Source organism: Bufo bufo, chromosome 6, assembly GCF_905171765.1.
Source record: "Bufo bufo chromosome 6, aBufBuf1.1, whole genome shotgun sequence".
Lineage (NCBI taxonomy): Eukaryota > Metazoa > Chordata > Amphibia > Anura > Bufonidae > Bufo > Bufo bufo.
Window position 1 is genome coordinate 139,035,177 of NC_053394.1, and position 72,089 is coordinate 139,107,265.

The window sequence follows — 72,089 nt, forward strand, 5'->3', positions numbered from 1 at the left end:
CCTGTTGTAGGGATGTCTTTATCAGGCTGAAAACTCCTTTAAATAGTAAAGCTTGCCCCAGCCAGGAGACTTGGAGATTGCATTGTTTTTTTGTGATGCCTTTTCTCTTTGGGGCAAATGGCATTGGGCAAGATGATTTTCACCCACTACTTTGTTACCCCTGAGATAAGTGGAGCTACAGTTGTCTGCTTCTAGAGGTAGGTGCTTTTCTCTCTCCATATTTGGGCAAGTTGAACGGGGCAGGTTAAAGGGGCATGTCACGGAAATGGCTGTCATTTGACAAACATCCATCTGAGGTCTATGACTGGCCTTAGGTGGAACTATTTTACCTTTATCTGAAATATACTTACTATATGTTAATGGTTTATGAAAGTGGTTAGGAGCTGAATAGAGCCTTCAGGAGATGGTAACCAGTGATAGCCAGTTCGCAGTGTCCGGCGATGCACAGGTAACTTTCACACTAGCGTCGGGGTTCCGCTCGTGAGCTCCGTTTGAAGAGTCTCACAAGCGGCCCCGAACGCATCTGTCCAGCTACCAATGCATTCTGAGTGGATGCGGATCCGCTCAGAATGCATCAGTCTGGAAAGCGTTCAGCCTCCGCTCCGCTCAGCAAGCGGACACCTGAACGCTGCTTGCAGCGTTCGGGTGTCCGCCTGGCCGTGCGGAGGCAAACGGATCCGTCCAGACTTACGATGTAAGTCAATGGGGACGGATCCGTTTGAATTTGACACTATATGGCTCAATTTTCAAACGGATCCGTCCCCCATTGACTTTCAATGTAAAGTCTGGACGGATCCGTCTGAAGCTACTTTCACACTTAGAATTTTTTCTACAATATAATGCAGACGGATCCGTTCTGAACGGATCCAAATGTCTGCATTATATGAGCGGATCCGTCTGGGCAGACCCCAGACGGATCCGCTCTGAACGCAAGTGTGAAAGTAGCCTAAGCCCTTACCTGTGCCGGGAGTCTGTCTGAAACAAATGCGGTCACCGGGAGCAGGCAGTTCAGAGAACAGCCAGATGAAGGCCCTCGGCGGCTGTTTTCGGAACTGCCTGCTCCCGGTGACCACATTTGTTTCAGACCGCCTCGCGGCACAGGCACAGGTAAGGGCTTACCTGTGCATCGCCGGACTTGTGAGTCAAGATGGCAGCCCGCATGTCTTTGCGGGCGAACACTGCGAACTGGCCATCACTTGTGGTAACTAAGAAAAAAGCATTGGGGCTACATGGTGTAGCTTGAGAATAGCTATGAGACCACTGGTGGACTCTGGTGGTAGCTTCTCTGATTTGGAAAACCTGGCTCAAATGTCGAATAGGCTATGCCCCATGGTCCCAAATTGCAAGCTGCGTAAAAAATTGGAAAGGACGAGTCGTCAAGAATAATAGGTAAAGTAACAAAAGATTAGGTTGTTCTAATTATTCACACTCTACGAAGACTTTACTTCTTGAATGTAAGCAGGCACTTGGAAATTGCTTGTTGCTGGAATATTAATCTAGGTAAATGCAGGTGCCAATAAAATGGGAATCTCCAATTCTAATCCAAATATCAAAATCCAATTTTTAACATTTTTATTTAATTTTTAACCAATATTTTTTATTTTAAACACCCAGAAACTCAGCGCCATAATGGATTCAATCCCCTTATTGTTGTAAACATTAGACAAGATAGAAATGTAGATAAATATTTATAGGCAGCGAAACCTTCCACGAAGTGGGGGAAGGGGAATTAAAACGATTAAACCCATTTTTTTTTTCTTTTTGCTAAACAACTTCCTTAAGGGGGAAAGGTCAGGCTAATCAGAGAGAAATGAAATGCAGCTGTGGAGCAAGATTCTTCTTAGAGAAAATACTTAGAACCTAAGAAAACATCTAATTGCCTCCTTGCTCTCTGTTTCCATCCACAATGGCAATTTTATTTGGAGCCAGTTAGATAATGAGTTTCGGAAGTGTCCGGAATTTACATAGATTATTATAGTGTCTCTTGCCATAAGTGGGGGAACAGGACCTTCAAGAGTTAATTCTTAATTTGTTTTTATTTGACTCCTAAAAAAAAATACAATAAATTAATTTGTATTTATTTAACTTTTATTTTGAGAATATTCACCTTATTTTTTCATGACCTGTAGGTGTCACTGTTGCTGATCTTTAGGTCTGTGACTGCATGTTCATCCACAAGTTTAGGATGACTGGATTGAAAAGAGCACAGCAAGTTGTGATAGTTACCTTTGCATCTTGTAACCAATGCGTTAAAGGGGTATTCCAGTGTAATAAAAAAAATCCCCCACTGCTCCTGTTTTGATTGTTCTTGGGTCCCCACTGCACTCCACTTCCTGCTTCCCATCTCAGCCAGTGATTGGCTGATCAGCATTCACAGCAATTTCCTGCCATATCGAGACAGGAGCAGTAAATGGAGGCAGCAGACACCCCAAGCACCATCGAAACAGCAATGGGGAGGGATTGATGAGGTGAGTATTAGTTATGTTACTTTGGGGAAAAAAGAGCTCCGACTTCCATAAAGATATATCACAGAATTAATCCCCACAGAAATTTGGGCCCATGAGCAGTGTTGATTGCGAATATTATAAATCGCAAATTTTTATTGTGAATATCGGCACTTCGAGAATTCGCGAAGATGTAGAATATAGTGCTATATCTTCGTAATCGCGAATATACTAGATTTTTTTTCATCAGTATCCTCACTGCTTCTTGCTTGGGGGCCAATGAGAAGGCTGCAATATCTTTGTCTGAGCTTAGCAACATCCCTAGCAACCAATAGGAAAGTTTCCTACCCCTTACTATATAGGAAACTCCCCAGCAGCCATTTTCTGCTGTTTTTTGCAGGTCTAAGAGAGAGAGAGAGAGAGAGAGAGAGAGAGAGAGAGAGAGAGAGAGCATTGTCATTGCTGTGCTCTGTGCTTTGTTGAGTCATCTGGATCCTTATTCAATGACATTAGATAGTTAGTTAGCTCATATATAATACAGATAGTTAGTGGGAGATAGTCATTGTAGGTTAAATAGTGATATAGTGTAGCTGATAGGAATTACTGTGCTGTGATAGGGATTAGTGTCTTTGTCTTTCGTATTTGAAAAAAAAAAAGAAGTAATTTGCTGTCTGTTTTTCTAAATCCCTATTTTATTTGATTTTTGCCCCATTGTCCCAAACCCAATAAGGTCATCCCAAGGTCTCTCTTTATTTTCTTTGTATAGTTTTTTTGACTGTAAATAATTTTTTTGCTGATCATGAGCGGCCGCGGGTGTGCCAGCAGCCGTGGTCGTGGTAGGGGAGTTGGTTCCAGTGCTGGACAGATGCAATACGCGCATATTACATTGCTGATTTTTGCAATCAAGAAAATAATGACTGGAGAATACGAATTCTAGAATTTGCAAATTTATGGCGAATATTATGCCAAAAATTCGCGAAATATCACGAAAACGAATATTGCCTATGCTGCTCATCACTACCCATGAGTATATATTAGTTATAATAATAAGTCGTAATCATTTCCTTTTAGTCTGTTTGAAATTATTGGAGAATTGATCCTGCATTCTGAACGGATCCGCATCCATTCAAAATGCATTGGGGCTAAACTGATCCGTTTGGGGCCGCTTGTGAGAGCCTTGAAACGGATCTCACAGGCGGACCCAGAAACGGCAGTGTGAAAGTAGCCTAAGAGCTCATGCCCCCAGCAGTGTCATGTACGGACCCCTAGAACAGAGCCACTGGCCTCAGTGTGCTATGGTACAAGCTCGATTGGCTGCCATAAGTACAAGCTGCTCTCCCCTACATGCAATGTAATAGAAAAATCTATAGAATAGAAGACCCATGCTTCTCTATGGCACACAAACCAGATCTGTACTAAGGCTAGGTTCACACCTGAGCGTTTTACAGCACGTTCCTACGCGCTGCAAAAACCAATGTTTCCCTATGGGCATGGTTGTCACCTGAGCGTTTTACAGGAGCTTCTTTGGGGCGTATTGTCGCGCGTTCCCGCCCATAGACTTCAGCGGGAACACGCCTAAATGGGCGTTTGCTTGTTTCCGCCCATTAAAAACGCCTGATACAAACGCCTGTAAAAAGCGCTTATCGAATACGCTCAGGTGTGAACCCAGCGAAAGGACTCATGCATGGGGCCTAAGAGAGAAAAGGAGAACATTAGACAATTCCAAGTCAATTAAATGTCCTCATATTATATTTTACATTAAAGGGAACTTAATCTAAAACATGCACATTTTTCCTTTTTCCTTTAATATATTCTTTGAATTATATGTTATGCATGATTTATTATGGTTCTGATTGGTATGATAGCATTGAGCCTTAGTATCATATTATATAAAATTAAAAAAAATAACCACCAAAAAATCAGTGCACAATATAAAAATAAAAGGTCATAGAAAAAAATAAAAAATAATAGAAAAAATACATTCTATATATTACAAGCCTTTTATTTTTGGTGTGAGCCTTGATATGAGTACAGCAATGTGGCCCCAGGGATCTTTTTGGTTGAGAAAAGTCTTACAAATCAGTTGGTTAAATGAAATAGACAAAAATAGACACTTGTCACAATGGTTTAATTCACTTCTCAAAAAAAAAAAGTTTAAGCAAATATTTTTTTTAAACATTATGTCAGAGTGAGAGTTGTGTATCAGTCAAGTGACTTCTTCAGGGAAATCTGCAGATGCTCAGGGCTATGTTCTCATGGAAATTGCACCTGATTAGTCGACAGATTTAATTTACTACATTCATATATATTTTTTTTCATCAGAGAAACCAAAGTAGTGTAGGTGTTGTGCTTGTAGACAAAGGAAGACGTTTGCAACCCCCCATCTCCCTCTTTTACTCACATGATTATGAAATCGCATATATGAACAGCCCAGCCATCTTGGTGAGTAGGTTACACAATAGTAAATTATGGAGGGATAAAGAGGTGGTCCAAGAATAGAAAACCTTGGCACCACAGGTTGTGTCCAGCATTGCAGCTCAGTTCAGCTGAATGAATGGAGCTGAACTGCAATACCACACACAACCTGTGAACCGATGTGGCGCTCTTTTTGTTAGAAAACAGCCATCTTTATCTAATCATGTACAAACCCTTTAATTGGTAATAACTCAGTAGGAAGTTGGCCAAGGTTCTGTTGTGTTTGTCCTTGAAAGAAAATATCTCCAGTGCAAGTCAGAATTAAAAAAAAATGATAAAAAAATAAATAAAGAATACCATAATCTGTATGGTTTGGCAAATAAGGCCCAGTTCACAGTTCAGTAATTTGGTCAGTTATTGTGAGCAAAAACCGGGTGTGGGTCAAAAACAAAGAACAGCAGGAAATCTTTAAATTATACCTTATCTCTGAGTACGCTTCACTTCTGGTTTTGGCAATTTGCGGACCGCAAAAAACGGAGCGGTCGTGTGCATGAGTCCTAACTGATGGAAATACAGTTGCAAGAAAAAGTATGTGAACCCTTTGGAATGATATGGATTTCTGCACAAATTGGTCATAAAATATGATCTGATTTTCATCTAAGTCACAACAATAGACAATCACAGTCTGCTTAAACTAATAACACACAAATAATTAAATGTTACCATGTTTTTATTGAACACACCATGTAAACATTCACAGTGCAGGTGGAAAAATTATGTGAACCCCTAGAGCTAATTAGAGTGAGGTGTCAGCCAACTGGAGTCCAATCAATTAGATGAGATTGGAGGTGTTGGTTACAGCTGCCCTGCCCTATAAAAAAACACACACCAGTTCTGGGTTTGCTTTTCACAAGAAGCATTGCCTGATGTGAATGATGCCTCACACAAAAGAGCTCTCAGAAGACCTACGATTAATAATTGTTGACTTGAATAAAGCTGGAAAGAGTTATAAAAGTATCTCCAAAAGCCTTGCTGTTCATCAGTCCACGGTAAGACAAATTGTCTATAAATGGAGAAAGTTCAGCACTGCTGCTACTCTCCCTCGGAGTGGCCGTCCTGTAAAGATGACTGCAAGAGCACAGTGCAGCCTGCTCAATGAGGTGAAGAAGAATCCTAGAGTGTCTGCTAAAGACTTACAAAAGTCTCTGGCATATGCTAACATCCCTGTTAGCGAATCTACGATACGTAAAACAATAAACAAGAATGGATTTCATGGGAGGATACCACAGAGGAAGCCACTTCTTACAGTTTGCACAAGAGCACCTGGATGTTCCACAGCAGTACTTGTAAAATATTCTGTGGACAGATGAAACCAAAGTTGAGTTGTTTGGAAGAAACACACAACACTATGTGTGGAGATAAAGAGGCACAGCACACCAACATCAAAACCTCATCCCAACTGTGAAGTATGGTGGTGGGGGCATCATGGTTCGGGGCTGCTTTGCTTCGTCAGGGCCTGAACGGATTGCTATCATCAAAGGAAAAATGAATTCCCAAGTTTATCAAGACATTTTGCAGGAGAACTTAAGGCCATTTGTCCACCAGCTCAACAGAAGATGGGTGTTGCATTAGGACAACGACCCAAAGCATAGAAGTAAATCAACAACAGAATGGCTTAAACAGAAGAAAATACACCTTCTGGAGTGGCCCAGTCAGAGTCCTGACCTAAACCCGATTGAGATGCTGTGGCATGACCTCAAGAAAGCGATTCACACCAGACATCCCAAGAATATTGCTGAACTGAAACAGTTCTGTAAAGAGGAACGGTCAAGAATTACTCCTGACCGTTGTGCACGTCTGATCTGCAACTACAGGAAACGTTTGGTTGAAGTTATTGCTGCCAAAGGAGGTTCAACCAGTTATGAAATCCAAGGGTTCACATACTTTTTCCACCTGCACTGTGAATGTTTACATAGTGTGTTCAAAAAAAACATGGTAACATTTAATTCTTTGTGTGTTATTAGTTTAAGCAGACTGTGATTGTCTATTGTTGTGATCAGATCACATTTTATGACCAATTTGTGCAGAAATCCATATCATTCCAAAGGGTTCACATACTTTTTCTTGCAACTGTAACTGACCAAATAACTGAAGTGTGAACTGAGCCTAATTGGTATTTATACAGAAGTGAAACAGGGTGTACATATTGGGTAGCTGTTATATCCCAGAACTGCAGTCATGGCTAGAATATTTAGTTTTTTTCAGATGGAACATAATCCAAGAAAATTTATAGATAAAAGAAAGATATGAAAGATACATTGATAATTAGACATGATATAGATAGATAGATAGATAGATAGATAGATAGATAGATATCAAAGACACAAAAAACTCAGAGCTGCACCGCTAAGTTCAAGTAAAAAGGATGGTGTCAGTGGCTGCAGATGCAATCAAGCCTCCAAATGAATACCAGTGCAAATGGTGATTAAAGAACACTATTGAACTTTATCTGGGAGTGTCGTGGAATTGTTTTCTTATATACATAGATAATGAGATAGATAGATAGATAGATAATAGATGAGATAGATAGATAATAGATAGATAGATAATAGATGAGATAGATAGATAATAGATGAGATAGATAGATAGATATGTAGTGTCCCACTACGTAAAGGTGGGCACTACTCAAGGGTCAATTGGGTCACGTTGTTCTCCACCTCCTGTGGAACATGGTCATGGTATTTTGTATTACATTATAATGTGTATTTTAATGTTATTTCCTGTGTACCAGGCCTGTTAGGGGTGTAGTTTCTCCTCCCAAGCTGTAGAGGGAGTTAGGGAACCCCTAGTATATATAGACAGGTCCAGTACAGGGAAAGGGTGTGTAGTCAGTAGCCAAGATTTACTTCAGCCAGGCAGGAGCTGAGGTCCAGCTTTTAACATGCAGCTAGATAGCCCAGGTTCCTAACCTGCTTCCAGGAGAACAAGTTTCCTCCTGAAGTTATCCTGCATCAAGCAAAATACAGAGCAGTGCTAATTGTATCCAGCCAAGTAGAAAGCTGAAGGGCAGAAGTTTATTTGCAGCAAGTGGATTTATACCAGAGGAAGGTTCCCCTACCCAAGGATAAAGCCAGCTATTAGGCATTCGAGCCTTGGAGAAAGTCAGAGAGAATTCTGCAGACAGTACAGCCTGATCTGTGAGTTTATTCCCTCTGAGTTTTCTTGCTAGGATTCTAGCTGCCTTAATGTAAAGCCTGCCTGTTACCAAATCTACTTCATATGGAACTGTTTGAAGCTTGTATATAGTTGAACTGTTCAGTAAAGTGGAGTTCTAGTTCACCATAAACGTGTGTACCTCAATTATTCCTCCAACAAATCGGTGTGCCACCGTTACCGGCACTGGCGTCACGAACTGTAAGGGCTCTTGCCACCGGCGCACTAAACTTCCAACACCCAGGGCACCTCACCTACCACCCGGCCTGGTCCCTATATTCAGAGAGTGCCCCAGAGGATCTATGTGCCAGCCTCTCTATCACTGCTGTACGCCTACCCAGGGTCTTCTACAAACTGTGAGTACTAAGAGCATCCCTCGTTCTGCCTATTAACCCGTGACCTCACATTCGCTCACCCTGCAGGACTGGCATACTGCTGATAGATAGATAGATAGATAGATACATACCGGTAAATAGATAGACAAAAGAATCACATCAGCACTCTGTAAATTAAATGGTAGGTACCAGCAATCTGTACCTTGATTCACAGTAAAATGTTGAATATGCAAAGAATAATGCAGCTCTCCGGGCGATCCGTGAGAATTCCTCAGTTTATTTACTCAAGTTCAGTGCACAGTTTCAGTCCCACATTGAACAAAATCCCAACAAGCACTGAACATACCGTATGTGAATAAATTGCTGAATTCCCACTGATACCCTGGAGTACTACATTATTATTTGCTTATTAGACAGATATGAGATAGACAGACAGGCGACTGACAGAGAAATAAATGGATATATATATATATATATATATATATATATATATATATATAGATAGATAGATAGATAGATATAGATTAGGAGATAGATAGATAGATAGATAATTGGGACAGATAATTATGAGATGTGATTTATTTTTTGAATGAAGAGTCACTGTAGAATGTTCTATATCTTTATTATCCTCTATGTATCTGGGCTTGTCAATCAATTTTTTACCATAACTCTCCATTAACTTGAAAGGCCTTGAGAGACAGGTTAAAGACTGCTAATTCCGATGTCTCTGCTTTTTTTTTTCGTTAACAGGGTGGCAGTGGAAATAATTAATAAACAGTAAAATCAAGGGCTGTAACTAATACATTCCATGCCTCCGGAGCTTTAAAGGGGAACATCTGTTTTCGGATTAACCTAAGTACCCAGAACATCTAATGATGGTCCAGATGATTTCTTTGACTGAGTCTAAAGATCTCATTTCCGGCCACAGGAGAAGACCAGGCAGGGAACACCTGTTACAGGTTGTACTTCAGAGTCTGAGTAACAATCACTAATTTATAGGAACATTATAGCAAAAGCATAAACCACTAGAAAACCTAGAAATTCCTGAATGGCAACTCTGTTTCCATCTCTAGGTTTTCAGATGGGGTTGACAAAATAGAAAGTGACACCATAAAATCTTCAGGAACTTTGGAGGGAAAACACTAATTAACTCATCATTTGTGAAAATCTATGGCATAAGGTACTGTAGATCTAAAAAAATACATGCAGCCAGAACCGGTCTTAACAGGAGTGGATCCGATAGAGTAAAGTTGCTGAAGCCTGGTCCAGGTAACTACTGAACAACAGGAAGTAGACACTGGACAAGGTTACCAGGTTGACAAAAACCTACTAGGCCAATGAAAACTTCCACTACACTTATCGCCTACCAGGCATTATACAAGGGCCAGGCTAGAGATGAGCGAATCAATTCTAAACAAATCAGATTTGTCACGAATTTAACAAAAAATCTGCTTCTAAATAAATCCGAAAGTTTGGAAATGCAGTTGGCATGAATCTCCCAAAACTGTGATTGCCATTTTACATTTAAAATTCAGTGCACTAGTGAGGTTCAGGACCTGTTTACTCATGGTCATGTGATTATAATGTCATTGCAGGTCCTTCACCACATCTAAAAACGCCATCTGCAATGATAATACAAGTCTGACAGCATCTTTGTAGATGTGCTTCCCCCTGCAGTCAGAGAAGAGAGCTGCCTAAGGCTAGGCTGCAAGGTCAGCACTCCATGCCTGCTGCTGCCCTGCTACTCACCATGCTGCCCAGCATCCTCTGCAAGCTGTTGTCTCCATTGCTACAGTCTTTATGCACACTTACTGGTGGCCTCTTAAAGGGCCAGTATGGGCATCTGCAAATGCTTCCCCAGGCAATGGCTGAGGGTCCCTGGGTATCTAAGGCATCCTCACCAATTGAAAGGAGGCACTCTGTCGGGCCACCTCTACCCTGGATACAAGATGAGATATGATTGGGCATGGAGGTATTCAGGTTCTGTATAGTATCCTGTGGCACATTTGTCCACAGATGTTACAGCTGGGCCTGTAATCCTGCACACTGGTAGGCTGGTGAAGCAGGCTTTCAGGCTGGTTCCATAAATCCTCAACTGATGATAAATAGGGCTACTGGGCAGGCCAAGGAAGTGTTGTTATCTGGAGAAGACATTCCTAGGAAACCCTTGCTGTTTCTGGTTGAGCAATATCCTGCTGAAAAATGCCAGATGAAAGCCCCGCCATGAGAGGCTACACGCATGGCTGCAGGATGTCCTGCACATATCAGTGTCCCTAGTATCACTACTAGGGATGACCGACTGTCATATGTGATGGCTCCCCAGATCTTCACACCAGCAGTGGTGGCAGTGTGTCTCTCCACAGTAAAAGCAGGATAGAACCACTCACCACAAGACCTCCATACTCAAAACTGACCATCATTGCATCCCAAACAGAACCTGGATTTGACGGTAAAGACGATACGATTCCAGTCCGTAGCAGTCCAGGTTTCTCGTTTATGACACCGCTGCAAGTGAAAGCAACAGTATCAATGGCAGGACATGTAATGGGCGCTGTAACACCAAATTTCCTTCTACTAAGTGCCTGGAAATGGTCTGGCAAAAGATATGGGTGTGTAATGAAGGTGCCACCTGTGTCTGGATGGTGGACCAAAACTGCGGGAGCTGCTCGTGCTTGTCAGCAGATCTAACAATTCTCTCTACTGGTGGTCTGTCTGGTTTATTGAGAGCCTGTTCGCAGTGTCTGCGTGCTCTAAATGACCACTGCTCCTAACACCACCTAACAGCTAAGGCTACTTTCACACTGGCGTTTTGGCTTTCCGTTTGTGAGATCCGTTCAGGGCTCTCACAAGCGGTCTAAAATGGATCAGATTTGCCCTAATGCATTCTGAATGGAAAAGGATCCGCTCAGAATGCATCAGTTTGCCTCCGTTACATCTCCATTCCGCTTTGGAGGCGGACACCAAAACGCCACTTGCAGCGTTTTGTTGTCCGTCTGAAGAAACTGAGCCAAACGGATCCGTTCTGACACACAATGTAAGTCAATGGGGACGGATCCATTTTCTATGACACAATCTGGCACAATAGAAAACGATCCATCCTCCATTGACTTTCAATGGTGTTCAAGACGGATCCGTCTTGGCTATGTTAAAGATAATACAAACGGATCCGCTCTGAACGGATGCAGACGTTTGTATTATCTGAACGGATCTGTCTGTGCAGATCCACGACGGATCCGCACCAAACGTGAGTGTGAAAGTAGCCTAGATGGCGGGTAATTCGCCAAAATGACCATCCTGCTTCTTTGTGTCAAATGTCTTTGAGGGTGTCAGAGAGGCCTGACTATCAATGATCTTTCACCAAGAAGTACACTATGCAAAAATAGCATCTGAGAGACTTTTTATAGGGCAGTAGGGGAAGCACTTTTATGCCCTCTTGTGGCGAGACCCAGTGTCTAATCAGACTACACCTGTAATTATTTACATATCTGCCAGAGACATAACTGCATGCCGAGTATTGCAGCAATCCGAGATTTCTCAGCCCCCCACCCCACAGACTGATTCCACTAGTGTCTGCCCACACAGATCTCTGCAAGCTACCATGCCTGAAGTTACTTTTAGACAACTATTCTGAAGTGTCAGCAGTTCCCTCTGTCAGCTCTCTGCCTGATCCTCGGTGACCAGGGGCGGATTAAGAATATGATAGGCCCGGGTCTGTCTATTCAACTTGGGCCCCTCCCTTCATTTTTGGCCTCATGCACACAACCGTGCCTTTTTTGCGGTCCGCAAACCGTGGATCCGCAAAAAACGGAAGCCGCCTGTGTGCCTTCCGCAATTTGCGGAACGGAACGGGCGGCCTATTGTAGACATGCCTATTCTTGTCCGCAAAACGGACAAGAATAGGACATGCTATTTTTTTTTGCGGGGCCACGGAACGGTGCAACGGATGCGGACAGCACACGGAGTGCTGTCCGCATCTTTTGCGGCCCCATTGAAGTGAATGGGTCCGCACCCGAGCCGCAAAAACCGCGGCTCGGATGCGGACCCGTAAAACGGTTGTGTGCATGAGGCCTTAGTTTAGTTATTTTTTTGTATGTGGTTCTTCGTGAGCACCACAGTCCCTTCCTAGGCCATATGACATTAAATTCATCTAGGACACAGCAGCAACTGAAAAATGTAGGTGCCAAATTAAATTTTCAGTCGCCAAATTTAAAATACATATAATTATAATAAAAAAGTCTTGGAGGAGGAGAATACAGTACCACATACCTCTTACATCCAGTGACATCCCCTGTCATGTAGATCTTCCTTTTCCTCTTCTCCTCTGTTTGACCCAGACCGCCATGACAAATTATTTCAGCAGCATCTCGTCTCTACAGAGCTTGTTACACAGACACGTTAGATTTCAAAATTTTTCCATCAAAAATGTCATCCTGCTGCCACTCCCAATAATGTGCCTGTTTTACTCCTCAATTCCCCAGGTACTATGCTGCTGAAAAAATAGTGACCCCCGTAGACATAATTGGGGTCATTTATCAAACTGGTGTAAAGTAGAACTGGATTTGCAAAGGACCTGTCAAAAATGAAAGGTGGAATCTGATTGGTTGCTATTAGAGATGAGAGAATTAAAGTTGACGAAGTGGAATTCGATCAAAATTTCAGAACAAAAATTGATTTGCACTGAAGCCGAATTTCCTCACGATTTGTGGTAACGAATCACATTTTTTCCTAAAATGGCTGCTGCACATGTTAGGACATGGAGCAAAGAACTCTGGGAACGAGGGATCACCCACAATGCCATGCATGCAGCCAATCAGCAGCCAGCCAGCCCCTGTGATGTCACAGCCCTATAAATAGCCTCAGCCTTTTTGGATTCTGCCATTTTCCAGTGTGCTTAGTCCAGGGAGATGCGTCAGCAGGCGCTAGGGACAGTGCTAGGAAAGACTTCATTGTGCTGAAAAATCGATTTACAAATTCAGGGAAAGATTAGTCAAGCTGTAGGGAAAGGGAAGGGAGGCATTATCTACGCTATAAAAGGAGAACAGGGTGCAATAGGAGCTATTCTATTAAACCTTGCTGCACTTATTGGGGATCCAAATTGCTTTTAGGTTGTTTGCACTATATGATACATCACTAATTCCAGAAAACCTTGCTTGTGATTAGGGTGCAAGTTCTGTGATCCAGCCATTTATGGAGTGTATTAATAGGAAAGATATGTACGTCCTATTAGCCTTTCTGCGTTGATTTTACATTGTTTAACTTTTTTTGGGGGATGTATTAATAGGAAAAAAAAGAAAAAATATATGTCATAAGTGTCGTTCAGCGGTGAAGTTACATTGCACTACAGCTTTTTACGGGGTGTATTAATAGGAAAGATACATACGTTCTATTAGTTGTTCTGCAGTGAATTGTGATTGTTATATTTCTTTTTTTGGGTTGTATTAATAGGAAAAAGAATACGTCTTAATTGCCGTTCTGCGGTGAAGTTACATTGTACTACAGCCATTTACGGGGTTTATTGAAAGGAAATAAACATACGTCCTATTAGCCGTTCTGCGGTGAATTGTGACTGTTATATTTTTTTTTGGGGGGGGGGTTATTAATCGGAAACAATATATGTCCTAATTGCCGTTTTGCGATAAAGTTACATTGTACTACAGCCATTTACATGGTGTATTAAAAGGAAATATATGTACGTCCTATTAGTCGTTCTGCGGTGAATTGTGATTGCTATATTTCTTTTTTTGGGTTGTATTAATATGTAAAAGAATACGCCTTAATTGCCGTTCTGCGGTGAAGTTACATTGTACTATAGCCATTAACGGGGTTTATTAAAAGGAAATAAACGTACGTCCTATATATTAGCTGTTCTGCAGTGAATTGTGATTGGTATACTTTTTTGGGGGGTTTATTAATAGTAAAAATAATACATCTTAATTGCGGTTCTGTGGTGAAGTTACATTGTACTACAGTTATTTACGGGGTGTTTTAATAGGAAATATACCTCCATCCAAGCAGCCGTTCTACGGTGAATTTTTATTTTTTTTAATTTTTTTTTGGGGGGGGGGGTGTATTAATAGGAAAAAAAAGTATATGTCATAATTGCCGTTCAGCGGTGAAGTTACATTGTACTACAGCTATTTACGGGGTGTATTAATAGGAAAGATACATACGTCCTATTAGCCGTTCTGCGGTGAATTGTGATTGTTACATTTCTTTTTTTGGCTTGTATTAATAGGAAAAATAATACGTCTTAATTGCTGTTCTGCGGTGAAGCTACATTGTACTACAGACTTTTTTGGGGTGTATTATTTTAATTTAATTATTTATTATACAGTATGTCAGACAGACAGATCACATGCCCTTCAAAAGAGAATGGGCAATGGCTAAAATTTTTCTGTCGCAAGCAGAAGTAGCAGCAGATAAAGGAGGGGTGGCAGCAGGAGTGGCAACGAGAGGCCTGAGCTCCCGGTGTCATCTAGTGGTCGTGTCTTGACCAGCAACCCAGTGGTGCTTGAATAGTTGACTCGGTCTTCGACTTCATCACAAGTGACATCAGACACCCCCAGCCAAGAGTCGGTGGGTTCCTCTGACAATACGCTTAGTTGGCATGGCCCGGGAGCAGGCCCTGTTTTCCCAATTGTCCTCAACCCGCCTCTGTCATTTTCTGTTCCCTAAGTGCGAGAAGTATTATCGGCTCCACTTTTTAGCGAGGATGAGCTACTAGAGGACAGTCAGCAGCTACTGCCCAGCCAAGATCTGGAGGAGACTTCCTCTGCTAGGTGAGCAAGTAGTGATGATGAGAGTCGCGTGGGAGCAGGTATTGCAAGCTGTCAGGCTCCTGGCCCTGAGACCATTGAGGGGGACATCAGTGATGTGCAGACAGTAGCGGATGATGATGATGTAGCTGATCGCACTTGGGAGCTGGGTGACGAAGGGGCTTCATCATCATCATCATCATCAGGAGAAAAGGGTGGCAGCTTACGCGTGAGGCAGCGGCTGAGACAGCAGGGTGGTAGCATGGCCTTGAGTCAGCAGGGTGGCAAAAGTGGAAGGTCGGGAGCCAAACGCCCCAGTGGTGCAGGGGTTCACGGAGGCAGCGGTAGCAGGCATTCAGCACAGATTGCTGGGGGGAAAATGGCATACTCGGCAGTGTGGCAATTTTTTGTTAGGCCACCAGAGGAGGTAAACATGGCCATTTGACGAATTTGTGGGAGGAAGGTGAAGCGTGGCCAGGGTGCCTGTGGTGGTCCAGCCTGCTGCAGCAACCGTTGCATCACCCAGTGGTACCCACCTGATTTCATGCAGTCAAGGCTCCACCACCTCAGCTGAAGGGATCTGTCTGTACTTCCCATCATCTGCTGGTCCTAATGCTCCTGCTACTCGTCGTCCTACTACTCCTGGTCAGTCATTCCATCAGAAATCTATCACCGAAGCGATTGCCAAGAGACAACAGTATCGGACTCATCCAACAGTGCAGAAGCTGAATGTGCTCCAAGTTGCTGGTGCTGCAGTCCCTCTGCACCTTTCAGAGAACTGATGACTTGTGCCAAGCTGAGGTGGAGAGTCCCAAGCCGTCATTTCTTTGCAAAAAAGGCAGTACGAGCCCTGCACACATATGTAGAACAGAAGGTGGGCCAGTCCTTTAGCCTGTCGGTGTCTGCCAAAGTGTATGGCAGCGCCGACGTGTGGAGCTTTAACTACGGTCAAGGACAATACATGTCCTTTATAGCCCACTGGGTAAACGTGGTTCCTGCCCAGCCACACCAGCAACTTAGCCAGGTGACGCCGCTTCCACCTCCACGTTGTCACGCCGTTGGTCCTGCGACAATGTCCGCCTCTACCTCCTCATCCTCCACTGTGTCCTCAGTCTCCACTGCAGGGACAATTCACAGTGCCCCTCCAGCATACCACATGTGCAAGGCACAGTGGTGTCACGCAGGGCCGGTACAAGGCAGGGGCCGAAGGAGCGGGTGCCCTGGGCGCTACCATTTGCGGACAGGAGGGGGGCGCAGGTGAAGTGCCAGCAGCAGTGGCGTCGCCAGGGGGGGGCCAGAGGGGGCCACGGCCCCCCCTACATCATGCTGTGCCCCCCCATGTGCCCCCCCAACTAAAATGACCCCCCCCCCCAAGTGAGCAGCCGCCGCCGGGCACAGGGAGATGAGCGCTTCCATTGCGCTCATCTCCATTGTAAACTGTCTGTGCCAGCGGAGGTGCAGGGGAGGGAGAGGCGTGTCCCTTCCCTTTCCTCTGATAGGCTGCAGGCAGGCACCGAAGTGGAGGAGAGGCCCCGCCCCCTAATTACTCCTGTTTACCTTTCTAAAGCTAAAGGACCTTTGATGATGTCATCACAGGTCCTGTAAGGGAACTGCACAGTGTAAAGTGTAGTTCCCAGGTTAGAACAGTGCATCTGCCAGGACCTGTGATGACATCATCTTCAACATCACAGGTCCTGCAGAATCTAGCAAAGGAACTGCACCAAAAATGGTGTAGTTCCTAGGTTTCAAAGGTACATCTGCCAGGACCTGTGATGACATCATCACAGGTCCTTCAACCCCTAACAGCAAGTATTAAAAGTTCACAAGCAGCTCTGTATTGATCCATACAGACTGGAATGGAGAGGTAAGAGGAGGTCCTCCACTTTTCATCATTTACCCCCCCCCCCCCCTCCATGCCCTGTTTTTACTCATTGCTCACTCATGTATACTACTTCAGACAGTTACCACTACCTCATGTACCTCACAGTGACTATAATGCATAACTGACCACATATTTCTATAAACACTGCATCTACAGTATTATACCTTCTATGTGTCACATCAATACACTGCTCTGTATATATATATATATATATATATATATACACACACATACATGCACACACACTGCATATATTACACAGTATTATACATGCAATATGTACAGATATATAGTATATACCGCAGTGCACTGATATGTGAGGTATGAGGTATAATAGATGCTGTGTGTACAGATATCAGTACACTTCTGTATATACTATATATGTGAGGTACGAGGTATAATAGATGCAGTGTGTACAGATATATAGTATATACAGCAGTGTACTGATATGTGAGGTACGAGGTGTCAATACACTGCTGTATTTACTATATACCTGTACACACTGCATCTATTATACCTCGTACCTCACATATTACACTACTGTATATACTGTATACACTGCATATATTATACCCCGTACCTCACATATCAGTACACTGCTGTATATACTATATACCTGTACACACTGCATCTATTATACCCTGTACCTCACATATCAGAACACTAGGGAATATACTATATACCTGTACACACTGCATCTATTATACCGCGTACCTCACATAACTGTACACTGCTGTATATAATATACATCTGCATCTATTATACCTCTTTTGTGTGCCAGGGCTGTTTTGTAATCCCATTCCGGCCCTGATGGCATAAATTATAAAACGCAGCAGCAAGAATAGTTCATGGAACAAAGGGAGGGGCTATAAAAGGGGAATGGGGGCCCAATTTAGATTCCTGCTATGGGGCCCAGTGATTTTTATGTACGCCCCTGGCTGCAGGCACTAGGCCGGCAGCCTATCAGAGGCCGGCGCAATGACGTCATCGTGCCGCCTGAGCCTTACATTACAGCGTGGGACACAGGAAGAGGCTGCATCGCATCGCTGACACTTAGGTAAGTATAAGTGGTTTTTTTTTGGTTTTTTTTACAATAGTGTTACTGGCACATTGGGGGGGCTTATTACAAAACTGGCACATGATGATGGGGGGGACTTTATACTGGCACATGATGATGGGGGGGAACTTTATAGTGTCTGTGACTTTCAAAGTCCCACAGTCCTTTGTTCTATTGCTTTAAGTATATTCTTGTTTTGAAACAACATTGATTCTTTCTTAAAAACGGGGGGGGGGGGGGGGGCGCAGTTTGCCATCTTCGCCCTGGGCACCAAATGGCCTTGTCCCAGCCCTGGTGTCACGCTGTTCTGCACCTAGTTTGCCTAGACAACACAGAGGAGAAACTGCTCCGTGTCCTTCATCAAGAAATCGAATCCAGGATTTCTCCTCGACAAATCAAAATCGGAACCATGGTGACCGACAACGGGAAGAACACGGTGTCGGCGCTGCGTAAAAGAGAGCTGAGCCATGCGCCCTGCATGGCGTACGTGTTCAATCTGGTTGTAAAGCAGTTCTTGAAGTCTTCACCCCATCCGCAAGACATCCTGAAAATGGCCAGGAAACTTTGCATTCACTTCAGCCACTCGTACACTGCAGAGCACACCCTCCTTGAGCTGCAGCGGCAGAAAGGCGTCCCCCAACATAGACTGATATGTGACGTTTCCACCTGTTGGAATTTCACCCTCCATATGTTGGACCGATTATATGAACAGAGAAAGGCCATAAACGATTTCTTGATGATACAGGCGGACAGAGGTACTCCCCTGTGTAACTTCGATGTTAGCCAGTGGCAGCTCATGCATGACACCTGCTGTTTGCTCGGGCCCTTTGAGGAGGCCACTTTATTTGTCAGTCGCCAGGACTACGGGATGAACAACATCATTCCACTGATTCATGTCCTTGAACAGATGCTGCTAAATCTGGCTGGATAGGGGACAGGAAATGTGGTGCTTAGATCTCATGGCCACATGATTCCTGTGGGGGCTGAACTAGAGGAGGAGGAGGACATTTGAGCACAAGCAATGCATAGAGAAATGGGTGGTTTTTCTACAGAGGTGACAGGAGTGGAGGAGAAGGAGCAGCAGAAGAGCTACAGGGCGATGAGGAAGATGAGGCAGAGGACCTAGACACACCGTGGCATTATGCAGTGGAGATGGAGGCAGGGAGTCCCTCCGAGTCACTTGCGCAAATGGCCCGATGCATGCTCAGTTGCTTGCGTAGTGACAGCCGAATTGTCACCAATCCCTTCCATGAGGGATGACTACTGGCTCTTCACCATGTCCAAAATGGGGGCCTTTTTTACACCCGCTGAGAGGGAGAACAAACTGAATTACTATCGAGACATCCTAAGTAGTCAGTTGGCCGCTGCCTATGTGGGCCATCGTCCATCCTCACACAGGTCCAAATGGGGGGGCCCTCTGCACTTGCATTCCACTGCCATGGCTGCTGGGGGGGTGAGGGGGCAGGAGCAGTACCAGCTCCATCAGCAGCAACTTAAGTTTAGAGTCGCTGATGAGCAGTTTTCTTCACCCGCCTACTGAAGAAGCCACTGACCAGCAGCAGCAGCTAGACATAGAGCAAGATCTGAACCAGCAGGTTGTGGCATACTTGGAGTGCCCCTGCCACCCCACATCGAAGATCCCCTGGACTACTGGGCAGCCAAACTCGATTTGTGGCCGCAGTTGGCCAAGTTTGCCCTGGACAAGCTTTCCTGCCCGGCCAGCAGTATGGCATCAAAGCGGGTGTTTCGTGCGGCGGGGGCAATAGTTACCCCAAGAGAGAACTCACCTGTCTACCCAAAATGTGGATAAACTGACCTTTGTGAAGATGAATCAGGTGTGGATCAGCCAGGATTTTCAAACAGCAGTGCCTGATGCATCAGACTAGATCATCCATGGTGCCACACCTAAACTTTGTCAAAAGAGTCCTGTTTCTTCTGGCTATCTACTTCAGCTACTATTCTGATGCTGCCACCCGCCTAATGCCACACCTCCTGCCAGGTGCTCCTACTGCCACCCACCATCTTCAGTTGGTACTGGTATTGCCCCCCACATCCCTACCCTGTCACTGGGCCACTCTGTGGTCTCCTCATGCTGCTGCCACATCACCACTCTGTGGTCTCCTCATGCTGCTGCCACCTCACCACTCTGTGGTCTCCGCATGCTGCTGCCACCTCACCACTAGGTCACTGGGCCACTCTGTGGTCTCCGCATGCTGCTGCCACCTCACCACTCTGTGGTCTCCGCATGCTGCTGCCACCTCACCACTCTGTGGTCTCCGCATGCTGCTGCCACCTCACCACTAGGTCACTGGGCCACTCTGTGGTCTCCTCATGCTGCTGACACCTCACCACTCTGTGGTCTCCGCATGCTGCTGCCACCTCACCACTAGGTCACTGGGCCACTCTGTGGTCTCCTCATGATGCTGCCACATCACCATGCTGTGGTTTCCTCATGCTGCTGCCACCTCACCACTATGTCACTGGGCCACTCTGTGGTCTCCTCATGCTGCTGCCACATCACCACTCTGGTCTCCTCATGCTGCTGCCACCTCACCACTATGTCACTGGGCCACTCTGTGATCTCCTCATGCTGCTGCCACCTCACCACTCTGTGGTCTCCGCATGCTGCTGCCACCTCACCACTCTGTGGTCTCCTCATGCTGCTGCCACTTCACCACTAGGTCACTGGGCCACTCTGTGTTCTCCTCATGTTGCTGCCACCTAACCACTCTGTGGTCTCCTCATTCTGCTGCCACATCACCACTCTGTGGTCTCCTCATGCTGCTGCCACCTCACCACTATGTCACTGGTCCACTCTGTGGTCTCCTCATGTTGCTGCCGCCTCACCACTATGTCACTGGTCCACTTTGTGGTCTCCTCATGCTGCTGCCACCTCACCACTATGTCACTGGGCCACTCTGTGCTCTCCTCATGCTGCTGCCACCTCACCACTCTGTGGTCTCCGAATTCTGCTGCCACCTCACCACTTTGTGGTCTCCTCATGCTGCTGCCACCTCACCACTTTGTGGTCTCCTCATGCTGCTGCCACCTCACCACTATGTCACTGGGCAACTCTGTGGTCTCCTCATGTTGCTGCCACCTCACCACTATGTCACTGGGCCACTCTGTGGTCTCCTCATGCTGCTGCCACATCACCACTCTGTGGTCTAGTCATGCTGCTGCCACCTCACCACTCTGTGGTCTCCGCATGCTGCTGCCACCTCACCACTCTGTGGTCTCCGCATGCTGCTGCCTCCTCACCACTCTGTGGTCTCCTCATGCTGCTTCCACCTCACCACTAGGTCACTGGGCCAGTCTGTGGTCTCCGCATGCTGCTGCCACCTCACCACTCTGTGGTCTCCGCATGCTGCTGCCACCTCACCACTCTGTGGTCTCCGCATGCTGCTGCCACCTCACCACTAGGTCACTGGGCCAGTCTGTGGTCTCCGCATGCTGCTGCCACCTCACCACTCTGTGGTCTCCGCATGCTGCTGCCACCTCACCACTCTGTGGTCTCCTCATGCTGCTGCCACATCACCACTCTGTGGTCTCCTCATGCTGCTGCCACCTCACCACTCTGTGGTCTGCTCATGCTGCTGCCACCTCACCACTCTGTGGTCTCCGCATGCTGCTGCCACCTCACCACTAGGTCACTGGGCCACTCTGTGGTCTCCTCATGCTGCTGCCACCTCACCACTATGTCACTGGGCCACTCTGTGGTCTCCTCATGCTGCTGCCACCTCACCGCTCTGTGGTCTCCGCATGCTGCTGCCACCTCACCACTATGTCATAGGGCCACTCTGTGGTCTCCTCATGCTGCTGACACCTCAACACTCTGTCACTGGGCCAATATATGGTCTCCTCATGCTGCTGTCACCTAAACACTCTGTCACTGGGCCACTCTGTGGTCTCCTCATGTTGCTGCCAGATCACCACTATGTGGTCTCCTCATGCTGCTGCCACCTCACCACTCTGTCACTGGGCCCTAAAAGTGTTATAGAGCATCACATTACACACACCTTTGTCAGGGTCAGGTTCTTCCTGAGCCCAAATTGACAGTGGTGTCTACTTATGTTAGTTGGCAGTTGGGAAGCCAGCATTCCTAAAACATGCAATCCAAGATCCCAAATGCAAAGACAGCACATGCACAGGGTACACCATCCCAATCACAGCAAAGCATACAGTGGCATGCCAAATATAACCCCCCGGTGTTTTTCCGGTTTTGTTGCATTACAACCTGGAATTAAAATTGATTTTGGAGTGGTTGCGCTATTGGATTACCACAACACGCCGACCACTTTGAAGGTACAAAATATTTGTTCTGTAACAAACAATAATTAAGACAAAAAACAGAGAACTTTTTGCATAAGTATTCACACGCTGAAAGTCAATACTTTGTGGATCTACCTTTTGCTGTAATTACAGAGGCCTCTTTGGTATGACACTGGGATTTTTTCCCATCCTTCCATGCAAAACTGCTCTTCCATTTAGATGGGTTTTGTTGGTGGACAAAAGTTTTCATGTCGTGCCACAGAGTCCCAACTGGATTAAGGACTAAGCTTTGACTAGCCCATTCCAAGACTTTTCACTGTTTCTCCTTGAACCACTCCAGTGTATCTTTAGTAGTATTTTTAGAGTCATTGCTGGCTTGGCTATTTTTGGAAGTTCCATAGCAGTGAATGCAGAAAGTCTACCCCATTCAAAATGGGGCAACAGTCTTCAAATAGAAGTTTGTCCCAGAGGTTGGACCCAGACCTATCAATAGGCCATAAATGTCCAGGTGGGCTAATCCCTTTAAATTGATGTGAAGTTTTAGGCTTATGTCACTCGTAGCATTTCTCCTGATGGTTTCATCTGACCAGAGAACCTTCTTCCATGTGTTTTTCATTTAGCAATAGCTTTTTTTTCTGGCCGCTCCACTTCCATAAAGCCCCACTCTATGGAGAGTACGTCTTATAGTGATCCTATAGACCAGGGGTAGGCAACCTCCGGCACTCCAGCTGTTGTGAAACTACAACTCCCATCATGCATACTTGCTCTGCTCTTCTAAAAACTCACATAGAAATGAATGGAGCATGCTGGGAATTGTAGTTTCACAACAGCTGGAGTGCCGAAGGTTGCTGATCCCTGCTATAGACAGATCCTTCCATATTTGCTGTGGATCTTTGGAGTTCTTTCAGTGTTACTGTCAGTGTATTTGTGTAATTTCTTTGCCCAGTCTGTGAGGTTTGGTGGACCCCCAATAAACCCCCAATCAGACCTCAGCTTAGACCCCCAATCAGACCTCAGATCAGACCTCGAATGTTAATTACACCTCGGCTCAGACCCCCCAATATTAATCAGACCCCCAAAGAGAACTCAGATCAGACCCCCAATGTTAATTAGACTGCAGTTCAGACCCCTAACAAGACCTCAGATGAGAGCCAAATGTTAATCAGACCCCCAATCAGACCTTACATCAGACCCCCAATGTTAATTAGACTCCCAATGTTAACCAGACCTCAGATCAGACCCCCAAATGTTAATCAGACCTCAGATCCGACAAAAAAATAAAAATATAAACTCACCTCTCCTGTTCTGGCCACCGCCATTCCTGAGATTCAGTGCTCTTTCTGCCACGCTGTGCTGTAACCTAACGTTGCACAGCGTGAGATTACAGAGCACACTGACATCCTCACACTGTGTATGGGTCACAGCTCAGCATGCAGCACCTGCAGCACAAGGAGCGATGTATTCACTGCTCCACTTTCCTACTGTACTACTGAGCGCTTCTATAATTAGTATTTGCATTTTTCCCTACTTTTGGGGGGGGGACAAAGTGCGTTTTATAGGGCGAAGAAATGTGGTATTTAGTTTTTTAAACAAGGTATTTATTTAATTTCACTGTAACAATTTGGACTATTTTTTCAGGTCCATTACATACAATCTCAATTAAAATCTATTTTAATTGTAAACTAATACAACTAAACAGGAAAAAGACCAAGGGTATGAGGTAAATACTTTTACAAGGCACTGTAAACAAGGCACTGTCTTGTATAAGACAGTAACAAACAATACAATAAAGCAGTCTCCTAACCAGTTCAAAACCAGGCCCTATATCCTCTTTCTTACCAGGTGCATTTTTTATTTTTTTTTGTACGTGTCTTTGAAAGGCATAACCTTTTTTCTGTTCAGTTATGTAAATTAACTTTAAAAACTTTTAGGTGAGTCACAGAGCATTATCTTTATCATTTTTTATTTTGCTATTGTTTCTATCTTTTTTTAAATAATAAAAAAATGTAAGAGGCAAAAACTATCTTTCACGTTTTTAAATTTAGTTTTCTTTAATAGCACAATGTGCAAGTAATTTTTTTTTATCATTATTTCCCATTTCCATTGGCGGTTGTTTTGATATATGGGATGTATGGGTTATGGTGGTTGTAGTTAGGCTAAAAGCTGTAGTGTGCCGTTTTTTATATTATTTTGTCTTCATTAAAAATAAAAAATATTATTTTACAATTCATTTTTTATTTGATTTATTGTTTTTTGGTGATTTCTCCTGTAACTGGGGCTACATATTAGCTCCAGTTACAGGGGGAATACAGCCCCCAGAGAGGTTATACAGGGCTGTATAACCTCAGTGCAGAGCTGATCTGGGTCTGATAAGACCAAGCAGCTTGCGCATACTATCATCCTCAGGCAATCACATGACTGCTGGAACCAGAGCATTGCAACTTCATGATCTCTAAACACAGTACTCATTGAATCTATAGAGCATTGGTTAATACCGAGATAGTGAAAAACACAGAAGATTCCCTTCTGTGATTAGAGAGCAGCTGTCGTCTCTACAAGAACATCCGTGCAAAGATATGTGACAACCGCCCAGATGTATATAGTCAACGGGGAGACAGCAAGCAGTTAAAGTAGAACAAATGCAATTTTTGCAATTTAAGAATATAATGTATTACATTTTCTACTCTTTGATACCACCAGAGATGTCATTGTGCACTACTAAGGGTCAGTTTACACGGATGCCGATCGATGACATAACATATTGATCGACACTCATTTAAGGACCTTTATGCAGCAACCCAGAGTGGATGCGAGCATGGGAGGAGTAGTAGTGGCTATTATGGTGGTAATCTTCACCCTGGCTCTTCTTGGGCCGTGTCCAGAGAATGAAGGGTGCTCCCTTTCTTTCCTCAGGGCACTCCCTGACCTTCTAGAGCTCCTGCCTGGTGGTAGTTGGGGTGCCCTTAATGGTGGATAGTTGACAGGGTTCAAGGACAGATGGTGGAGGCAATAACCAGGCCTAGTTTAGTGATAACAAAGAACAGTCTCTTTACTGTGGATGATGGGTGATGCAGTACAAGCATAGACCAGACACAATTCTAAGGTATTGCCCAGAGTTTGCTTATCCCAATACCTGTGTTTTGGTAACAATGATGGTAGTAGTTACTAAGTTTGTCTCTAACCACTTTACAATCTTTCCATATTGACCATGGGCATGCAAAACTCTCACAATCAGTAATGCAGTTCCCACTGAGAGGTGCAGTTCTTCAAATAGGCGGTGATTCTGTTACATAAGTGTGGTGGGTCCTCTCAGCACATATCCGCTCCACATGCAGCAAAGCCCATAGCCATAAACAGACATTACCTTTGCTAACACGCACTGTCTCTTGTGATTGTAGACAGTCTGTGAATATTTTTCCTGCTTTCTCTCAGGTTTACTCCTCTCAGGAGTTTTGCATTTGTCCTCAGCATAGAGGAATGGAGAACAGAGAACCTTTGGAGCAGGCCTCACCAGGGGCCGTAGCTAAAGGCTCATGAGCCATGGTGCAAGAGTTCAGCTTGGGGCCTCTTTCCTCAGTGCTTTCTGGACAGGGGTAGGGAAGCACATAGCCTTCATGCTGCCTGAGGCAAAAATTGAAACGGCAACCCCCCCATGCCAAATTCTTGACCTAACCTCTTCCCTCCAGCCAGAGGTGTAACTTGACCTGCATGCACTTTCTATAATAAAGTCTTCTTATGTAGCACAAGGGTCTTTGGGCCCCTTCGGGCTCCTGGGCCCGGTAGTGACTGCTATCTCTGCACCCCCTATAGCTACACCCGTGGGCCTCACACTGCACCGGCAGTAGAAGTTCCTCACCCCTCAGCTGCTCAGGCCAGATTCACTGGCTGATGCAATTCAGACTAGTTTAGCACATACAAGGCATAACAGAAAGCATTAACTTTTTTAGCACCAAATTAGCTCTTAACAATGATCCATCGAGGACCTGCATTTACACTTACAGATAATTGCCTGGATAGCCTGCAATCATTTGTGTGCAAATCTGTTTACATTGTTTTTAGTAGTACATCCCCATCCCCATCCCCTCATGTCTGCAGCAACCCAGGAGTAGAGTGGAGAGGATGGGAGTGACAGGAGCAGGAATGGTGGCTGTAGTTAGTACTCACTCTGACACTCCCCTGTGCCATGGAGTGATGGGAAGGGGTCACATTTCTTCCCTTGGTGCCCTTGATGGTGAGGAGTGGTGATGTTCAAGGCATGGTCTCCTGCAGTTGTGAAGGAGGCAATGATGAGGCAGTTGTTAACAGTAAAACTGTTCTTTACTTACAGATCAAGTTCAAACACATGAGTTCTGATTGGTTGGTAGAGGCAACTCAAACAGTTTTCCTGTTAGTTTTGATAAATGAGGCCCACTGTGTCTACACTAAATGCTCTAACCCAGGGATCAGCAACCTCCAGCACTCCAGCTGTTCTGAAGCTACAACTCCCAGAATCCTCCTTTAACTTCTATTGGAGTTATAACAACAGACGAGTAAGAGTGCATTCTGGGAGTTGTAGTTTCATGGCAGCTGGAATGCCAAAGGTTGCTGATCCCTGCTGTAACCATTCCAAATGGGAAGTATGATGACAGCCTATTAACCATTATCTGTTCAGTACTCAGAAAATTCATAGTTACACCATAAATCACATTTTTGATCTTTAAGAAGCATACATTCAGAAAATACACATGAAACCTGTCTGCAGTGGAACACTGAACATCATAATGATCTAAATGCTTCACTATTCAGTCATTAAGAACCGGATATGATACCACTAGGCATCTAGGGATCCATAGTACCCTCCTGATTTAACAGAGACTTGATAAAAAAAAACATTGGGTCACCAGGAATTAAATGCTGGTAGAGACAGATTGCATCACATAGGGAGAGGCATTTTCTGCTATACTGCTTGGACCATGGAGGTGCTCCTCCCTTACAAAGAATAGTATTACAAAACTTTATCATATTAATGTATCATCTGAAGAATTGTTGCATCATGGGTAACATTAATTAACAGTTAAATTACTGTCAGTGATTGTCATGAGTCATTGGGTCTGTGTTCTTCATTGTCCTCAAGATTCCTTTGACTCCCTGCATGTCAATGGGCTGGATGTGAAGAGTTCACCTGCATTAGCTGGAGACAATGCTCATAATTAGACATTAGCACCTCTTACCTGCTGCATTGGGTATTAGTTTGTTGGTTTTTTAATGGAAGGAGAGACAGAATAAGGACTGCAAAGAAGAGTCGTTGTCAGTCAGTTTACCCTGGGGGGATAAGACAAGCTGCTCTCAGCTCTTCTAAGTAATTATAGATAATCAACCCAAAAATGTCTGTGGTCTTTTCTTGTGTTCTGCATTCCACACTCCACCCACAACAGGATCTCCACAGCAAAAAAATAAATAAAAATCTGATTACTCCTAATTTGGACACTTTCTAAATTTGTGCTTTTAGAAATGGTGCACAGAGCAGCACACACTCCACATCCTGCAAAGCGTTGGATGAAAGACTGCAGCAAAACTCCCGGAAATATGGACGACTTTTCTCTCTAAAACATCCTGCAATTAAATCCTGCAGAGCCGTGACAGCCCCCTAAATCCACACATCATTAAAGTATCTGGAGGTGGACGGAGCAATACGATTAAAAGTGATTGCTACACCGACAAAAACTCTTGGACTGTAATGATATATGGAGACAGGAGAGGAAGAGGTTCATAAGGAATAGTTCCAGTGTAATATAACGTAATGACGTAAAGGGGAGCCACCAGGAAATTATTTGTAAACCAGACACAATGACTTGTAGGGCTAGCTCAACTGAATGTAATGATACCTCTCACCTAGAAAACCGTTCCTTCATTCTGGAGAAAAAAGACTTTGAGCAGGTAAGTGCACTGAGGGCGGGCCCAAGACACTCTGTGCACCCTTGCTCCTCCTGCTACCTCTGCCAGCCCTTCCCTCTCCTTCTTTCGTTCTTGATTGAGAGGACCAGGTCAAATGACTATGCAGGAACCTGGCCGTATCAATCAAAAAGAGGGGCTGGCAGAGGAAGCAGGAGGAGCAAGGGTGCACAGAGTGGCTCGGGCCTTCAGTCCACTGGACTGCTCATTTACATATGGATTCAAAGTACTTTTTCTCCAGAATAAAACAACAGATCACTAATTAAAAGGTATCTTTACATTCAGCTAAACTAACCCTACAAGGCATTGAACCTGGTATAACAGTAAATTTCCTGAAGGGAACTTCCACTTACAATATAAAATTTTCCAGGTAAATATAAGACCTCAAGTCTTGTAGAAAATTTTTCAAAATTTTATATATTTTTTGTTCTATCTGTAACTGCAACGGCTGGGAAACAGTGATGGCCAGTTCGCAGTGATCGCCGACGAACACATGCGATCTGCCATCTTTATTCCCAAGTCCGGCGATGCAGAGGTAAGTCTTCATCGGGCTGTTCTCGAAACTGCCTGCTCCCGGTGACCGCATGTGTTTCAGAGGCGGCTCGCGGCGCAGGCACAGGTAAGGACTTACCTCTGCATAGCTGGACTTGGGAATAAAGATGGCAGATCGCATGTGTTCGTCTGCGAACACTGCAAACTGGCCATCACTGCTGGGAAATAAATAGTTTGGGCTCCATTACCGCAGTGGCGTAGCGTGGGGGGGGGGCACGGGGGGGCCATTGTCCCGGGCGAAAAATTTTAGGAGCGCCAGTAGGGCCGCCCGCCATTTAGGCAAAGTGAGGTGATCGCCCCAGGCGGCGCGGCACTGCTCACAAGTGGGGGGGGTGGTGGCAGGGCACAGGGAGATGAGCGCTTGCATTTTGGAAGCGCTCATCCCCATAGTCATCTGTATCGCCGTCCTCAGGACAGCAATACAGATGGCTGTGTTGTGGCGGGGCAGGGGAGGGAGAGGCGTCTCCCTTCCCTGTTCCTCTGATAGGCTGGAGGTCTAGTGCCTGCAGCCTATAAGAGGCCGGTGCAGGCGGCCTGAGCCGTACAGCGTGGGACACAGGCCGGAAGAGGCCTGCATCGCATTGCTGCCAAGGAGGTAAGTATAAGTGTTTATTTTTTTTTATATGGTACAATAGTGGCTACTGGCACATGATTGGGAGGCCATCTATGGGGGACACTTGTTACTGGCACACGATTGGGGGGCTATCTATGGGGGGCAGTTCTCACTGGCACATGATTGGGGGGCACTTCTTACTGGCCCATGAGTGGGGGCCACTTCTTACTGGCACATGATTGGGGGGCCATCTATAGGAGGCACTTCTCACTGGCACATTATTGGAGGGCACCGTGGGGGAATCTATGGGGGCACATATTACTGGCACATTGTTGGGGGCACTTTTTACTGGCACATTATTGGGTGGCAATATGGGGGAACTTCTTACTGGCACATTATTGGGGGCATCTACTGAGGCCACAAAGAAGAGTATTTTATATGGGGGGCTCTGTATAGGGGCATTTTATACTGGGGCACATTATGGTGGGTACTATGGAGAAGGAGAGAGGAGTACTATGGGGTCATCTACAGGGGCACTAAGAAGGGGTATTTTATACTTGCAAATTATGGGGGAAACTGAGGGCATCTACTGGGGCACTATATATGGGGCATTTTATACTGGTACATTATGGGGGGCACTAGGAAGAAGTGGGAGAGGAGCACTATGGGGCATTTACTGGGGGCACTATATATAGGGGTATTTTATACTGGCACATTATGGGGGCACTATGGGGACATTAGCTCAACTGGGGGCATTAAAAGGGGGTATTTTTTGCACTGTCACATTATAAGGAGAATTATTACTACTGTGGGGCATTATGGTGGGCTTTATTACTACTGGGGGTCTAGTATGGGCACTATGGGAGCAGTATTACTTCTGGGGCACAGTGGGGACATGTTGGGGGCACTGTAGGAGCACTATTACTACGATGTGTGCTCTAGCAGAGAATTATTCCTAATGCTGGGACTTTTGGGAGCACTATTACTGTGGGGGCACCTTGGCACAGTATCAGCTTACCACAATTATTTTTGGGGAACGTTATGTTTACACTAATAATGTCAGGGGCACTATTTTCTGGGCACAGTTATTTAAGGGCACTGTGTGCCAATAATTATTAAAGGGCACTATCTGCATGGTACTACTATTATCAGAGGGTTTATCTGTTTCTGCAGTATAGTATTGGGGAGCACAGCGGCACAGTATTGGGTGTGGTAGGATGATTTGTCCAGAAGATGGGAGGATGATGGAAAAGTAGTAAACTATTATATTTTTTTTAAACTGCAGAGATGAGAAATGGGTAAAAAATGGTGGTCTGGTCTGAAGATCCGAAAGGAGAAGATGAGGAAAGAGGGAAAGAACATCTAAATCAAAGAGACGTGACTGGATGTAAGAGGTATGTGCGCTGTATTACCCTGTATGTTCTGTAGTGATGGGAGGGTGGGTATAGAATTTGGCCCCCATTGTAGCAGCCCGGCCCCAGACTTCAGGTCACACTGTGCGTGTTCTGAATTCTGGGGGCTCACACCCATCTACTACATTATCTGTACTCACAGTGTTATCTGTGATATGTAAAGTATATGTAAAGTATGTGAACAGTGACTCCACCGGCAGAATAGTGAGTGCAGCTCTGGAGTATTATACAGAATGTAACTCAGGATCAGTACAGGATAAGTAATGTATGTGTACAATACATGATGTATTATTATGTGTCCTGCACCTTCTATGTTACTGTATGCAGATTCACCACAGTTGCCAGGCAAGTTGACGATCTGTATCATGAAAGTATTCAGTTACCTCGGAGTCCATATCACAGTTGATATACTGAATAAATCTGCATAAAAAGCATTTTTTGTAAAAAAATTGTTATACACACAGTGATGCTGCCAGCAGAATAGTGAATGCAGCTCTGAAGTACAATACAGGATGTAACTCTTGATCAGTACTAGTAATGTAATATATGTACAGAGTGACTTCACCATCAGAATAGTGAGTGCCGCTCTGGAGTATAATACAGGATGTAACTCAGGATCAGTATAGATAAGTAATGCATGTACACAGTGACTCCACCTGCATAATAGTGATTGCAGCTCTGGAGTACAATACATGATGTAACTCTTGATAAGTACTAGTAATGTAATATATGTACAGAGTGACTTCACAAGCAGAACAGTGAGTACAGCTCTGGAGTATAATACAGAATATAACTCAGAATAAGTACAGAATATGTAAAGTATGTGAACAGTGACTCCACCAGCAGAATAGTGAGTGCAGCTCTGGAGTATAATACAGAATGTAACTCAGGATCAGTACAGGATAAGTAATGTATGTGCACAGTGATTCTACCAGCAGAATAGTGAGTGCAGCTTTGAAGTATGGATGCTCTTACCGTTCACAATGCCATGCACTGTGGTGCTCCTCTGTCTGGGTGGGATCCATAGCTCCATTCATCCTAAGCTTCCTAGATCATAGATAGAATGTAAAGGTGGTCATACACATTAGATGATCGGTAACTAATTTCTGCAGACTCAGCTGACCATCTAATGTGTATGCAGATGTCTCAAATCTCCCCCAATGGCAGATGTCAGGGGAAAGATTGATAGGCATAATGGATTTCAACATACCCAATCCTTTTGTTCATCAACAGCTTGCTCCCCTCCCACTATTAAGAACATATGCATGCTCGGCCTAAAGTGTATGTCTAGATTTAGGACTACAGGCAAGGCACAGATAAAGCAGTAGGAGAGACAGATATTACTATCCAGATTTATATGATATTCATTTTTTTTTTTTAATAAGCATTGTAATCATTGCATATAGGGATAGTTACCCATCACCTCTTACCCATGTAGGGGACTAATATGACACAGAAATGTCAATATTAAGAGCAATGGACTAATAAGAATTTTTGAAACAAAATATGTCTGCATTATTTTTACAAAAACATGAGTGGACTCTTGCAGAATTTGGGTCTTATTCTCTCTGTGTGGCTTTAAATGTGAGCTTAAATCCTACTCCATGAACTGGTAAAACTGGACAGAATGACCAGCGTTTGACCTGATTACCTTCCTCTAATCTGCTCGGCTTTGGGCAATTTTGCTTTATGTACAGACTCAATTATACAAGACATCTAAAGGCTTTCACAATGTTAGGGTGAGGTTTACATGTATGACTACGATTATCCAAAAATGTCTCCCGTTCAAGTCTGGACCAAGGTCTATAAAGATGCCAAGACAAAGCGTTTTATTTTGTTTTTCTTTTTGAAAAGTGAGAAATAGTGAGTAAGTGTACGGCCACGCTGTCAGGTTTCCTAATGCAGTTTTGAAAGCTAAAACCAGGAGTGAGTTAAAAAAAGCGAAGTTGTATCTGTCCTTTATACTTTTATAATCCACTCCTGATTTTGGATTCCAAAACGGCATCAGGAAATTTGACAGTGTGGCCGCACCCTAAGAGTACAGACACACGTAGCATGCTCTATGTTCACAATGTGTCCAAAAGCTGTGCTGATGCGCTGTCTGGTGCAGTTTCCAAATTGATTTTTAAAGGCATTAAAGGTCCCTTTACATGCGACAACAGAGCAGCAGGGAATCGCCTGCTCGTCAGTGGAGGAGAGCCCTACATTTACATGCAGCGTTCTCCTCCAGACTATGGGAAGGAACGATCACTAATTCCATCGCACTTCCCCATACTGACTGGTTGTTTGCTGGCAGGAGATCGTGATTAGACAACACATTGTGTCATAAGCCCTATAATGAAACTAACCATCACCTGTAAACCTTATTTAGCATGTTATTTAATAATTGACCGATACAAGTGTTAGTTGAATACTGATTATTAGTGAATAGAGATGGACGAACATCGTCCGGAACGATCGCAATCAAATGTTCGCAAACAGCGTGTTCGTGGCGGACCCCATTCACATTAATGGCAGGCGAACCACTTACTAGAAGTACACAAATAGTCCCACAACATGGACAGTGACATACCAGAGGGGGATCATTGGCAAAAATTCCCACAAAAAATATGTATTTTAATCAGGGGCCATTTTTATGCGTCTTAAAGGGAAACTGTCAAAAATGTGCCCTGCCGGAGCCTAGAATTATTTTATTTCCTATCAGTTTGATGTATACAAATGTTCAGCACTCCACGTTTTTGTATCCTGCAGAGTCCATTAAAAAAATGCATACGTTTACGTAAAAAAAAATTCTACCACTGTACGGTGAACGGGCGCCACTGTACGGCATCAGTCTGAGGCATCTGTTAACGTATACATTTTTGGTATGCATTAAATGGATGGCAAAAATAGGATGTGAACCCAGCCCTAGTGTCAGAATAAGCACCAGTACACAGCGGAGCAGCGTGGCGGAGAGGGGAGGCCGCCATGTACTGAGCGCTACCTGGTCCTGGTGGTCAGGGATGAGGACTATGTTTCCCAAGGATCATTTTCTACTGGGAAATACAGGGCACAGTATAATACACTAGAATCTATATAATATAAAGATATTAGCCCTACCCCCGAATAATAATACAATTAGGTGGTCATTTATTATATAGAAATACGTCTATGTTAGATGTATTTCTGACACAGGTTGTGGCGCAAAGGTCCTTAGCACCGCAATCTGCACATTTTTCACGCTCATGCCAGGTCTAAAAAAGGATGACATGGGCAGGGAAAGGGATACAGTTATGGCCATCCAGTTATTGGATACCACCGCCATACATTGACCGGATAACACCTCTGTACAGTGACCGGATAACACCGCCATACCATGACCGGATAAAAGGGTATAAGAGGGCACAGTACAGGGAATGACTAGGGGCACTGCACAAGGTGTGGTAAGGGGCACAATTCAGGGTATAAGGGGCACAGTACGGGGTGAGGGGCACAGTACGGGGTGGGGTCACAGTCACATGACCCTGTGACATTAAAAGGTCCTTATGGTGAATGAGGTTCATACGCCAACATAATGAGAGGCAGAGGAGTGAGACAGGGGTATGATATGTGGCTAGAGATAAAAAATGTAACTGTCGGCCAGTATAGGCCCCAAAAATTAGCCAATAGGCATTTACCTGACAGCAAAGAACTTTGGATTCTGTGGCTGGAGGTACATTAGGCGTTCACAGGATAAATATGTAACTGTCAGCCAGTACAGGCCCCAAAAATTAGGCAATAGGCATTCACCTGACAGCACAGAACTTTGGATTCTGTTGCTGGAGGTGCATTAGGCGGTCAGAGGATAAATATGTAGCTGTCGGCCAGTACAGGCCCCAAAAATTAGGGATTCACCTGACATAAAAGGCCTTTTATGCCGCTGTATATATAAGGCAAGGACCATTCTTTGTTCTTGGTGGTGTCGGATATGTGGGGTCTGGCATGAGGAAGTTCAATTACACGTGGTCATCACAGGTGTTGAATTCCTCCGAGATCCATGCCTCATTCATTTTTAAAAATGTGAGGTAGTCGTGAGCTAGGCGAGTGCGCTCCCCACTGCTGCGCTGAACGTCCTTTCGGACAGGACACTCGACGAGGGGCAAGCCAAGAGTTCCATGGCAAATTGTGCCAGCTCTGGCCACAGGTCAAGCCTGCACACCCAGTAGTCAAGGGGTTCCTCGCTTCTCAGAGCATTTACATCGGCCGTTAACCCAATGTAGTCGGACACCTGTCGGTCTAGGCGTTCCCTGAGGCTGGATCCGGAGGGCGGCTGTCGATGGGTTGGCTGCAAGAATGATCTCATATCCGAAGTGACCAACACATCTTCAAACCGCCCTCTTTTTGCAGGCACGGTAGGATTGGTACCCGCACCTGTTTCGCTGTGGGAGGAAATTCCTCTGCCAGTGCCCGCAACAGCAGAATGCAGCATCTCTTGCAGCAAGGCCTGGAAATGCAGCATTCTGACAGCCCTCTGTGATGCTGGTAACATGTCCGCCATTTTGTGTTTGTACCGGGGGTCTAAGTATGTTGCCAAACAGTACAGGTCCTTGACCTTTATGCTTTTTATACGGGAGTCCCTCTTCAAAAACTAGAGCATGATGGCCCCCATTTGCACTAAATTGGAAGTGGTGGAGCACCCTGGCTCCTGCTCATTACCCAGGAGAATGTCGTCCTCGGTCTCTTCCCCCCAGCCACGGACAACACCAGGGATCCCAGAAAAGTTTAAAGCCTGCTCTTCTTGCTCCGCCACATCGAATAGGTTCTGGGGAGCTTGGGGGGTGCAGCAGAAGAGGCGGTAGCAGTGGAAAAGAAAAAGAAGGAGTCAGACAAGGAGGAGACAGAGGATGGAGTAGGAGGAGGAGAAGAAGAGTCAGGCCTGCATGCAATCCGTGGTGGTAACACCAAATGCACACGGGTGCCATGGGTTGCATGCTTGACAGCCGTCAGAAGGTTCACCCAGTGGGCAGTAAAAGTTATGTACGTTCCTTGCCCATGTTTGCTAGACCACGTGTCTGTGGTCAGATGTATCTTGGCACCGACTCTGTGTGCCAGAGATATATTAACTTGCCGCTGAACGTGGCCATACAATTTAGGGATGCCCTTCTGTGAGAAATATTTCCTTCCGGGGACCTTCCATTGCGGTGTGCCAATGGCCGCAAATTTTCTAAAGGCCTTTGAGTCCACCAATTTATATGGCAGTAGTTGGCGGGCTAGCAGTTCTGACAAGCCAGCGATCAGCCTTTGCGCAAGGGTGTGTCATGGGTCAAAAATATGCGCTATGTACAAAAATATGGCGCGTGCGAACGAGCAAAGTTCCCCGGGAAACGACCGCCAGGCGAACTGCAAGGCCATCTCTTTTAGTGGATATTATTTGCCCGCAATACTATAAATGTTATCTATTAAAACCTTTAATATTGACATAAACAATATAACCAAATAGACTTAAAGGCCAAATATGAATTATAATATAAACCACAGTCCACTAATAACAGGAGTGACTTTACCCCTTTCTATAGCATAGCAACAGTAATAAAAAGAGGGGGTGGGAAGTTTTTTTTTTTCTCGACTTACAGGACTGCACCACCAACATTTTTTTCTTTCTTTGTATAGGTTTTCTTCCAGGCATCTGTTGGAGCAGAAGCATACATAGAAATCACTGGGCCCCGTAGCAAGAATGTAAATTGGGCCCCCATGCCCCATTTATAACACATCCCAATACCCATTCCTGGCCTCTCCCTTTGCTCTATGAACTGGGCTTGCTGCTGCGTGTTATATTGTATGCCATCAGAGCCGGAGTGAAATTACAAAACAGCACTGGCACACAAAGTGGTGTAACAGATGCAGTGTGTACAGGTATATAGTATATACAGTATGTATTGACATATGAGGTATAAATTACAGCTCGTACAAAGACATACTGAAAGGAACTTTAGATTGTGTGCCCCATTGGGGACAGAGTGATGATATATATGAGTGAGCAATGTGTAAAAACAGGGCATGAATGGGGGGACAAATGAAGAGAAAAGGGGAGGACCTCCTCTTACCACGCCTTTACAGTCCCATTGTGCTGTTCTAATACTTGCTGTTAGGGATTGAAGGACCTGTGATGATGTCATCACAGGTCCTGGCGGATGTACCTTTCTAATCTGGGAACGACACTATTCTTGGTGCAGTTTCTTTTCTAGATCATGCAGGACCTGTGATGCTGATGATGCACTATTCTAATCTGGGAACGACACTATTCTCTGTGCAGTTTTCTTGCTAGATGTACAGGACCTGTGATGACATCATCAAAGGTCCTTTAGCTTTCTCCACTGACAATAGTAATTCTAGACTGAAGCTGGACAGGAGCCAGTATTGAATGTAATTAGAGGATGAGGCCTATCCTCCACTACAAGCCCCCCTTCCCCACGGGACCCATAGCAGCTACATGGTTTGCATCTATGGGAGGTATGCCACTGCGTTAGAACTTCATCTAATCACAGCTTCCAAAGATGTCTCCTGCTCTTCTAGATCAGTGTTCCTCAACTCCAGTCCTCAGGGCCCACCTACTGGTCATGATTTGAGAATATACCACAGAATGAATGCCTGAGGTAAGTCCTGATGCACTGACACTAATTATATCACCTGCTCAATACTAATGAAATCCTGAAAACATGACCAGCAAGTGGGCCCTGAGGACTGGAGTTGAGAAACCCTGTTGTAGATGATTCCTCAGGTCATACCACTTCATCTGATTCCAGTTAAGTAATAATTATCGTTAATATTCTGGCAATATGAAAATCGGGGGGCCATGACACCATGGCTCCCTTATTTGAATATTCAAACTTGCTTTGCTCCAATCTGCTGCCAGTAAATAATAATTAGGCCCCTTTCACACGGGCAAGTTTTCCACGCGGGTGCAATGCGTGAGTTGAACGCATTGCACCCGCACTGAATCCTGACCCATTCATTTCTATGGGGCTGTGCACATGAGCTGTGATTTTCACGCATCACTTGTGCGTTGCGTAAAAATCGCAGCAAGCTCTACTTTGTGCGTTTTTCACGCAACGCAGGCCCCATAGAAGTGAATGGGGCCGCGTGAAAATCGCAAGCATCCGCAAGCAAGTGCGGATGCGGTGCGATTTTCACGCATGGTTGCTAGGTGACGATCGGGCTGGGGACCCGATCTGTATTATTTTCCCTTATAACATGGTTATAAGGGAAAATAATAGCATTCTGAATACAGAATGCAAAGTAAAATAGTGATGGAGGGGTTAAAAATAAAAAAAATTAACTCACCAAGTCCACTTGATCGCGTAGTTGCGGATCTCTGTCTGCTTCTGTAATGTTGAGCTGCCGGCTAAGGACCTGTGGTGACGTCACATCGCATGATCCAATCACATGGTCCCTCACCATGGTGATGGACCATGTGATGAGCACAGAGACGTCATCAAAGGTCCTATTCCTGTGCACAGCAAAGAAGAAGACAGAAGAGATGCCGGCTGCGCGATCAAGTGGATTAAGGTGAGTTAAATCATTTTAATTTTTTTTTGAACCCCTCCAGCCTTATTGTACTATGCATTCTGTATTAAGAATGCTATTATTTTCCCTTATAACTATGTTATAAGGGAAAATAATACAATCTACAGAACCCCTAACCCACGCATTTTCCCGCAACGCACCCGCATCTTATCCGGGCAAAAAACATGACGCCCGTGTGAAAGAGGCCTTACTGTTTTGCTCATTCATCGGGTATCTTTACACCACCAGATAATTGCTAACACACATTGCTATGAATGCTCATAGTGATTATCTTTGGGATTTTTGGCCCATGTAAAGGGCCCTTAAGTTTCTTGTGGGTAAAACTGCTGCTTATCTGCAAAATCTTGCATTCATTAAAGGGGTTGTCCGAGTTATATAAAAAAATATATATATAGCACTGTAAATCTGATGGGCAGCAATATCTAACTAAGCTAAGCAAGTTTTAGGCAAAAAAATATATATTTCCTAATTTCCCTAGTTCTCTTCTGGCCCTTTGTTTACCTGCAATAACAAGAATCTCTGCCCTCCCCCTGCTCTGTAAAGGGAGTGAATACAAGTGCTGCCCTGAGTAACAATTCTGCCTGCTGGGAGACTCAGAAGCATGTTGTATTTGTAGGACTACAAGTCCCAGCTGTACAATGACACTGCTGATACACACAGGATCTTCCCTCTACCTGTTCTTGTGCAATGCTCTGCACAACTCCTCTGTCAGCTCCTGTGCACAGCATTTGTCTCCTCAGTGATGCAGCTACTCAGTAAAGCCTTCAGCTCTGAGTCTGTGCAGCTGAAGGGGTTAATGTTTTTCCTCAAGAATCTAGGAAGAGAGCAATAAGCAGCAGCCGGTGTTCTGTCAGAAAACCTTAACTCGGCAGATTCCCTTACCCCACGTGACTTCCAAGGGTGTGCCGGGGGTGTGCACTTCTGCGCAAGCGCAGTACCACAACACGGCGCCTCCACGCAAGCGCAGTACCAGGGCATAGGTAAGTTAAAATTACAGTGAGCGTTGACTCATGGACACCGCGCATGCGCTCTCAGGGGTAAGGAGATCTGACGGTCTTTTGTCTAGTTAAATCTCCTTACCCTCACACAGCGCACGCGCTGATTCCGCCAGCAATGAATCTAAAGCGCGCTGTGGAGTGAGGGTAAGGAGATTTTATAATCTGCGCGTGCGCAGTGTGAGGGTAAGGAGATTTAACAAGACAAAAGACCGTCAGATCTCCTTACCCCTGAGAGCGCACGTGCGGTGTCCGTGCGCGCGTCCATGAGTCAACGCTCACTGTAATTTTACCTTACCCATGCCCTGGTATCGCGCTTGCGCGGAGGCGCCGTGCCACGGTACTGCACTTTCGCAGAGGCGCACACCCCCCGGGCACACCCCAGGAAGTCACGTAGGGTAAGGGAATCTGACGAGTTAAGGTTTTCTGACAGAACACCGGCAGTGCAGGGGGGCGTGGCCAGCACAGTGACATCTAGTGTACAGGCACATATCTACTCTCTCAGGCTTGTGCAGGAAACATCATCAGAGCAGGGAGAGAAGCTGACATCACAGGTCATGTGACCCTCAGTGAAATCTGAGAAAGAAGCAACTGGAGATAAAGTAAGTGAATTGTAAAGTACTTTCATTTGCCTAGTTAGAAACATACAAAGAACAAAAAATAACTCAGACAACCCCTTTAAGGGTCTGTTCATTAAAGGGCCCTTTACACGGGCTGAGAATCTTAAAGATAATTGCTAACGAGTGTTCAAAAGAACGCTTGTTAGTGATTATCTGGTGGAGTAAATGTACTGCCGATTACCCGATGAACGAGGTGAAGCGGGAAACCGGTTAAGTAAGCTTCTCTTTACAGGTCTGACCAAATTCCCCTTCACAACCTCTTTACTGTTTACAAGAGTCTAAAATGAGGCTTGGCAGTTACAGATTCTCTCAGTGATGAACCCATCTTAAACAATTTCAACAAACAGTCTGTTTAAGAGGTAACAGCCCACTCTAATCCTTCGCTGCTTTGCACCCAAGTCCTCTAGGAGTTGACATTCTGGCAAGAGTCTCCTCTGGTTGCCAGCAATGAAGATGGTGATCTCAGCAACTACACCATGACACTTCCTCTTTGTGGTGCAGTTCAGGTTTTTAAGTCCCTTCCTGTTTGTCAAACAGCCTTGTACATGCTGTAGGTCAGTACAAGATACGGACTCCAATGACAATTCTCTGATCTTGGTCACAGTCCTGTACTGTTCTGCAGGCCCAGGGTACAGTTTCTTCTGCAAGAGGTGCATGGCTGTTTTAAACCCTTGTATATTCAAAGTTGGCCACTCAGACATCTTTGGCCTTCTCGTTTTTCCATCATCCTCCCCATATTATCAACACACACTACCCCAAAATTCAGTGCCTCCTGTGCTACCCAGTTTCCCCAAATACTATACTGCAAAATTATAAGCGTCATACAGATAATTCTTCTGAAAATGCTAGTACCACACAGATAGTGCCCCTACTGTAATTCCTACAACACATACAGTATGTAGTGTCCACAAATACTGCCCCTGACAGTAATAGTGTCACAGACACTGTGCATCCCAAGATAAGTTTGCCAGGCTGATAGTATCCTTGACACTAATAATATCCACTAGGTTGCCTGAAAAATAATTTTGGCCAGTAGATAGCGCCCCTGAAAGTAACTGTGCCCAAGCAGTGCTACCAAAAATAAATGCACAAAGCAGAGTGCCCCCAATAGTAATAGTGCCCACACAGTACTCATAGTAGGTTTACCAAGCAGAGTGCTCTCAAAAGTAAGAGCACTGCCCTACAGTGCCCTTAAAAGTATCTATGCCAAATAGAATGCCCTCAAAAGTAATAGTGCTACCCATAGTTCCCTCCAAAGTTAAATGTGCCAGAGTGCACCCAATAGTAATAATGCTGCCCAGGAGTGCCCCTATTAGTAAAAAATCCAATACTTTATCAATTCCCATTCCATGACACCATTGGTGGTGCGATGCAGACCACAGGCATCTTCCAACTGACGATCTGGTGCAAACGTAAGTGATAATATAATTTCACCACCTGCATTAAAGATCCACCAAATATGCACTTGTAAGAAATTTTTTAATGTAAATTAAACTTGAGAATTGACAGATACGTGGCTTACATTATAATTGATGGAAAACTCCAAGCTTCAACAATGAAAAAATAGGACCAAATGAGTCTACAGAATTTAATCAAGTGCCCTAATAATTACAGTACCATATAGATTTCACTAAAATACATTACTATACATAACTGAAGTAATGCTACCAAACAATGGCAAATCAACACTCCTGTATACCGCACAAATAGGAATAGTAATATTAAGTTGGAGGCCCTTGCCCGTCACTGCCCTACTACTTTGGTTGGGCACGGGTGCCGCTCTACTCACCTTTGGAAGCAGGTCTGGGCACTTATGCTCTGTGTGTCTATTAGAGATAGTCGTCATTGAACCTCACCGCATTCTGTGGTATTGTAAGGGCTAACCCTCCTTTTGCTCTGTGTGCTGCTTCTACTGTGGTAATCAGCTCTGCTATATATGCTGTGCTGTTTGTGTCATGCGGTGCCTGAGCAATAGGTTTACTAGCTTGCTAGATCCTGCAAGGGTGCTATAATTTGCTTGTCTCTTCATGTACTGACTTCTGCCTGATTACTAGATTCTGATACTCTATGTCCATAGTGTGTTGTTTCTGATACTCTACCTTCTGACCTGACCAATGTCTGATCACCATACTGACCATGCATACCCTAACCTTTGTGCTGTTTCTCAGATTTGTATAAACTCTGCCTGCCCTGACCTTGGCCTGTCCCTGACTATGGTATTGCCTGATCCCTTGGTGCTTCACATTAGTGTCTCTGAGCCCTGTTGGTCAGCTGTCAACCACAGCAGGACTACTCCAGGAGGTAGTGGCCTGGTGGCTCCCCTGCAGTGAAATCCACATCCCTGTATAGGAATTAAAGGACGAATACCAGGGGACTGCCAGGATAACGCCCTTAGTTTTAGCCCAAAGTCAAACCGGTTGGTTGACACAGTGGTCCCACACCCACTGATTTTTACAAGCAAGCAGTCCCCAAATAATACCACTAATAATTCCAGAAGGAATAGTGCCTTATAACGATCAAATGGCAGTCGTAAACATTTCCCAAACAGCAGTGCTATGTAACCCTCAAATAGTATTTTTTAATTTTTTATTTATTTTACTCAGTTATATAGCACTAACATGAGCACTTTATGGACATTATGATCAATTAGTAGTGCCAATTATAGTGTTTTAGACATCCCAATCACCTTACCATATACTGGCCAAGTACTGTAATACCATCAAGCAACAGCGTAATAAATAAAGTACCTTAACAATAGTGACATTTTGTGGTTAACTCCACCTTAACAGTGTCATACAGTCCAAATACAGTAGTACTGCTGGGAATTAATATGTCATATTTGAGCCTATATATTGGAACCAGCTGTATAATAATGCCAAGAAGAATATCCAAATAAGGCTACATGCACACGACCGTTTTGTGTTTTACGGTCCGCAAATCGCGGATCCGCAAAACGCTGATGGCGTCCTTGTGCGTTCCGCAATTTGCGGAATGGCACGGACAGCCTTTAATATAACTGCCTATTCTTGTCCGCAAAGCGCCGACAAGAATTGGACAGGTAATATTTTTTTTGCGGACCACGGAACAGAGCAACGGATGCGTACAGCACACAGAGTTCTGTCCGCATCTTTTGCAGCCCCATTATAGTGAATGGGTCCGCATCCGAGCCGCCAAAACTGCATCTCGGTTGCGGACCAAAACAACGGGCTTGGGCATGAGGCCTAATGATGGAATTGTTAAAGTGATTTTTTTCCCTAGTTGAAATCTAAAAAAATTATTTCACACATTCTACCCTGAGTCATTCACCTACATAGCATGTACTGATTTTTGCAGATTGTATCTTTCCATGGATTGACTTTTTGCCAGATTTTCTTTTCTGCTCAGAAATAGCTCATCCTCTGCCAAGTCAGATGGATCATGTGCACTGTGTAATTATCCACAACAAACAGTATTTGAAACGCACACAAACATTGGGGGAGATTTATCAAACTGGTGTAAAGTAGAACTGGCTTAGCGGCCCATAGTAACCAATAAGATTCCACCTTTCATTTTCCAAAGGAGCTGTGAAAAATGAAAGGTGGAATCTGATTGGTTGCTATGGGCAACTAAGCTAGTTCTACTTTACACCAGTTTGATAAATCTCCCCCATTGTGTCGCTATCAGAGCCATGCACAAGGGGGCAGTTACATGGTTTAAACTACCCCTTGTGTCCCGAGTTGGGCGCCTGAGGCCTATGGAAACTCGATGTGATGCAGTGATGTCATTATACAGTTCTTTACCTAGCTGCCAACCGCGCAGGTCATAATCCAGAAGGGAACCTGATGCATACCAATACATGCGCCGTCTGAATGAGCTATTACTGTGTGGGGTCAATAAGGGACATTTTTTAAAATGTGTTTGAGCAATAAGAGGGCATTATTACTGTGTAGATGGAGTAAGAGGGCACTATTACTGTGTAGATGGAGTAAGAGGGCACTATTATTTTAAGTAGGGCAGTAAGGTTGCACTAGTACTGTATAGGGTAAGTAAGACAGCTGTTGCTCTGTGAGGGGCACTAAGGGGGATTTATTTACTGCGTGGGAGGTCAACATTACTGTGAGAAGATAATATCACTGTGTGCGGAATGATTACTGTGTTAGAGGCAATTTTTATTTGTGCTACAAAAAAGGGGGCACTATTTCTGTGTAGAGACACTAAGAAGCCACTGTTACTGTGTCTCGGGCACTAAAGGCTCACTATTACTGTGTTGAGAACAAAGGGGGCACTATTATTGTATTGGGCACAAAGGGAGCATTATTATTGTGTTTGGAATAGGAGTTACTATTACTCCGTTGGGCACAAATGTGAAACTATTATTGTGTGGGGCACTATTACCATCTGTTTGGCACGTGGGGGTAACTATAGTCATGGGGCAGCAAGGGCGGCAGCAGACATAATATTGGGGGAAGCAGCAGGATGGTACTGTTAAAGGGGAAATAAGATGAGTAGTCTCTGGGAAAAGGTGGTAAAGTGAGGATACAAATATGTCTGGGAAGCAAATTCTGCAGAGATGAGCCATGGCCAGGAGAAGTGATCATGATGGTCTGGGTTGGATGGAGAAGAAAAAGAAAATGCAAACAATAACATTAAGAGAAGTCATCACCTTTCTGTACTGTATTCACTTATATGGACTGCAAAGTTCCTGTATAGAACTGGTATCTAGAACTATATGTTTGGTGGTAATACTGGTTTTTATATAGTGGTTTCTATTTAGTAACAATATGGGGTATTATTCAGTCACTATGTCTTGGTAATGTGTGGTCATGGTGTGAGGGTATTATTTGTCCTTTGTATCAAGGCATTACATGGTAACTCTATGTTATGTAGAGGCTGTGTGCAGTGTAGAAGACACTGCTGAGCAGAGCGTCTCCTGTACTGTGCAGTCTGCTGTCTTGCCTCTCCTAGTACTATTACTACTACTATTAGCAGCAATAGTGCAGGCTGTACTGTACAGCCAGCTTTGCTGAGCCCACAAAGGAGCCTGTGAGTGGTGGAGGAGAAAGGATAATGACAATGGAGCTATGACAATGGGGAATGTGCAGTGTGCAAGTTTGACCAAAGATTCATAGGGGGACATTTACTAAGGCCTAGTTCACATGAACGTTTTTTTTGTGTTCTGTATACGGAACCATTCATTTCAATGGTTCCGCAAAAAAAACGGAATGCATTCCGTTTCCGTATTTCCGTTTTTCCGTTCTGTTGAAAGATAGAACATGTCCTATTTATTGCCCGCAAATCACGTTCTGTGGCTCTATTCAAGTCAATGGGTCCGCAAAAAAAACGGAACACATACGAAATGCATCCGTATGTCTTCCGTATCCGTTCCGTTTTTGCTGAACCATCTATTGAAAATTTTATGCCTAGCCCAATTTTTTCTATGTAATTACTGTATACTGTATATGCCATACGGAAAAACGGAACGGAAAAACGGAACAGAAATGGAAACACAACGGAAACAAAAAATGGAACAACGGATCCGTGAAAAACGGACCGCAAAACACTGAAAAAGCCATACGTTCGTGTGAACTAGGCCTAAGCATGTTGCGCCAGAATTATGGCACAAAATGGGCCAAAAAGAATGGCGTTTTGATTTGCATCAAATATATCAACCATTTTCTGCAGAATTTTCACCATAAATAATGAATCATGCCAGAAATTAGTTATAAATGTCAAAGTGGCTGGGGCTATAAAATTGGCGCATATTACGCCTCATTTATCATCTTCTTATCTGCAGAAATGGCTCAACTTGCTGCAGACAATTAAGACAGCTTTTATGAGGTGATGTTTTGTGTAAAAATCTCATTTATGAAAAGAAAAACCAACTCGTCGTGGGAACAAGTGAAAGATAAGTAATAAAACAGTATGCATTTAATTTTATCTGATATAAACAAGCCAAACAAAGGTTTTGTCAGTAAATTGACATTCAACAAGGACAAAATAATAACAAAAACGTCCCAAGTTACACAAAAGTCGCAATTTACCACTGGAAATGTCACAAATATGCCTAAAAAATTGATAAATATTTTTCAGAAGTCGCATGTGCGGTCTAGCAGGGAATGGCTGAAATGGCGCACTTCGGTTTAAAAAAGTCACATTTTATTGCTATTGGCATTAAAGTGTTGCAAATCAAGAGAAATTGGCAGATAATCAATTCTATATTTTTAAAAAGTCACATTTTAAAAGTGCCGTGTGTCTCTTGATATATGAGGTGAAACAAATCACCACCTTTATTACGCCATTATTAATAAATGTCTCCCATAATGTTTTTTTTTAAACCTATAAGTCCCTGGACTCTATGTGTAATGTCATGTGCAAAGCAGTGAGCACTGGGATGAATAGTTTGCCGCACCATAGGCCTAGAAACAGGAGCTCAGCAGACATTATCACACATGCTTAGATCCAGCAGTACAGCAGGCAGTGCCATACATGACAGACTGGGGACACTTGGTTAGACAGGACATTATGGGGCTGAGTTATCAAAACTGGTGTAAAGGAAAACTGTCTTTGTTACCCATAGCAACCAATCAAATTCCACCTTTCATTTTCTAAAGGAGCTCTGAATCATGAAAGGTGGAATCTGATTGGTTGCTATGGGCAACTAAGCCAGTTTTCCTTTACTCCAGTTCTGATAACTCTTCCCCTATGGTTTTTTTTAGTGACGCATGTTATGCGCTGGGCTTGTTGGGGCATGGCTTGCCAGGGAGCAGGGTTTGCCAGAGTGCATATTTTCTTTCTATTTCCTGTATATTCACCTCACTATAAGGACATTACAATGATGACATTATAGAAGGATAGGATTGCCTGTAAGAGCGGGTCATTCTTAGTCAACACTCATTGGCTGTTAAACCCTTTAAAAACAGACCAGACCCCAAAATTGTAGTCCCCAAAATTGACACCATAGACCAGACCCAAATATTTTATTCCCCCATAAAACCTCAATATTCAGACCTCAGAGCATACCCCAGACCCCTGGAGGCCCCCTGCACACGAACGTGTGCGCCCCTGTGGTCGTGCTGCGGCCCCGCAAAATGCGGGCCGCAATGCACGAACACAGTCCGTGGGACAGCCACAGCGGATCGCTGACCCATTCACTTGAATGGGTCCGCGATCCGGCCGTTCCGCAAAAAGATAGGACATGTTCTATCTTTTTGCGGAACGGAAGTACGGGACGATAGCCCACTGAAGCACTCCGTAGTGCTTCCGTAGGGTTCCGTACCATTCCGCATCTCCGGATTTGCGGACCCATTCAAGTGATGCGGAATGCCCACGGAACGGCACCTGTGTATTGCGGATCCGCATATGCGGTCCGCAATACGGCAACGGGAAGCACACGTTCGTGTGCAGGGGGCCTAAAGGGGTTGTTCCAGGAAAAATTCCAAAAATTCTGACTAGAACCTGGATCTGAATACTTTTGTAATTACATGTCATTTAAAATTTAGCTACTGAGTTATTCAATAGAATGTATCTGTATAGTCCCATCTGCTGTGTGCTCTTTTTTTTTCTTCTCTGTCCACCTTGCTGACCTGCAGCAGAAAGGACACGCCTCCTGAGCTCCCAGCGTGATAGAAATCTAGCAGAGCAATCGGAGCATTGAATGGGGAAATCTCTGGATTCATGTGAGCTACAGGGCTGGTTCTAGCTTTGTAAGAAAGAGATTGTCATGTGCTAGATGATGTCTGATTTTAATTTTTTACATTAATCATGGGATAACCCCTTTTAGGCTACATGCACACGACCGTATGTGTTTTGCGGTCCACAAATTTCGGATCCGCAAAAAAAACGGATGACGTCCCGTATTGGCATCCGTTTTTTTTTTGCGGATCCGTTTTTTTTTGCAGATCCATTGTAATAATGCCTATCCTTGCCCGCAAACTAGAAAAAAATAGGACATGCACCATTTTTTTTGCGGGGCAACGGAACGGACATACTGATGCAGACAGCACACAGTGTGCTGTCCGCGTTTTTTGCGGACCCATTGAAATGAATAGGTCCGCATCCGATCCGCAAAAAAAAACGGATCGGACACGGAAACAAAATACGGTCGTGTGCATGAGGCCTAATAAAGACTTCATTCCGAAACTCAATATTCAGACCTCAGACTCCATAATACAGAACTCACACCAGACACCAATATCCAGATATCAGACCAGACAACATAATTCAGAGCCCAAATCCGTTTGTTAACTCATCTGTCCTAGCTCACAGCTCCGGTCGTGTGCGTGAGGCCTAATATTGTGCTTGTAAAGAGGTGGTAAACCTCATATTGTTAACTTAAATTTTAAAGAAGCAATGCGTATATATCACCATCTGAGTGAGCTGCCATACCCTGCCAGAGTAGTTGGACTGCAGGGATAAAAGCGCACTGGCTGCCATCTTGCAGGAGGTGCCAGTATCAGTAAAGAGCTCAATGCTTACATGGGTGTAATGGAGAGACCTCTCGAGCCGAGATACCAGTTAGGGTCCATTCACACGTCCGCAAAATGGGTCCGCATCCGTTCCGCAATTTTGCAGAGCGGGTGCGGACCCATTCATTTTCAATGGGGCCGCAAAAGATGTTGACAGCACAAAGTGTGCTGTCCGCATCCGCACTTCCGTTCCGCAGCCCCGCAAAAAAAATAGAACGTGTCCTATTCTTGTCCGCAGACACGGACAAGAAAAGGCATTTTCATTATAGGGCCGGCAAAATGCGGAGCGCACATGGCCGGTGTCCGTGTTTTACAGATCCGCAATTTGCGGACCGCAAAACACTTGCAGATGTGTGAATGGACCCTGAGACTCAGGTTGACCACCAGGGGGAGTGCCAGTGGGCTGAAAGCAGAGGTGAAGTTGGAAGTGGCAGCAGGTCCCTGAAGTAATCACAGGGAACGAAAAGTTCAGACGTGCCAAAGCCGTACAACTTGCACAGTCTGCCATCCCAGGTAGAAGACCACTTAGAGTTGACTGATGAATAACCTTCATCATTTACAGTGACTTGCATCCACCAAGCCACCCAAAGTGGTTTGTAACCATCAAGCGACTGTGCCACTGTTATGAAGTGAACTCAGCTGTTCAACCCTTACGTTCTAGAGTCTTTCTCGCAGGGGAGCACAGATTACATGTCGTAGATAATTCGTGTTCACCGCTGGGGTACTGTTAATTGAGTGGGCATATAAATACTTTTAGAATGAAAGGCTCGCTGTTTGAGATGCTGACACTAATCTGATCTTGTAAACCCCCTGCAAATGAGTTTGGTGACCCCGGCCTGTATGAATATAGCTGAGGCAGAAGCTCAGAACATGACCCTCAATCTGCCAGCAACATAAGCTGGCAAGAGTCAACCTGCCATGGGTCTGCCAGTCTCCCAGTGCAAATCAGCACCCCACAGATTATAGTACAGCCCCTGAATACAATAAAGAGTAGTTCCTTTCAAAAGAAGGCTGCGCGCTGAAGGAGAGACCATTAGATCATAGTAATTATTCCATTTACATGGCACAGAGTCACAGTGGGATCCTAAGATCTCATCAAACACTTCTCTCTCCCCCTGTCCCGGGCTGTTAATGAGGCAGACTGGATGCCTTTGAATGAGCCATTCACTCATGGAGGACGTCTATCCAGCCAGCAACAGCTTTGTGCACATAACAGGCCCTGCTTTTCAGAAGCCATTTATTCCGCAGTGACCTTTGACCCACGGGGTTGTGACATCAGCAGGCAGATTTGCGATCATTTTTATTGGCAAACACTCAACTCTTGTTCTGTGTCTTTAACTCCAGTCTCCTGTTTTGTGGCTGTACACTCCGCTCTAACAAAGCATCTGCCAAATGACTAGAAAGTGGGCCAGGGCCTCACAATAGAGCCTCTTATCTCAGTATTAAAAAAAAAAAAGAAATTCGCCATCCTTAAAAATAACGGCCTCATAACAGGAATTTAATTGTCTAGATTATCGAATAAGTGAGACGGTGAAATATTCAGCTAATCACATCAGAGAAGGAGCCGGCTATAGAAATAAACTATATTTATAGTTTTAGGAGCATTTATAGGGTCTGGTAGATTATTATTTATTTTTTTGTAAAAATGCAATAAATGACTAAATAAATCTAAACAGAAAATTATATTTTATTAATAATAATTATTATTGTCATTATTTAAATAAATAATATAAGTAAATAAATACTGATAATTATGAATAAAACATAATAAGGATAACATGCTAAAAATAATTGATAAAACATAACAAATATAACAGATTAATACTAAAAATAAAAGTAAATTACTATTAGTAATACATAATTCTTAAAACATTTTAATACATATTTATACATTTATTTTTATTGTTTTTAGATTCTTTTATTTCACATTTTTTCACAATGAAAAAAGAGAGGGCCCTGCTCGGAAGAGCATCCAATTTAGAGTTAAATAGAGATGATAAAAAAGGTAAAAAAAAGGTTTGTTTTGTACAATGGTCCAGTGATCAGAGTGGAGGGGGAGTATGTATGTCACCACCATCAGTTATATGACAAGGAGAGAACTCTAAATTCAAGAAAATGTTAAAAATGTATCCATTGGTTTCAGGATTTGAGGAAGCGGAGGGCATGACGGTGTGTATCCTGGAAGGTACCCTGCACCACTGTAATAGGATCTTAAAGAGGCTGTCTGACTTAATAATTTTCTCATTGATGCTAGAATAAAAAATATCCTATACTTACCAATTAATCCACTACCTTTTCCAATGCTGCAGCTTCAGTCCACCCACCAGGACCTGTTTATATGACTGCATTGATCATGTGGTGTATATCCCTGCAACCAGTAAATGGAATATAGCATGGGACTCCCAAAGCAGAGGCCAAAGATTTGCAGCACACCAGAAAAGGGGGTATCTACAAATGTTATTTTTTTTAATGTAATGTTAGGCCATGTTATGTATTGCAACCAGTATATCAAACAAAAATGTATGGTAGGACAGCACCACTTACTTGAATGCACTCAAGAGACTTTGCGGCGGTGCTCGTGGCGTCAGGTCTCGGCCTCAGAGACCCCCAATATACCAGCAGAGATGAAGAAGGTCACGGCACTCCAAAAGCAAATTCAATGTGTTTTAATCCACCAAATATTCAGCAGCAACGTTTCGACAACAGTCTTTATCAAGCTACATACCAGTATAGCCATGTATGGATGACACAACTGAGGGTTAATAATCCTTGCTCAGCTAATTGCAGGAGGTTGGATGGGGATACAGCATCCGCTCCAGCTCAGTTAGTGTGTATAGACTGGAGTTCAGAGTGGAAGGAAGTTGTGCCTTAGGCCTCTTTCACACGGGCGTTGCGGGAAAAGGTGCGGGTGCGTTGCGGGAACATGCACGATTTTTCCGCGCGAGTGCAAAACATTGTAATGCGTTTTGCACTCGCGTGAGAAAAATCACGCATGTTTGGTACCCAAACCCGAACTTGTTCACAGAAGTTCGGGCTTGGGATCGGTGTTCTGTAGAGTGTATTATTTTCCCTTATAACATGGTTATAAGGGAAAATAATAGCATTCTGAATACAGAATGCATAGTAAAATAGCGCTGGAGGGGTTAAAAAAAAATAAAAAATAATTAAACTCACCTTAGTCTACTTGATCGCGCAGCCCGGCTTCTCTTCTGTCTCCTTCTTTGCTGATTGCAGGAAAAGGACCTGTGGTGACGTCACTCCGGTCATCACATGGTCCATCACATGATCCATCACCATGGTAAAAGATCATTTGATGGATCATGTGATGACCGAAGTGACGTCACCACAGGTCCTTTTCCTGCAATCAGCAAAGAAGAAGACAGAAGAGAAGCCGGGCTGCGCGATCAAGTAGACTAAGGTGAGTTAAATTTTTTTTTATTTTTTTTTAACCCCTCCAGCCCTATTTTACTATGCATTCTGTATTCAGAATGCTATTATTTTCCCTTATAACCATGTTATAAGGGAAAATAATAATAATCGGGTCTCCATCCCGATCGTCTCCTAGCAACCGTGCGTGAAAATCGCACCGCATCCGCACTTGTTTGCGGATGCTTGCGATTTTCACGCAACCCCATTCATTTCTATCGGTATCTGGCAGAGAATTGCGCTGTGTAAAGTTGGAACTGTGTCTGCTATGGTTGGAAGTGCTACAACTCCCATTTCGCAGTTGAGTAATGAGAGACGTTACTTCTTCTATCTCTGACCTGGTTTTCTGACTCCTGCACCAAATGCCAGCCCTTGCACTTCACATACCCTGCCTTGCACCCACACAAACACTTAAAGGGGTTCTGCAGTATTTTTAAACTGATGATCTATCCTCTGGATCCAGATCATCAGTTTAGAAATACTGCAGAACCCCTTTAAGTGTTTGTGTGGGTGCAAGGCAGGTATGTGAAGTTCAAGGGCTGGCATTTGGTGTAGGAGTCAGAAAACCAGTCCAGATCCTGGATCCACAGAGCCAAGGTGTGCCCAGAGAGAAGAAAGTGTGTCTCCTCCTTTCACTGCACGGCCCTACGGAGCAACGGTGTGAGGAGAGCCACTGTGATTGACTGTGACAGGCAGAGCCACTAACACTCCCATCATCCACTCTGGCTCCTCCAGGGTCGCTGCAGATTGCCTACAGTGGTCAAGTGTAGAATACAGCTACATAATTCCTGTAAACAGACTGGAGGTGGTGTACTGGAAATGGCAGGGGATTTACTGGTCAGAATAGGATATCTTTTTATATTGGGGAAGGTTTTAAATAACCTCGAAAACGCCTTTAAAACTAGCCTTCTGTATGCTACCAGAAGATCTATGTGTTAGTGTGCATTAGCATTCCCTCAGTTCATTAAAGGGGTTGTCCGGGTTCAGAGCTGAACCTGGACATACCCTTATTTTCACCCAGGCAGCCTCCCTGAGGCTAGCATCGGAGCATCTCATGCTCCGATGCGCTCCCTTGCCCTGCGCTAGATCGCGCAGGGCCCTGGCTCTTTTGTTTATCATAACACACTGGTGGGCGGAAGCTCGGTGAGGTCACCGGCTCTTATGGGCGGGCTTTAGCGCTGCCCTAGCCGTTTTACTGGCTAGGGCAGCGCTACAGCCCGCCCACCAGTGCCGGTGACGTCATCGGGCTTCCTGGCAGCCCCATGGAGAGCCCTGGTACGTCACCGGAACTCCTAAAAATGCCTTTGCCCTGCGTGATTTAGCGCAGGGCAAAGGAGAGCATCGAAGCATGAACTGCTCCGATGCTCAAGTCAGGGGGGCTGCCTGGGTGAAAATGGGGATATGTCCGGGTTCATCTCTGAACCCAGACAACCCCTTTAAACAGGAAGGATGGGGTTGGGGAAGCTGATGGGAAAATCAATATCTTATAAAGGGAGAAGAGCACACCAAACAACACCTGATGTCTGACACATGGCAGTTTCTAGGGAATAACAATAATAGAAGTAATAATACATAACTCGATTAATGCAAATACTGTATATGGTCTACAGTTGAAACAAAGCTCACATTTGTTGATTTTCCTACTGCAAAATGGTTGCATAACATTATAATACTCACCTCAGCTGCTGCTGAACTTCATGATACACACCACAGCGCCTGTAGAACCCCATAATACACACCTCAGTTGCTATAAAATGTCATAACATACATCTCAGCTGCTGCAGAACCTCATAAGACACCTAGAGGATAAGAATCTCATAATACACACATCAGCTGCTGCAGAACCTCAGAATAGACAACTGAGAGAATACATACCCTCATAAGCATCAAATGCTGTAGAATTCATAATACACACCTCAGCTGCTGAGGAAGCTCATAATATACACCTCAGCTGCTGCAGAACATCATAATACACATCTTAGAGGCTGTAGAAACATGCAGAAGAGTGAGGGCAACAACTTTAACTACCCACAACTCCCTCTGCCCATGTTGGCTTGTGATTGACTCATTCAAAGCTCATTTTGGACCCTAAGAATTCTGTGCATCCTACTGTAATTAAGGCACAATTTAAGGCTGAACTCAGTTTCATAAAAGGGGTTGTCTGGGATAAAAACATTTATCTCTCTAAAGGTGGGGAATGCTTTAAAAAAAAAAACACCCATTTAATCCACCACATCTCCATTGTTGTCACTGCTATGGTCCTGTTGGTGTCTGTATTCTTCCGTGCAGCCAATCATGTTCCATATACACACTGGCTTCAGCAGTCTCATCTGTATGTATGGCACAAGATTGCTGAAGCCAGTGATTGGCTGCAGTGGTCACATGTGTATTTTAGTATTTTTAGTTTTTAGTTTTTATACCTGGAAAATTATTTTTTCAGATTTTTTTTCTTCTTAGCAGAGTGTTCAACTAAAATACTTTTAAAAATGATGCTCTCTTTCCATAATGGCTGTTTTGATATAGGGAATGTATGGGTTATGTTCACCGGGGGTGGAGTAGAAAATGTGGTGTGGCATTTAAAAAAAAAATTTTTTTGACTTTACTGTTTTTTTTTTTTACACTTTGTGCCCCCCATGAGGTCATACAAAACCTTCGGCGGGCATTTAACATAAAAATTTTTTTTACCCGAAATTAATATTGAGAAATTCGCTCATCTCGAATATATACAGTTTGCACTAGAAACTAATGTACAATGTATTAGTGGGCTGGTAAAATTTAAAGGGCTGCTGTAACCCTTTTCTGAATACAGTTATCTTGCAGAGCTTTTTGTACCAAATAGCATGTCCTTTTTTTTTTTTGGGGGGGGGGGGGGGGGTTAATTCTAAACTTTAAAGAAATGTTTTATTTGTATCAGATCACTCATTCTGATGTTTTTCAAAAGATTTGCTGCCACCAGTGGTGACAAGGGCAATTGCAACTGAGAAAATTAAAATATGGAAAACAAATTCCAGACATGTCATAGGAGAGGGCAGTCAAAAGTAGCAAAAACACTGAATAAGAGTGGCTCAAGTGCATTACCTGTTCCCATCCGATGAACTTTAAACAAAATGGAAATGGAAAACCAAAATCAGCAGCCTTTTATGAGAATTTAGAAAATTTTAAAAAGTAATTTAAAAAAATTACCTATCATGGTGCAACTCTCTGCACTGATAGAATTTTCAGCTGGAAAAAAATGAAAACCAAAAGTATTCATATTTTTTATGCCGTTTGGAGAAAGTATCACAAGTTTTGAAAAGTGAAATCATTTCCTGATGCAAAAAAAAAAGCAATTTTCACCTTGCCTGCTGTGGGTAGCTTTTCTCCGATTTACCTGCTACCTGAAAAAGCATCATTTAGTTGCACCTTGCCCGCATCTCCGTGACAACGAGAATTCACTTGTCACAACAACTTGAGACGGAAAAAGAGCCTCCATTAATTAGAATAATTAGAGGCAAAGGACTGTGCCTAATTAGTCAGTTTGGTTAAAATAAAATGTCCTCTTGTTTGTCAGCATTAGAAGTGTGATTGATAATGCTTTCTTTAACCCCATGAGTGCTGAGGTGTAGCCGACAAACAAACGGACATCTGGGCTACAACTGGGATGGAAGACAATATATTGGAGAGCAAAATCTATGGCAGCCTTAGAAGTCATTCCAGCAAGGAGACATAGACTTTGATGAGTTGACTACCAAAACTCCCCAGAATTGGTGGAAACAACAGTTGGATTATAGGGTGGGCACAAGTGTTCTTGTCATGGGGCCTCCACCACCCACCCTCCTGATTGCCGATTCTAAGGCAAGAGCTGTCTCCATAGCATTCATTGACTTCACAGGACGGGCCAAACATGTTGGAGAGAATTTATTGAAGACTTTGAGCAAGCTTTCTGGTGCAAAAAAGTCACAAATGTTGGTGCACTGCATATTTGCAGGGCCGTCTTTAACGCGGAGCAAAAGGGGCAGCTGCCCTGGGCCCAGTTGCTCCTGAGGGGCCCAAGGTAACTGCCTCTTGAGCCCCGCTGGCCACTGGAGGACTTTTCATGGGTCCATACTTTATTAACTAAGTAGCAGGACATGTAGGGCATACATGGGGGATGTCCCTGCACTTACTTTTTTTTCTGGGTGCCGCTGTGGCCCCCTTCTCCCTGTGATGTTCTGCACTGCGATTGGACAGCTCTACAGCCAGGGAGAAGGAACGCCCACAGAGAAAAGCTGATGTCTCCTCCCTGGTGTTCCGATGTTGTTACTTAGCATACAGCGCGGTGAGAATGTAACGGGGGCCACAGCGGCGCAACGGAGCGGCACCCAGAAATAATAGTAAGTGCAGGGACATCCCCCATGTATGCCCTGCATGTCCTGCTACTTAGTTAATAAAGTATAGAACCATGAATGCGGCAGCGGCACTTGTGTTCTTCCTCTTGCCCAGGGTCCAATCAATATTAAAGATGGCCCCGCATATTTGCACTAAAACCTGCTATTTTTTCCCCTTTTTGATACATTTTAAAAGTGATGAGAAAATATACTAAGGTTAAAGAGGACCTTTCATCAGTATAATTTTAATAAACTAATAACCCTACCTAATAGTGCGGCTTCCACTGATGTTCCCCCTTTTTTTTTTTTTTTAAATCGGCCACCGAATGTTGAAATAATAGCCCCGTTTGTTCTGCTGCAGCGCCTGTCACTCAAGCGCTTTTTTGTATGGGGCGTTGCTAAACTTTTTTCTTTGCTATGGGCCTTGGCTGAGAGCGCAGCCAATCAGAGCGCTCCTCTCTCAGCCAGGCAGAAGGAGCTAAAGTGCAGCGATGTCTAGGGGATTATTATGATACTTACCCTGCCGCTCGTACCGCTGCTTCCACACCCGTCGCGTCCCTCGGCCGGTCTATCTGATCTTTCGCTGATCTTTCTATCTGATCTGCCTGGCTGAGAGAGGAGCGCTCTGATTGGCTGCGCTCTCAGCCAAGGCCCATAGCAAAGAAAAAAGTTTAGCAACGCCCCATACAAAAAAGCGCTTGAGTGACAGGCGCTGCAGCAGAACAAACGGGGCTATTATTTCAACATTCGGTGGCCGATTTGAAAAAAAAAATAAAGGGGGAATATCAGTGGAAGCCGCACTATTAGGTAGGGTTATTAGTTTATTAAAATTATACTGATGAAAGGTCCTCTTTAAGCAACAGGAGGCGTGACAAAAAAATGTTCCAACAAATATAGCAATTTTTATAAGCCTAAAGATGCACCAAATTTATTATGAGGCATGTGAAACCTACCAAAACTATCAAAATTGGGGTAAAGGAGGCTGGTTTAGTTGTCCATAGCAAACATTCAGATTCCACCTTTCATTTTTCAGAGCTCCTTTGGAGAATGAAAGGCTCGCTGTGATTGGTTCTATCTGAAACTAAGTCACTTTTCCTTTGCACCAGCTTTGGTTAATCTCCCCCTTAGTAACTCAAATCCAAGCCCAAAGAGGAGAAAAGCAATGGAGCAGGGTGCAGACTAGCGAAATGCGGCTTGACTTAGGTGGAAGGTAGTGGCTGATAGGGTTAACTTAGTGGTAAGGAGTCCAGCAGGGGTGGAGTAGGGGGTGGAGCGGCAGTTTCGCGTCGGGGTTTTGAGGCAGGGAGGGGAGGGGCTTATTGTGTTAGGAATGTGGAGCAGAAGTTGCCTACCCACCCACACTTTTTTTATTTTAATATAGGGTGCAGTTTTTTTCTATTGCTTTCGTCGTAGCAGGCAGGTGAAAGGGGGATCCTGGGAGGCAAAACTTGGAATAGGTGCATGGCTCTATCTCTTTCGGCGTGCATCTGGGAGGTTGGTGGTGAATGGAAAGCTGGGGGATCCTGTATTGGATAATAGCCTTGCAGGGGTATAATTTTGAGGGGTTGGTGCCCTTGGGTCAGAGAGTGCGGCCGAGGGTAAAGTTGGATTAAAAACCTGGATCATAAGTGGAGGTTCGCAAGTGGCGAATATGGTGTACTAGGTTTGCCTTCTAGGATCCCTTCGTGTCATTCGGGGTCATGAACTGAAGGAAATGTTTATATGTTTATAATTGTATTGTTAATAAATTGCCGCTACGGGCTTTACACCAAGTCAGGCTGATGAGTCTTTTTTGGGTTAATGGTGGTAAGGGATACAAGCCAGAGGATCTTCCATCCCAGGAAGTCAAACGTTCAAATACAGGTGAAACTTGAATAATTCGAATATTGTGCAATAGTCCATTTATTTCAGTAATGCAAATTAAAAGGAATTGCATTAATGCAGCTTAAAATTGGAATTTTGTGAAAAGGTTCAATATTCTAGGTTCAAAGTGTCACACTCTAGTCAGCTAATTAATCCATACCCCCTGAGCAAAGGGGACCTCAAAATTGTGACTTTGGGGTTTCATAAACTGTAAGCCATAATCATCCAAATTATAGCAAATAAAGGCTTGAAATATCTCGCTTTGCATGTAATGAGTCTATCTCATATGTTAGTTTCACCTTTTAAGTTGCGGTACTGAAATAAATGAACTTTGCACGATATTCTAATTTTTCGAGTTTCACCTGTATATGCAAAAAAGTCGGCCAAACTGATGTCAGTTAGTATTGTATGACATCTTAGTTTTACTTGCCATATTTTTTTTATGTATATTTTAAAATTTATGGAACGTTTTGCATATGAAAGATCTGTTCATAGCATCTGATGCTCTGCTCCTTGGCTAAAGCATCAATGCAGCAGTAGGTACAGGCCTGTTTACGTAGTAATGGAGGGTAATGAATGACACACAGCCATATTCAGACAAACAAATATCAGGTAAAGTCTTTGATCATAATTTACCATGGTTGATATTTTGATGTATTGTTCCTGGGACCGTCACCACCTGATATGAGAACAATGATATTTCTGCTGTGAGAGGTCACATGGTGATAATTATAGAGGTCTAAAATGTAATTTAGTTTCAGAAGAAAAGAGAATACCACATGTAAAGAAATCCCCCACCCAAACATAACAACATGATGAAGGGCAGATGTGTTACATAACCATACTCCTCACTGATACATTCTACTCCCAGGACTCAATAAAACCGTTCTCAGGAGATGATTCATCACAGAACCATCCCCAAGTCTTGACTGACTCACACCTTGGAGGTGACTACAGCTCCTGAGAATTCAGAACAGAGCAGAATCACAGAAGATCAAAAATGAACCTGTATGGATGGTGGTGGATAATAGAGGTGACCACTACCTGGTCCATCATCTTGGCAAAATGTACCTGCAGTACCCCAGAATAGGATACTTGCAAACTGTTCTTGTTATGTAATGTTATTCAAAATGTTAATGCCTTGTAATGTACCAGCATATCTCTGTATGGATCAGGCGATGTTAATAACCCTGAAGTTAGGTGTTGTATTTAGATCTGCCCCTAGTTCAGTCAGTAGTGTGCTAGTGGAAGAAGTGAAAGGAACCTACACATACTCACTTGTCAGAGAGCTAGGCCTACATCCCAGAGAATCACTATCTCTGAAAAACACACAAACAGAAAACCATCTCTACTTTACAGTATGCCAGAGAGAGAAAGAAATAGGGTAGAAGGTCCAGAATCTTCAAGGTCAAGCACTGGAGTCAGTCAGTAAGACAGATAAAGACTTTACTGCAGTGAGAGGAACATTGCTAATACACCCTTCACACATTGAAATGGTCTGGCCCACCGTATCCTGTACCCTTTTGCTGGGAATTACAGACAAGTCTGCAAGAAGCTTATTGCTAGCCTTAGATTCTGCACTGAAAGAGAGACCTTGGAGAGTTGTAGGGAAGGAGTACTACAATTCCCATCCTGGCCTATATCCATACATCACTATCTGGGAAGATTTGCACTTGTCATTTGTTTGAAACTTTGTTTTGCACTTGTCATTTGTTTGAAACTTTGTTTTGATTTTGGAGTTGGAGTTACTACAACTCCCATTCTACACTTTAGTAAAGAGAGACATTTATCTTCTACAACTGGCCTGATTACTGGCTCCACTACCATTCGCTGGCCACAGCACCTACATCTCCTGCCTTGCACCCATACCAAGCCCATAACACCAAAGGCACACCAGCTACCATCAGGCAGCAGCCCCAACATTAGGGTGTGCCTCGACGGATCCACTACCACTCCCCGTACTGCTCCTCTAGGGCCTGTGGCACATCATTCAGGGGCAATCTAGCTCGATTCGTGAGGGGAGCCAAAACCTGTACAACTAAATGTAGCATTTGGGTATTGTCCTCCTTTTGTTTTACATTGTGGGGCCCAGATGTATCACTTGAAGCTTTTGGGAGCACATGCAAAATCTTTAACAGGAGCCTTCTCCTACTATATGCGTATGTAATACTCGTGTCTTCTTATGTGACAAAGGGGACTTTTGGCACCCTCAGATATCAGGGCCTGAGTGGAACAGCTAATGTTGTAGTGCATCCCCTATACCCACATCCCTTGTGGAGGCAATTAAAAGGGGTAGCCTTGTATAACGTTCACATTGCCGATGGAGTAGAAGGAAGAGGTTATCTTAAACTAGGGTCCTCCTTTCTCTGAGAACCATATTAGCTGCTTTACTATCTGTTACATGTACCCTTGCTATGGCATGTCTTCAGTTGTCCCTATGTGCTCATGGATTCATGGGCACTGCCATCTTTGTTCGCTTACCCAACTATGGCAGCATTTAATACATATAGGCCACAAGTCTACATTAACCACCACTCATGGAACGTCCTGTAAAGATTATTTAGATTTTTCTTTGCTTATGTGATGGCTACACCCTAAAGGAACATAATAGGGATTTGGAGACTGTAATGGGTTGTCTTGTAAGGGAATGTGGCATTTAGCAAGCACAAAAGCCAAGAGAAAACCAATAATTAAGAAAGAAACAAAAGTGATCTTTGTCCCTGGTGCGAGTGGAGTGGCCGTAACGAGTGGTTTCTCACCTGTGGTAAGCGGCTGGAATGGGTAATTATCACCTTTGGACAGGTCGTCTACTAATCCCACAGATTAAGTGGATGGAACGTACACAGCTTCTGTGTGACATAAAGGACAGGTGAATGGAGGTCACACCCTGGGCCGAAGCCTTTAATTACACAAGTGATAGTTTTTCTCACTCTCTGCCTTGTGTCCAGTAATAATGAGATTAATGTATTTTTTTTTATGAAAAGCGGAGGTAGCTGGTGAATTGTGGAAATGCCAGGGTGGTCGTCTACGTGCCTCTGTCAATGAATAATATATACATTATAATAGGTAAAAAACCCAGACCGGGGGCCTTGTAATAATAATTGTATAACATACTTATGTCTCAATTGCTCAACATTTTCAAGTTTTTTGCTTGCTGTCAGTGAATTGAAATATTATTGTCAGCATTTATATATACACGGCTAGTCTCCTGACGAAACTGCTAGGATCAGAGAAAACTTGCATACTGTCAGTTTCACCCCATAGATGCCACCGTCAATAGCGACCTGACATCTAAACGGTTAGACAAAGAGAGGGAGCTCCACCTGTCACCCCATCACCCATGGAACGTGAACAAAATAGTTGTGTCCATAACGACCTGAAGTATGAAATAATTGCTTTATTTTACCAACTTACTGAACGTTAAAATTAAATTATTAGAATTACTATTTTATATTCATCTCCCATTCCAACAAACAAAATAAAAAGAGATCAAAAAATTGTATGTATCCCAAAATGGTACAAATATAAACAACTCATCCTGCAAGAAACAAGCCCTTTGGGGGCTCTCAGCATATGATGAAAGAAAAACAAAGTTTTTTTTTACTTTATTAGAAAAAAAGCGTTTTTATTGTGCAAAGGCAATAGACCATGACAAAAATATAGACAGTGGTAATTCAACATATGTACCTCAATATTAAGGGGTATTCTGGTGCAAAAAAAAATACATTTCAGTATTATGCCCATATAGATTTTACTAATTTACCTTTGTTTTAATTTTTACTTCTTTCCCTCTCTTCTGGCAGGCATTTAACTGCCAGAAGAGTTCCCGATACTTTTTCTGTAGTTCTCTACTCCATGTGTTGAGAAGTCAGATAATCACATGACTATAGGGGCTTAGCTTGGATCCAAATAATGAATAAACCACTCCCCTTCTGTCCTTCCCCTCACGGCCTCATTATAATATAACTGTCCATCCGCCAGCTGTGTCACATATATAACCTGCTGTATGCACACCTCCAGCAGTTAATGCATCCCACCAAATTGGCTTCACCCTCATCTCAATGGACCTCCTCCAGCCAGCTGATAAACGGTAAAGTGAACAGCATGGACATAAGAATATATAGTGCTGTGTCGAGGTGATGTAGAATTGGAGGCTGGATGGCATACAAAGGAGAGGAGGTCCATGGACTCTGGCCGAGGCCAGTCTGGTGGGATGGAATTACTGCTGGAGGAGAGTATATTTCAGGGTAGCTACACTTACTTGATCTGTGATACAGCTAATGGGCAGACAGTTATTATAATAAGGCAATGAGAGGAAGAACCGAAGGGGAGAGGCTTAGACACTATGGGGGTCATTTATAAAACTGGTGTAGAACTGGCTTAGTTGCCCATAGCAACCAATAAGATTCCACCTTTCATTTTTGACAGCTCCTTTGGAAAATGAAAGGTGGAATCTGATTGGTTGCTATAGGCAACTTAGCCAGTTCTACTTTACACCAGTTTGATAAATCTCCCCCTATGTGGATCTGAGCCAAACACCTGCTTACACGATGTCTCGATACAGAGAAGAGAACAAGAGAACTACAGGACTTTCTGTATCAGGGAAAGTCTGCCAGAAGAGAGGGAAAGAAGTACAATTTTAAACAAAGGTAATTTAGTCGATATATGTATGGGTAAGGGATTGGCAATGAATTGTAATATTTTTGCACTGGACTACCCCTTTTATTGGTTGTGGGATGACTAATGTATGTCAAACCCATTGAGGGAAATTTATCATGAGGGGAATATTTGAAGTCAGTTTTGCTCGAGTCTGGGTTGGCATATATTATGCTACATTTATCGAATGTCGCATGTTGTTTGATAAATTTGTCTTATGTTTAAAGTTAACACTTTTGTCTAGAAATGCTTCTGCAGTTTTCCTGCTCCACCCTCCTACTAGAGTGAGACTTGCGACTTTTTTTAACGACTTTTGAAAAAAAGTCTCAATGATAAATCTAAAGTGAAACTCATTTTTCCACCTGCAGTAAGCCCCTGTGGGAGCCGGTATAAAGGATGGGAATCGTAATGGCCCTGATGTAGTGTAGTTGTGTCATAGTGTCCTACCTCAGGCTATTGCACCCTGGGGTCCGTTGCAGTGAAAGTTGTAGTACTGAAGAATAAGACCGGGGTTGAACATAACAAAGTCCTTTTTACTAAATGCAACATAGAACTTCTCTGGCACCCGATGAGGAGGTATGGAGGCAAGCTGTATGGCTGCCATTATGCATTTATATATTGCTGGCCTAATGGTTGTATGATGATGAGGTTGTCTTTAGCTATAATCCCTCACCTCACAGTAGTGTTTGTAGAAGCACTGTCATAGTTCATTCTGCTGTCCAAGGCTTCACTTGAGTCCTTTCTTCATTTCTTGAGAGTTGGTGCTCTATGAGCTGCTTCCTCATTATATGGCAAGAGAGGGTTATCGGGATCCTGATTTTTAGAAGTAGTTCTTGGGAATGAGTGAGCTGCTTCCCTACTTCGGAGTTGGTGCTCTATGAGCTGCTTCCTCACTCCCCTCCGCTATAAAGACAGGACCTCAATCTCTGCCGAACTGTGACTTAGACTGCTCTAAACTCTAGACTTCCTCCTCCTGGAATTAATTCAGACAAGTTGACTCTTCCAGGAGGGGTGGACCAGGGTGGTTAAGTCCTGTTACAGCCGGCCACTGCCAACCAATACTTTACATTGCTAGATAAGATAACAAAATACATGTGACATATAGAACATTACATAGAATTGCATATGAAATGTCTAAAATGCAACTATGAACGTACGCAATAGTAATACCCCAAGGTCTGGGGTATTACACACCCACATTTTAACACTGGAGTGGGTGGTGTAAAAATGCAAAAAGTCACAAAAGCCCTATTTTGCGACCTTTTGAAGCCAGAATTCTGGAGTGACCAATGTCCCAAATCTTTGGAAGCGTCACGGTCACCAGCGGTGAGACTCCTTCCCGCTGTATATGGTAAACATAAAAATAAAGATGAAACGTGACCAGCGCCTTCCTTTGTGCAAGATTGATTTTCCACCAACACAGCAGACAGACAACGTTTCGGCTTCACATACGCCTTTCTCCAGCCATTGGCTTGAGAAAGGCTTATGTGAAGCCTAAACGTTGCCTGTCTGCTGTGTTGGTGGAAAATAAATCTTGCACAAAGGAAGACGCTGGTCACGTTTCATCTTTATTTTTAAGTATAATAAATCTGCTCTATTGTGTGTCCAAACCATAACTGGTAATTGGTTCTGAAGTCTCAGAATTTCAAGCAGAAATATGACAAAACAGATTGAACAAAATTAAGCACAAAAATAACACAAAAAACACAGTACCTTACTTATAGCCATCAATCAGAAGGAGCATCTGAAACAAGGTTCATTACTTTCCACAAGAAAGGTATTTGGGTTTGGGGTACATGTGTGGATTAGGGCACTAGCTGGCACTGTTGGGGGTCATTATGGCTGACACGTTAATGAGGGCATTAGCAGGCATTGTTAGTAGGGCCTTGTGCCTGACATCGTAAGGAGGGCATTGGCTGGCACTGTTACGAAGACATTGTAACTGAATATGTAATGGAGAGCTTTTGCATAGATCATACTGTACTGTAAATTCATCATGACTCACGCTATACTGATACCTCGGTGCTTTATGCCTGCTGCTATCTACTGAAGTGTGCTGCACTTTACTCTGGACACTGTATGGGCACCACTAATCTGTACACTGCTGTACGTAAAGGGAACCTGTCATCACCTTTATGCTGCCCATACTAACAGCAGACTAAAGTAGAGACAGGTGAGTTGATTTCAGCGGTCTGTCATTTATAAGTTAAAAGTAAGTGGTTGCCGAGAACCAACATCACAATCATTGCAGACTGGGCCTGGAAAAGAGTCACGGCCACCTGAGAAGAGTCCTGGTTATTCATACATTCCTGCTCTCCCTGCCCACCTGCTGATGATTGACCTAGTTTTCTCCCTTTCTATCTAGGAGAGAACTGCCAACCATGAGCACATAGGTGAACGTGCAACAGATTATGAATAACCATGACTCTTCTCAGGTAGATTTGACTCTTTTGAAGGCCTGGGATACAATGATTATGATGATGGTTCTCGGCAACCACTTACTTTTAGCTCATGAATGACACACCGCTGAGATCAGCATTTCTGTCACTAATTTATGCTGCCCTCAGTGAGGTCAGCATAAAATTGATGACAGGTTCCCTTTAAGCCAATCAGTGTTCCCACAGCCAATCATGCATGTGCTGCCTTGTAAAAGATGCATATTCTAGCCAGTCAACATGCGCTACTGCTGCCACGGCCTGCTCTAGCAATTGCATCATGGGACTGCATTCAGATTTTGATGGATATTGCAAGATGAGTTCATCAAATTCTAAATCTGTCAAATGTCAGGGTATCACTACATATTTGATATCGCTGTAATCATACTAACCCACAAAATAAAGTTAATATGTCATTTATACTTCGATGATAGCCATAAAAATTAAACCCAAAACAATTTGGAGAACTGGTGCCATTTAAAAAATACTTGTCCCGTAAAAAACAAATCCTCATACATCTACATAAACTGGAAAAATGAAAAAGGAGTCTCGAAAAGCAGTGATGAAAAAAAATCAAAAAAAAATCAGTGTCCTTAAGGCAGCATCCTGAAAGGGTTAATATTCAGAAACACTCAGACAGCAAATACAACTGTCCTACTTCCAACTGATGCATTCTTTCTTGTCTGTCATCATATTATTTCTGCCCCCTCTTTTTATTCTTCTTTGTCTCATTCTCATTCTAGTGTTGCACTTTTATCTTCTACTTTGTCGTACTTTTATTTTTGTCGCACTTCATTTTGTTCAACTCTTTTTTTTTTTTTACTTATTGCATTCTCCCTTCAGTCTCATTTCTCCATCTATTCCTTTTGCTACACTCTTCTGTCTCATCACACTCTTCCTTTTGTTGTGCTCTTTCTTCTGTCATGTAGTGTTCATCATTTTATTGCACTCTTTCTTCTGTCATGAAGCATTCTTCATTTTGTTACACTGTTTATTCTGTTTTGTTCAGCTCTTTCTTCTGTCATGTAACACATGTTATTATGCTGCACTCTTTCTTCAGCCTCGTCGCACTTCTTTTGTCACGGTCTTTCTGCTGTCATGTAGCATTCTTCCTTTTGTTGCACTCTTTTTGTGCCTTGTTGTACTCTTCCTTTTGTCAAATTTTTTCTTCTGTTTTTTTCTTGCGATCTGTGTTTTCATGTAGCACTCTTCATTTTGTTGTACTTTCTTCTGTCTTGTTCCACTCTTCCTTTTGTTATGGTCTTTTCTGTATTGTCACATTCTTCCTTTTAATCATCAAAAAAATGAAACTGACTTTCGTATGTATGAAAATCCAAAAAGCTTTATTGTAAGGCCCCTTTCACACGAGCGAGTTTTCCGCGCGGATGCGTTGCGGGAGGTGAACGCATTGCATCCACACGGAATCCTGACCCATTCATTTCTATGGGGCTGTTCACATGAGCGGTGATTTTCATGCATCACTTGTGCGTTGCGTGAAAATCGCAGAATGCTCCTCTTTGTGCGTTTTTCACGTAACGCAAGCCCCATAGAAATGAATGGGGTTGCGTGAAAATCGCAAGCATCCGCAAGCAAGTGCGGATGCGGTGCGATTTTCACGCATGGTTGCTAGGAGACGATCGGGATGGAGACCCGATCATTATTATTTTCCCTTATAACATGGTTATAAGGGAAAATAATAGCATTCTGAATACAGAATGCATAGTAAAACAGCGCTGGAGGGGTTAAAATAAATAAATAAATGATTTAACTCACCTTAGTCCAATTGATCGCGGCCCGGTATCACTTCTGTCCCCTTTACTGAATAGGACCTGTGGTGAGCATTAATTATAGGTCAAGGACCTTTGATGACGTCACTCCGGTCATCACATGGTACGTCACATGATCTTTTACCATGGTGAATCACCATGGTAAAAGATCATGTGACGTACCATGTGATGACCGGAGTGACGTCATCAAAGGTCCTTGACCTATAATTAATGCTCACCACAGGTCCTATTCAGTAAAGGGGACAGAAGGAGATGCCGGGCCACGATCAATTGGACTAAGGTGAGTTAAATTATTATTATTATTTTTTTTTTAACCCCTCCAGCGCTGTTTTACTATGCATTCTGTATTCAGAATGCTATTATTTTCCCTTATAACCATGTTATAAGGGAAAATAATAGAAATCTACAGAACACCGATCCCAAGCCCGAACTTCTGTGAAGAAGTTCGGGTTTGGATACCAAACATGTGCGATTTATCTCACGCGAGTGCAAAACGCATTACAATGTTTTGCACTCGCGTGGAAAAATCGCGGGTGTTCCCGCAACGCACCCGCACATTTTCCCGCAACGCCCGTGTGAAAGGGGCCTAAATATATATAAACAGTACATACATGTATTATAAAACAGGCAGCACAAGGCGGCACACACAGATGAGGAGCAGGACCCAAGGAGAGGCCGGGAGATCAGTGCACAAAAATACAGGGAAAAAGAATACTAGCTGAAAGAGCATACCTCAGAGTCTCATAGCAGCAACGCCCCAAACACAATGCAACAGAGGCGATTGTGGAGACTGAGGTTAAGATGGAAGGAACACAAAGGAACACAATTAAACATACCCTGAATGGTGCAAAGATCTCTCGGCCAACTCCTGACCCAACTCCGTTTCGCCAGTAGATCTGGCTTCTCCCCGGAAGAAGCCAGATCTACTGGCGAAACGGCGTTGGGTCAGGAGTTGGCCGAGAGATCTTTGCACCATTCAGGGTATGTTTAATTGTGTTCCTTTGTGTTCCTTCCATCTTAACCTCAGTCTCCACAATCGCCTCTGTTGCATTGTGTTTGGGGCGTTGCTGCTATGAGACTCTGAGGTATGCTCTTTCAGCTAATATTCTTTTTCCCTGTATTTTTGTGCACTGATCTCCCGGCCTCTCCTTGGGTCCTGCTCCTCATCTGTGTGTCCTGCCTTGTGCTGCCTGTTTTATAATACATGTATGTACTGTTTATATATATTTACAATAAAGCTTTTTGGATTTTCATACATACGAAAGTCAGTTTCATTTTTTTGGTGATTATTATGACTCCTTGGGGGTCCGATGTTTTGATATCATTCTGTCCGGTTAATATTGGTTGAACATTCTTCCTTTTGTTGCACTTCTGACTTTTCACACTCTTTTGACGTACTCTTTCTCCTGTCATGTAGTGCTCTTCATGTTTTTACGCTTTATTCTGTCCTGTCACACTCTTCCTTTTTTGCTCTCGTTGTTCTGTCTTGTCATACTTTAAATATTCTTGCACACTTTTTTCTGTCTTGTTGCACTCTTCATTTTCTTGTGTTCTTTCTTCTGTCCTGCTGCACTCTTCATTTTCTTGTGCTCTTTCTTCTGTCTTGCCGCACTCTTCCTTTTCTTATGCTCTTTCTCCTGTCTTGTCCTACTCTTCCTTTTGTTGCTCTCTTCCCTTTGTCTTGTTGCACTCTTCTTTTAGTTAAACTCTCCCTTCCTTCTGGTTGTTACACTTTTATAGTGACACAACACATGATGAGGTCATCTTCACATATAATTTGTCTCCCTATTCCTAATAAGGACAATGTTTTATTAGCATAAGAGACAGAATAGTTATGAAATGTTCTGATTACGTAATGATGTCGGGCGAGTGTGCGATGATCACATCCTCCAGAGTCTACCTGAGCATAAGGTTTTAATTATCAAAAGTATTTAATGGGAATTGTGAAATAAATACTCCACACTGAGAACTGGCTAGATTCCGGAAATAAGGAGGGGTTAGGCAACAATTTTTGATTATTCTCACTATTTCAGCAAAAGTCAGAGTTTCACTATAAAGCAAAACAAAACAGAAATCCAAAAAACATGGTTGACATGTAAGCTTACAACTTATTACATGACTGAAGGGCACACTTGTGTCTGATCACATGCTTAACATATATACTAGTATTTAATGATATTACTAAAGGGAATGCTTGTATCTAATCACATAAAGGAAGTATACAGTTGTATCCGATGACGTGACTAAAAAGCACGCCTGCATCTAATCATATGACTCAAGGGCACGCTTGTACGTAATCACATGACTAAAGAGCACACTTAAGTCTAATGACATGACTGAAGGGTATGCTTGTATATGATATAGCGGCAACAGTCCACACTTGTATCTGATCACAAATTTGAAATGCACGCTTGTCTGTGACCATATTTCTAAAGTGCACGCTTGTATATGAGTCTGATCATATAGTTGCTGTTTATGAGCAAAACTACCAGGATAGCAAGCAAGCAAGAGGCCCCATGGTCACCCCTTCTGAGTGCTTTATCCCTTATCTGTGGCATTATTTTTCCTACGCTGTGACATCACTGTATTATCCCTGTGCAGCAACATTTTGCACACATTTTACCTGCATGTGACATCATCATGTTTTTGCCAATGCAGTGAGGTCACAGGTACATGGTGACTTTTTTGTGTGCACTATACCTGCACTGACATCACTGTATGCATTGGAGAGACCAAAATAATTCGTAACTTGCTGCTCAAGGTGGTCATGATGGAGTGGGGCCTCATTCCAAATTTTGCTATGGAACCACGTGGTTACTTGTTGCGCCCCTGTTGATGTGCACACTTTTTCCTACACACATGACTTAAGTGCACACTTTTCTCTGAGGTGCATTTTTATATCCGATCGCATGGTTGATGTGCACAATTGTTTCTTGGAACATGGCTAAAGCGCGTGCTTCTTGCTGATCACGTCTGGTCAAATAGATAAACAAGATGCTCGCTAATAACTGAAGAGCTATAGACCACTCTCGTAATATGAAGATCATATTTACAAATTAAGTTGTAGGAGTTGTAGTTGAAGGAGCAGAGTCGCCAACAGCGCAGAGTATTTCAGTAGTGGAGTGAGAGGGAAGTCACAGGCTGAGAGTGACATAGTAGAAGGAGCAGGGTCCCCCAGTATGACATAGTAATTCAGAGGAGGAGTTTGCAGATCTTGTGGAAGATCACAGGCTGAAAGTTACAAAGTGGAAGGAACTGGTTCTTTCAGTAGCACAGAGTATTTCAGATAAAATAAGAGATTAATGTATAAATCTTGTTGGAAGCTAAGAAGTACCATGTAGAATAAAGAGAGTCCCAGGCACTACAGAGTATTTAAGCAGAGGCATGTGTTGATCTTGTGGGAGGTCATAGATGGGAGTTGGTCCATCTCAGGTGTATTGTTAGGATAGACAATCAGTGTCAGATAGGTGTAGGTCCCACCTCTGGGACCCGTTCCTTTTTCCAGAAATGGGCCCTGAAGTTAATAGGGAGAAGCCACGCATGCTCAGCCACCCTCTGTTCACTGCTATGGGAGTTTCGAAAATAGCCAAGCACGGGATTGGCTATTTTCGGCAGTCCCATAAAGGTGTATGGAGAGGTGGATGCACTTGCGTGGTGCACTCCGCATTTACCAATATGGGACTTCCTAAAACAGCTGAGCACGCTCGCTCAGTTATTTTCAGAACTCCCATAGGACTGAATGGAGAGCACCCTGCTGTTCCTTTTTGAAATTAGGAGAGGGTCCCAGAGTTGGGACCCTCACCTATCGTACATTGATGTCATATACTAGCGATATGCCATCAATGTCTGCCTCTTTTAAGAGGTGGAAGAAGCAGAATCCTCAGCAGCTTAGAGTATTTCAAGAAAACAGCATACTGGTTTTGTGGGGGGGCAGGGCCGGCGTTAGGAGGGGGCAAACTGGCCAATTGCCCAGGGCCCCCATGGTCTAAGGGGCCCCCTGCTTCAGTGCTGCTGTTCAGCTGAATATCTGTGGAAGCAAATGGGCTGACAGCTGAACTTTACAATGCAGTGTACGGTCCCCTCCCTGTACACATAACACAAGTCATTACCACAGTGCTGCTCTGCAAACTGACAGCTCCAGACACCAGCAGCACTCTTCTACTGGAGCTGTAGGACCTGCCATGATGTCACGTGCAGGAGGCGGAGCTCAGCAGAGAAGAGGGGGATGCAGGACCTGCAATGACCTCACCATCATGTGACCAGAACAGGAGGCGGAGCTATGCAGTAAAGTAATGAAGAAGAAGACCAGTGATGCATGGGAAGAAGTGAAGGATTCAATGTAAGTGACAGGGAAGTGCTGGGAGTTGTAGTCCTCTCCTATTATACCTCCTGTTATGTAATATCAGAGTACATTACAAGATGAGGTATGAGGAGAGGACTAAAACTCCCAGCATGTCCAGCTTGTTATGTAATATCAGAGTATATTACAAGAGGAGGTATATCAAGAAAGGACTACAACTCTAGCATGTCCAGGCCATTAACATGTAATATCAGGGTACATTACAACACCTGGATGTGCTGGGAGTTGTAGTCCTCTCCTCTTATACCTCCTCTTATAATGTACTCTGATATTACACAATAACAGCTTGGATATGCTGGGAGTTGTAGTCCCATCCTCTTATACGTCCCCCTGTAATGTGCTCTGATATTAAATAATAATGGCTTAGACATGCTGGGAGTTATAGTCCTCTCCTGTTATACCTCCTGCGGTAATGTGCTCTGCATTAGGGCCGGGATGATGGATAGGGGAGGGTAGTCATCCGCCTAGGGCACCACTTTGCTACCCGTAAAGGGGGGCGCACTCATGGCCATCCAACTTCACAAGCCTCAGGCCGCTAGGCCTCAAGCCTGAGAGGCATTAGAACACCGCAAGAATGCACAATGACATCAACGCAACCTCCTGCTCTGGGTCTCGCATGATGACGTGATCACTTGACCCGGAGCAGGAGTGGTGATGTCATTGGGACCGTATGCATCAGGACGCAGCAACACAAGCCACAGATAAAACTGTGGTCTGCATCGCAGACAGCGGCGGGGGAAACGGGAGTGAGGTGTTTATTTTTTTTTATACTAAATGTCCGCACTGCTGGGGGC